Genomic DNA, 68517 nt, shown 5'->3' with positions numbered 1-68517 from the left:
TTCCAGCTGGGAGGAGCTGGTAGAAATTACTGGAGTAAAAACACATCCGACCTCACTCTGCAACTGGACTGAGGACTGAAACCTTAAAGTACAAGATAATGTACTTTCATAGTTGATCCATATTTATTGTGAGCAAAAAACTCAAATAATTTAAGCACCCACTCACATCACATGTGATGACAGTACTAAGGAGACTTGTCTGGGCCCAACTGAGATTGCAGGTGAAAACATCTCTCAGCTCTCTGAAGTTTCCACATCAGCCAGTTCTGGCTGATGGTCTGGGAGAAATCTTCTGCATGTGAATAAGACTGAAGAAATTGTGATCAGGGGATGAACAGGCTCTATTTTGAAGGACGTTGTGATCCTTTTCCATCAGCCAGTTGAGACAGGCACAGTGTCCTTTGCTCTGGTCTGCTGGTGGGGCAGTATCAGAACTGGTGACCAACAGACTGAATAAACTGATTAGGAAGGCTGTCTCTGTGATTTGGTGCAAACTGTGGTAAAGAACAGGGAACTGATCCAACTGTTATGCATCGTGAATAATCCTGACCACATTTTGCATCACTTACTGGACAGGAAGAGATTCCAACAAACTGATTCAGCTACGCTACCACAAAGAGAGATGCAGGGAATCTTTCATACCACATGCAATTACCCTCTATATTACAACACATCTGATCTTTCACATTAGCACTTTACCCTACATTCTTAACACACTGAAGTAACTACTACACTTGACATTGTTATAACAAGCCATTTAAATTTTAAATTGTACTCTATTAACCATTTAAAGTCAGTTTTTTACTTGTTGACTTTAAAAATATTTTATTTTCTGCATGCAATTATTTTATTTTATTAAGATACATAAAACACAGCTTCTTTAAGCTATAGGCAACATGCTTTTATGTTTATCTGAATTTTTAAATACTGTACTGAAGGAATTTCCCAAAGGTGCAACAAATAAATAAATCGTTCCAGTTTTTGTTTTTAATCCTGTCCAGCAGGACTGTCATCACTCTAGCAGTTTTCTGTTTGGAGGAATAAGACTTGTTAGTCCCCCACTGTTTCCCCTATTTAATTTTCAGTGTATAGTGCTACTGATGAATTTGGATTTTTTATTTACTATGAACAAAACCATGACAACAATTAAGATGACTACAACAGCACTCTTTTAATAGAAAATGAATCACTGTTTTTCCTTTCTTTACTTTTTTCCCCTGATGTATCCAGTTGTCCTCATTAAATAAATTACATCCATGTTCGCCACGACCGCACAGTAACATAAGCATGATTCATTGATTAACTGTAATTTCATGTGTTTTCAAACAAGGCAGCGAATCCCAGAAAGAGCTGATTGACCACATCACCCTACAAAACTTCCAGAGAAAGAGGGTTTAATTTTTCCTTCAGTGTGGCAGAGCTTCAGGACAGTGATGACAGATGTGACTAAAGGACAGCAGAGGTGAAACGATAGCTGGAAACCAACAGTAAAGTTCATGCTGCTTCCGTCACTCCAGCCATATGTGTATCAGTCATATTTCCTCCTCTTGTGTGGTCAACTTTCAGTCAGGCTTTGGTTTCAGCTGGAATCTTCTTTGTTGATTTTTTTTCTTGCTTGCCAAGGAGAGTGAGCCTGCAAAGTCATTTAAGTGTGATTTTATCACTTGAATCGATTTTTAAAAAATCATGCCTCCAAGGCACGAGACATGTTTTGCCCTAGAAATAATATAATGAGACGATGATCCGTGGCACGATGAAAGGATGTTATTTAGTATATGCAAGAATTGTAGGAACAAGATTGCCCGTCTAATATAGTTTGTCTGACAAAATTGGCAACCAAGCATCATAATTTAGCTCGCTGCCTGTAAATTGCATTTTCTCTGACCCCAGGGCCCAGGTTGCTTGAATCTTCATGTGATCCAGATTAGGGCTGTTTGTTGATTCATTTGATAGTACTTTGTATACTGCCTACAAATTATATGCGTTCTGGTCGGCTCTGTACCTCACTATTTACATCCCAAGCTAATCTAGGAAGTAGAGTGTCCTTTATTTAGAAAGGTGGAATGTAAGGGTCTGGAGGTTGTATTGTCCTGGCACTGACCTGCAGTGAATGTTTATTTCATCCACCATGACCGCAGTCTTTCCCTAACCACAGCTAGATTGTAGCTGCTATGCGCACACATTGCAAAAAATAAAGAATTTCAAAAGTGTTGGCACCGGAGTTTTAAACAAGACAAGAGAGTCTACAGCTAGGCTGTACTTACGCTAAGTGCCACTTTCTTTATGCTAACATGCTCACAATGAGAGCGCTAACATAATGGTTTTAACAGTTGTGTTTTTCGCCATGTTCACCTTCTTATTTTAGCACGTTAGCATGCTATCATGAGCTAATTGCAAAGTGGAGCTGAGACTGATGGACTGTCATTACTTTTTGCAGGTATCAGGTGAGACATCAAAATATTGTCATGGTTGTGGCAATAGATGAAAAGTGTCAGATGATTCAAATCAAATCATGTCATTACACAACAATCCCTCCACGAGTGGTTGAGTCTTTTCACTCAAAACTGCAAATTTCAACCTCATGGTGGTGCAAGACGAGAAGTCAAAGGATAAAGAGAGTCACAGAGATGCAGCTTCTAGAAGTTTCACAGAGATTTTGACATACTTAATAGGATATCTATATAGTGGAAGCATCTTCATAGCAAGGAAAGTTGATTCTGTGCTTCCTTTATTACCTATTTTAGTAGAGGACACATTGGACCGTCCTATATGAAAGGAATGGAGTCAATAAAGTCCTAAAACTCATACTGATGTACAAATTCAAGGTCAAAAGGGGACTAGAACCTATCCCAGCTGTCATAGGGCAAGAGGCAGGGTACACCTTGGGCAGGTCTCCAATCTGTCAGTCGGTCACTGAGCTGACGTATATAGACCGACAACCATTCACACCTACCAAGCTGATTTAGAATCACCAATAACCTAACTCCATGCTTTTTGGACTGTCGGAGGAAGCCACAGGGACAACATGCAAGGCCCCAGACTGGATTCAAACCCAGGAAATTCTTCCTATAAGTCAACAGTGCTAACCACCCCTGGCCAAGGACATGCAATACTACTATTTTCCCCACACTAACTCACTTTCACATTGACTAGGACAGGTTTGGAGTGTGTGTGTGTGTGTGTGTGTGTGTGTGTGTGTGTGTGTGTGTGTGTGTGTGTGTGTGTGTGTGTGTGTGTGTGTGTGTGTGTGTGTGTGTGGACTGAAGACTTTTATATCTGTTGTGTTTGGGTGTTAACTGGGGACGTGTGTGTTGAGTGTGACTCTTCTCTGGTCTTGTGCCAGTAAACACTGCTGTCTCTTATTCTCTTATAAACAGCTCAGACTTAAGTTAATACTTGAATTTGTGTTTATTTTTCCTGTTCCTGTTTGCAGGCCAGTGTCAGCTAAAAAAGGCTGGTTGAAGGCAGGGTTTGGCCTTCTGAGGCTGAAATGATTCCCAGCCATGCAAGATCATCAGTCAAAAAAAGAAATTTACCAATTTTTACCAGACAACCAGCCTGCAGTACAGCTATGCATAGCACTATGACAGCTTTTATTCTTGAGGAACTGGACTGTGGACTTTTTTGATTCGATCTGTTGTATTTATGCAAAATACATTTTCTTTTAAAATTATGTTTAATGTATTTTACCTGTAACTGAGCCTGCTCAGTCAGACCTAGAATCTGTGTGTGAATCTGAATAATGACGCTAGAAAGAATGGTGAGAAAAAAGTGAGGCGATTAAGCTTCATTCAAAGATGCATGTTTATACGAATTTTAAAGCTTCTGAGATATTTCTGGACCAAAGATTTCTGCAGGGCTAGCAGCCCTAAAAAACTTCTTATAGAGTCATTTAACACAATCCAGAGTCATCCAAAATCAAGAGTAAGACAATGTGCTTCCATGTTGTGTTTATGCAAAAATCCCTTTTGGGATCATAGTGTTGTATAGGTGTCATGTCGTGTTTGTGCTCTCAGATGTGCAGCAAACACAGCTCCATGTTGATAGCCTTGTTCGTGGTTACCTGCTGTGTTTTTTTTTCTTCGGGTGGAGATTAAAGAGTCAGTCACAGTTCAGTGATTCACACCATTCATTTTCCATTCATGAGCAGCCAACTCAGACAGTTACTGACATGTTTGGCTCAACTGTTTCTAGTTTAGTGAATGCTGTTTTTGAGTCAACCTGGATGTGGGTCCACAAATTCTTGGAAGGATTCCTTGCTCCTGCAAGATGTACTTTTTTTATTTTTTAAGTATGCAGTGTACTACATACAGATATACATGATATCTGACACAAGGAAAATTGGGAGAAATCATTGTGATGTTCTCCAGGTATCATGCATCCAGAATCCAGCGTCATCTGTGTTGCGGGGGAAAGTTTTGGCTAAAGTATGCAGTTCTGTTGTGTATGTTCTGTATGTTGGGTTTCTTATTATGTTTACAGGTCTAGATTAGATTAGATTAGATTAGATAGAACTTTATTAATCCCTCGGGTGGGTTCCTCTGGGAAATTCGATTTCCAAAAAAGCACAGCACCGACAGAAGTTACAGAGTTACAGAATATTATATATATATATATATATATATATATATATATATATATATATATATATATATATATATATATATATATATATATATATATATATATATATATATATATATATATATATAATACACACACACACACATATATATATATAAATACAGAGACAATATAAATAAAATATATGAAGGGGATAAATAGAATAAATAGGAATAAAAATAAAAATACAAGTGAATTGCACATTTCAAGTATTGAGTCTATTGCACTGTTGACTATTTACAAAAGTATTGCACAAAAGGTATTGCACAGTGAGGTGAAGAGGCACTACAGCTTAGTTGTTCCCTCCTTTGTCCTCCTGTTTCCCCTCCCTCTCCCCTCCAGGGAGGAGTTAAACAGTTTGATGGCGTGTGGGACAAAGGAGTTTTTAAGTCTGTTAGTTCTTGTCTTTGGGAGAAGCAACCTGTCACTGAACAGACTCTTCTGGTTGTTAATGGCCGTGTGCAGAGGATGTCTGGCATGTCTACAGCAAAGAGTTAAATTCATTTTTTCAGTTGTCAAGTAATTAAAAACACATAAGTATGATAAATCAATGAGAAAATCCAGGCCTGCAGAAAAGTAAATTTTTAACTGCCAAAAGAAACCATTATGTTCTTACTTACGGCAAAGAGACATGATAAATGCTTGTTTTCATTTATTCGTCAATTCCCGTCATTCCCTAGGAGCAACTGAAACAGATTAAATCATCCCTGAACTATTTTAAGAGAAAAACACAGAAAGCAGCAGGATTCTGAAGCATGAAGTGCTATTCTGATTACTGAATGAATCAAACTGTGAGGTAGCGTAGTGAGACGGTGTAGTGAGATAAATACTTCCTCTGGAGAGCCACTGTTTTGAATCCCTTCAGCAGCTGGAGTAGATCTGATCTTCCCTGGGCTGTAATGATGACTGCAAGAAAACAAAAAGAATGTACACCACATAAAAGCAGCTCCCAAACACAGGCCAGAGACTTCTAGGCTTTGTTGTCACCCTGCTTTCAAATTGTATCAGTGACATTTTTCCATCTTTGTCAGTGTAAGACTACTTAAGCTGTTTCTACTTATTCTTAATTCCAGTGACCTGATTTTTGTCTCATTATTTTTTAAATCAAAAGCTTGATCTCAGTTGTTTCCACTTAAAATGTCCCAAACGTGCATGCAACTGCAGAACGTGCTGTTCTTGTTCACATGTCCTAGAAAGGGACAAAATCATTGCATTTATTTAAGGCCAAGAAAACATCTCAAGCCCCAGCAAGATTGATTTTTAGACTATGGTTTTGAAAAAAGTTGCACCCACATTGCAGATCCCTGCAGATCAGCAAATACTAGTGGTCAACCTTTCATTCTTTTAACCAAAAGAAAAGAATAAAATTTCATGCCTGTTGTTATAAGGTGATGTTTTAAACCACTAATTACTGCTGAAAATAATAATAAGAGAATTTGTTTTTTGGGGGGGGATGTAACCTTTTTCTGCAAGACGGAAGTTAAAAATAGATTTTATTATTTGACCCCTGCAGTCTGCACATGTTTCAGTGAATCAAAGCACCCACACCTACCATGCATTGCCAGATTTGTTTGCAATTAGTACATGTGCTTGTAATCCTGAGCACACAGGCACATGTGCAAAACATTTGGTCTAAAATACAGAGATGAGGGATTTTTTCCCCCCTTTTTTTTAAACCATCTGTAAAATTAATAGCATTAAAAGCTCTGAATGCATGCGATGAAAACCAAGATGGCGCCGCGTATGGATGCCCTGGTGCTTCAGTGCGCTACTTTTGTTTTGTTTTTGTGCATTTCTTCTGTGTCTGGGCACTCCTCTGGATACTCTTACACCAGAGAAGAGCTCCTTAACTGCAGGACTACAACGCCTGTGGATTTATTTCCAATATTTGTCGCATCTGCGGCAGATTTACTGCAGACTCTGATCAGGAAAGTGAGATGTCGAAAGAGAGGTAAGCGGGCCGGCGTACTCGTGCGTTTGAGGAGACGCGGACTGAGAACGGCCCTTCCGGGGATCTTCCTTTCCAATGTACGCTCACTCTGGAATAAGATAGACGAACTGGCCCTGATGAGAAGCATGAACAGAGACTTTGCCTGATCCCATCTGCCGGTGGATCACTGACTTCCTGACGGACAGGAAGCAGCATGTGAGGCTGGGAAAGAATGTCTCGGACTCCCGGACCATCAGCACCGGCTCCCCTCAGGGCTGTGTTCTTTCTCCTCTGCTCTTCTCCCTGTACACCAACTGCTGCACCTCCACCCACCAGTCTGTCAAGCTAATCAAGTTTGCAGATGACACCACCGTTATTGGGCTCATCTCGGACGGGGATGAGTCTGCCTACAGGAGGGAGGTTGAACGTCTGGTGTCCTGGTGCAGCCACAACAACCTGGTGCTGAATGCCCAGAAGACAGTGGAGATTATTGTGGACTTCAGGAAGCACACAGCTCCACTCCCCCCCATCATCCTGACTGACACCCCCATCACCTCTGTGGACTCATTCCGCTTCCTGGGTACCACCATCACCCAGGACCTGAAGTGGGAGCCCACCATCACCTCCGTCATTAAGAAAGCCCAGCAGAGGATGTACTTCCTGAGGCAGCTGAAGAAATTCAACCTGCCAACACGGACGATGATGCAGTTCTACACTGCAATCATCGAGTCCATCCTCACCTCCTCCATCACCGTGTGGTACGCTGGAGCCACTATCAGGGACAAACAGAGACTGCAGCGTGTTGTGCGCTCTGCTGAGAAGGTGATTGGCTGCAGACTCCCATCTCTGCAGGACCTGTACACCTCCAGGACACTGCGGCGTGCAGCCCGGATCTCAGCTGACCCTTCTCACCCTGGACACAGTCTGTTTGACCTGCTCCCCTCAGGCAGGAGGCTCCGGTCCATTCGCACCAGAACCTCTCGCCATAAGAACAGTTTCTTCCCCTCTGCTGTTGGACACATGAACAATAACCATATGACTGTCCCCGCCACTAACACAGGACCCTACGCTGTGCCACTGCATCATTTCATGTTTGGCACTGATCACCACCTGCACTCATGTATATATCTTTCTACGTAGCACTCATAATTCTTATTCTCATGTATATATCTCATGTATATCCCATGCACATATCTTTCTACATAGCACTTTTAATTCTTATTCTTACTTTTATTTTTTCATGTCTATTTAAGTGCTATTTATGACACTATGTTTGCACTGAAGCACCGCAGCAATTTCCTAATGTTGTAAACCTCAACATCTGGCAATAAACCCCATTCTGATTCTGATTCTGATTCTGATTCTGATGAACACTGCAGCTTCATTTTTTTTACAAGCTATACTGCCCAGTGTAGGAGGATTTATACACTTAGACATAGCAGAATTTTTCCATCTCATACATCACCACCGGATGGTGCCTCATAAGAACAGAATAGTAAATTAAATAATGTGTTACAATCCCTTAAACCAAACCATTATCCTGTTTAAATGTTTCACTGTCATGTGTTTTGCAACCCAGAGGAAGGCAACTACAACTGAAAGTCCAGCTGGAACCAGTATGAACCTTGTCCGACTTTTTCCTCATTTCCATACACTTTGAAAGTAGGTTCCAGAAATCCCTACAAACCTAAGCCACACAGTTTAAATCCTATGTCATTTGTTATTCTGACTGATGATGTAGCTCTCAGACAGATTATACTTGACGTTGTCCATTGTCCTGCTGCATGACCCAAGTGAGCTTGAGTTTCAGGGCACTAACTGATGGTTGGACATTGTCCTTCAGCAGAATTCATGGTTCCATCAATTACGGCAAGTGGGCAGGAGGGACTATGCGCTTACCTGCTGCTCCTTGGCAGGTAGCTCCATGCCCTCCTGGGTTTTAATTGCACCTTAGAACACATATGCATCAACACTACAATGAGCGGGTGGAGGGAGGTTTGGAGTCTTCTCCCACCCCCATTCTCTGCGGCCTGCTGGAGCGGGAGGGCTAGTAGGAGGAGTTGGCCGTCCGACTGCGGTCTGGGGTGTGGGGCCTCCCTGCTGCTGCGGAGTCGGGGTGGTCTGCCTCTCCCCACCGCAGGGAAAAGGGTAACACCACCTGGGTCTGGGTGCAATTCCCCCCTCCAGGGGCAAGGGTACCTAGACCCGGTTTGTAGAGTACGCTTGGGGAGTGTGATTGTGTGTACAGCGTCTCTTTATGTCTGTCTCCACGTTGGTTGAGTGTGGAGTGAGTGCATATGAGAGCATGAGGGTGGGAATGGATGTTTGTGTCTGTGTGTGCCTGTATGTCTGTGCCTATATGTCAGGTTGGGTATCAGACGCCACCTCTCTGGGGACACCTCAGGCCCTCCAAGGTTTGGAGGCCTATCTCCACCCACCACCACTTCCCCTGCCGGTGGCGGACTCCCTCAGGTGTCGGTGTGTTGGTGGTTCTTTGTGTCTGGGGGTGGGCGTCCGGGTACACACCGGCTCACTCCTTGGCGGCCGCTTGTCGGGGCCTGGGGCCTGGGGCTCGCTCGGGCCCCTTTGGAGGTGGGGTGCCCCCGGCCTCTCGGCCTAGGGCTCGGTCACTCAGGCGCAGCTGGGGGCCGGCGGAGCTCACGGGCGCGTCACTGCAACTCCCCCTGACTTCTGCTCCGCGGCTGCTGGGCGAGCCCTCATCTGGGACTCTCCTCAGCTCTTACTGGGACAGTGGCGCGGCTGCCCCTCTGTTGGTCTTCCATGGTCTCTTGTGTTCTGGGGGCCTCTGGATGTCTGGAGTTTTGATCTCCTCCATACCCGCTTCACACCCTGGAGGACGGGGCTGTGGCCCCCCCACACTCCCTAGCAGATCATTACATGGAGAAACCTTTGGAATGCAAGCATGCTGATCTACACAGGTATGCACACATGGGTATTCACAGACGCGGACTAAAGCTTTCTTGGCTGCTGCCTCAAAGCACACTGTGCGCTGTCTATCTTGCGTGCTGCACAATATCGTTTATTACTTAGTAAATACTGATATCTATGACTAGCTAGTTTATTGTGATGGTGCTTTGTTTTCTCTATTATTATGTTGCTCTTTGTTGTTTGCTGTCTCCTCTGTTTGTTTTTGTTTGTTTGTTTGTTTGTTTGTTTTTTTCTCCATACAGGTGACCCAGGAGTTTTTTTTTTTTTTTTTTTTCTCTCTCTTCCCCCCCCTTCTCACCGTCTCTTCTCCCCTTTGGTTTTCTTTCTTTCTCTCCCCCTCTCTCTCTCATTCATTCCCCCTGTCCTATTTATTAAAAAAAAAAAAAAAAAAAAAAAATGACAAAGGATGAACTGAAGCTCTGCCATCACGTAATGTCGCATACTGCTGTTTCTGATGTCATTTAGAAAAAAAAAAAAAAAAAAAAAAAAAAAAAATTACGGCAAGTGGTCCAGGTTCTGAAGCAGCAACGCAGCCGGAGACCATCACGCAACCAGCACCACGCTTTGTGGCAAACATGAGCCGACCCTTTTTGTTCAGGAGTGGGTTTCACTTGGAATTCTCCCATGTTGTCCCGTCTCTTTCTTATTGTTGAATCATTAACTCTGACCTTAACTGGGGCATACACGTCTGCAGCTCATTAGATGCTGTTAGGGGTTCTTTTGTGACCTTCTTGATAAGTACCATGGCTCTCACTGTGGCTCACTGGAATCCCAAAGCCTTAGGAATTCATCTGTAATCCCTTACAGACTGAAAGAAGTCGTTATATTATGGAATGAGGTTTTGCTTTTTGAGATCTCGCTTCACTTTGTCAGACAGGTTTTATTTAAGTAACTTCTTGTTTCAACAGGTCTGGCAGTTATCTACCCGGGATCTTTTAAGATCTTTTAATTTATTTTGTTTATTTTCAGTTTCTCTTCTACTTGCCTGATTACCTGGCCTCCATGTTTAACAGACTTGCTTAGGATTCTGCATATATCTGTTAGCTCTGGTGTGACATTCAGTCATTTTATTGAAAAGTACGAAACAAAAAGTCGAAATGTGGGCAAAAAAATGTGAAAAAAGGAAAACAAGGGGAAAAGGACAAGTGAACACATTTTGATGTGAACACGATTAACTTAGTGGGCACAATTCACTCTCAGTCTTCAGCTATCAGATACTCAGTGGGCCTGGACTGTTTATTTCCCTGTAGCTGATTAACTTATGTGACCCATACTGGTGTACAATCCATGCAATGAGGAAGTGTGCTTATGTTTTATGCTTTTTATTAAGTGCTGGACTACACTCTTAATTAAATTCATCACACTTGAGTCAGCCAAAGCTAAAAATCTGAAGCCAACACAGAATTACCAAAAACTGCAGTTCCTCTACCAGCCACATGAGGCAGGCAATAGGGTGATGGGTGTGACGGGTGGATGCTGACACAGGCAAGTATCGGTGCTTCTCCTCTGCTCAACTGGCTCAGTTGTACTAGACCCTAATCCAATCTCAAAGACAAAAGATGAGAACAGCTGAAACACTAACGTCAAGTCATAAAAAGTAGACTTTGCAACCCGGGTACAACCATCCTATCTGGGTGTAGGAACATAAAACACAAAGAGCCAAAATACAGTCTTATTCATAAGGCTCTAAAACAGCTGACCACATGTGCTAAATAAGAAGCTAGACCTCAATAAGAAACAGATGTTTTTATGTGAAGGAACAAGAAACTCAGCGTGACAAAGCCTGAAAAAGCACGAAGAAACTGGAAATATCCGAGTGCATCACACCCTAGCTCTTGATTTGACAAACGTTGCCACAACATTGCCAATCAAAATAGAGGCTGGAATTGCAACTAAACAAACTCTGAGGTCATTTAACACCAGAAAAAGAAAAAAAACAAAGGTTTATATAAGAATTTTTAGAAAACAGTGATAAATTGCCCCTCAAGTAAGCAGGAAGAGAGAAGGCTATCAGCTGTTAAGTACACCTTTCCCCATGTGTATTTCTACCACTCACAACCATCACAGCAGCTTTTGTTGTATATTAGAATAATAATCAGGAAGAAGGGGAAGCTGAAAACCACATACTCTTAGGCACTAATTGATCATGTGTGGTTTCTCTGAACCGTTGGACCGCAGGACCAGCCGTTCATTCACAATTTAACTAATGTTGAGGTTGCACTCATTTCAGCAGTGGTGTGGTGTGGGAAAACAACGTATGTGTGGGGAAACCAAGGGAGAGGTCTGCTAAATGAATAAGGCACTAAATTAGACCTCAAGTTGCTAGGACACAACAAACCACTTAGCAATGAATAATAGTAAACCACAGAATGACACAGAGACCACAAACAACTCTTTGCTTTCCTAACACGCAGGATCCAACATTCAACAGCCATGTCACCGATGACAGGGTGTATTTATCACTGTACAGTAAGCTCATATGGGCTAACTCCATGGAAAACTGTTGGCTTTTTAACATATCCCACAGGCAAGCATATGTTCCATGTTAAAACAGCACCTGCAATTAACTGTGAGACAGTACATGAATAACATAAAGAAAATTAGCCTTTTCTTGTCATTTATTCAGCATATCAGTGTATGAGTGTAATTTAGCATATGATACAATATGATGCACATATCATCCATCCATCCATCCATCCATCCATCCATCCATCCATCCATTCTCTTCCATTTATCCCTATCAGGGTAAGTGGGGGCCTGGAGCTACCATAGTGTGAGAGGCAGGGCATATCCTGGAGAAAATGTTAGTCTGTTGCAGGACTAAAAAAGACAGGCAACCGTTTGGTTCACACCTACGGGCAATTTAGAATTGCCAGTTGACATGCAGTTGCCCCACTAACTGCATGTCTATGGACTGTGGGAGAAGGGCAGAGTACCCAAAGTCAATTCTGATCATTCTTGTTATAAATATGAAATATTTAAAAAATATTATTTTGCTTTGAAACGATGATATAAACTGAACATTGTCCTTTTATACTTTGGGGCTCCCAAAATGTTCTGTGACAAAATGTCTCGATTTCAGCTACATTCGAGATGCTACACACAGCCCCATCTTTCTTTCTTTCAGACAGGTTTCAGCAGTTATAGCGGTCTAACGCTGCAAGAACAATGACCCTGAGGCAATAACTCTTCACCAAACACAAACAAACTGGGGGTCAGACGTTGTAATGAATGCTTTCATCACAGTGCAGTTAAGCAATTTCGAGACTGCAACTTGCATTGCAACTGAAACAGAGACCAACCACTTCTTTGGTTAAAAAGTACACAGAATGAGCTTCTACAGATGCTTTCTGAACTTTTAAGCCTCAGTGACTGTTTAATGTCCAGAACATCTGTAACAAGATTTATGTGACGTTGGCAGTGGAATGTATCATGATAAATGAGCCACTGTCATCCCAATTGTGACCTTTGATGGCCGAGACAGCCCAAAGTGCTACTACAGCAACTTATATTGTTGATGTGAACTGGATTTACTGATAATGGTTAAACGTTTCTTTTGGATGTAACAACAAGCTCCCTTTTGACGTTTTTTCCATCTGGCAGTTTGCACAAAATACCCTTCACATATATCATCAGGGCAGTGCAGTGAGAGTCCAGTCCTATTCACACACTGGGATAAACCGCAAAAATCAAGACCCTGTGAAGACAGCAGCTACATTTTTGAAATCACATTTTTGATTGGCTTGAATCTTAGTTTCATAAGATAACATAATAATTACCAAATGGCTCTTCAGTGTGAAAAGAGTAGTAAAGCATGATAGCTTTTAATATATCAGAGATAAATAAATTGAAAAAATCTCTGCTCTGCATATTACTATTTTGTTTATTTGTTGGTAATTTAGACATACTGTGAGTGATTTTTCCTCTTCCGCATGCCTATAGTATATACAGTTTCTTGATAACACCCTAATAGCCACAGGGGACACTGTGACAAAAGCAATAAATATTTATGAATTATTTATGACAGTGGTACAGTTGTGGAGTTAGCACTGTTGCCTCATAACAAAGAGGTTCTGGGTTCAAATCCACTGGTGTAAGTGTGTCAGGATACTGCATTGATCCCAGGAGAAATGATGTGATCACAGTTGTTCCAACACAGTGAGAACAGTGTCTAGTTTAAATAATACATATTTTTTACATTCTGCAATATCACAAAATACATCTAATTATAAATATCTTATATATATTTATATTACACAATATTATATTGTCCGTTTGTCATCGTTTGCCCGGTGATGGACCTTTACAGATTGTACCCAGCTCTCACCCACTGACAGCTGGGATTGTCACAGTCTGGCTGAGAAGCTGCCTGTGTGGAGTCGGAAAGAGGACCACACGAGAACAAAACTTAATCTTAACAGAAAAAGAGTCGTTTATTGAGGCTGGCAAAATAAATACAAAGGGCAAGGACGAAAACTAAACAATAACCTAAATTGGGTGGACTAACATTAAAACACGAAAAAAAACTTGAACATGGAGATCTAGCAATGATATACAGAAAAACCTGGAAACATGACATGAAAGCAGACAACCGGACGAGGAATGAATGAAAATACACAGGCTAAATACACACAAGAGGCGATCAGGGGAAATGCACACACGGGGAAACAGCTGACAAAATGAACATAACAATGTCACAGGGGAAGAGTAAAACTAAACACACTGAGCATAGAAACACAAGACCTCTTCAAAACAAAACATTAACCATAATGAAACGCAGACATGACAACATGAAGTTGACAACATAAAGCACAGACATGAGACACATGAGGGGCGACAGAGATTAAACACAGGGGTTGAAGACACAAGGGGAATCTAATAGACAGTGAACTATAACGGCAACCTAGGCATAAAAGAAATGAACTTAGGTAACCTAAAGAATGTAAACATAACCCATAAACCTCAAAATATATTAAAACTCAAAACGCTGGGTCAAATGACCCAGGATCATGACAGGAATAGGCTCCCTCGCATTCCTGAAATGGACACGCAGTTTAAAAAATGGAAAGATTAATATATAACTGTTATTATTTAGTTATTTATGACTATTAAGGACTGACACAATGCCAACACAATTTTTATTTTGTTCTGTGTAGCAAAACATATTCAGCTTACATGTATATGCTAAATATGGACTTAAAGTCCAGACTCTCAGAGGTTGACACTTATTGTCATTTTTGTACACTGTACCCTACGTTGGGTGCTGAGTTGTTATTGGGCAACTGAATCAAAATTGTTTTAAGGACAGGAGTGGCCCTTCCTTAGTAAGCGCTTGCTTAGGCTGTGAAAACAAAACGAAACCAATCAATCAAAGAGACGACAGGAACATTACGATAGCACAAATCAACAGTTTCAGTACAATCTGGCACTGATGAGCTCTGCAACATTAAAAAGAGCATGAAATCCAGAGCAGACAACTGTGGTGGATGACTAGAGAATCATTTAAATAGCAAAGAAAAGCTTCTTTGGAACATTTAGTCAAGTTTAAGAAAAGGTAGGTGCATGATTATCCAGGTCTGCCAAAAAAAAAACATCCAAAAAAGCTAGAGCAGCTGCAGAAAAGGTCAACATGGACCAGGCTTGTAATCGTGCACATCGCAGCGTGTGCAACATCACCTGTAAAAAACATGGTGGAAAAAAAGACATAGAGATGCATGGACATGCATGGACATGCATGGACATGCATAGCTTCCAACTGCACTGTGCCACTAGTGTTTGAACATGACGGGACAAAAAGTCAAAAAATCAGCCTGATGAAGAGTGTGAAAAGCTTTACGTTCAGTTCAGATTCCACCAAATACGTCATGTCTGACCTTACAGTGAATGCTTTCATCACAGTGCAGTTAAGCAATTTGAAGGCTGCAACTTGCATTGTGACTGAAACAGACACCAAAGAGGAAGCAAAACATTTTTACCAACCACTTCTTGGTGATAAAGTACACAGAAAATGAGATGCTACAGATGCTTTCTGACCTTTCAAACCTCAGTGACACCTTAAAGCTTGAATCACCTGTAACAAGATTTATGTAGTGGTGAGGAACTCTGAAGTGTGAAGAGATTTAATTTCAGTTCTGATTCAATCAAATACCTCACTTTGTTTCTGCAGCACAAACTCAGGAGTTTTCCCACATCAACTCATTTGCCAACAAACAGACGGCTGCAGAAAACCCTGCCAGAGCTTCACAAAGTTGAACATTTATTTTATGATGTCCATGTGTTTCACACTTCAGACTGTGCTAATTTATCAAATTAAATTTGAGTCCCCCAAAATAGAGGAATCTGAGTAAAGATGGCAGTAATTCATCAGTGGTTAATGCAATATGTTACTGAACAGCTTGCCCCATCAACAAGCAGACAGTGTTTGATAAATGAACTCCACGCAGAGGCAGGAAACAGGAAGTATCGCCAATCCATCAGTTTCTCATTGCTTGAATCTTTGCTGATTCAAACTAGACATGAACCCTTGGAACTATGAAAAGCTAAAATAATCCCTGAGAATGTCTTTGATTTGGATTTTGATGGTTTTAATGACAGCATACACTCCAGCTGGAAACCACTGATTTCCATTAGTATTGGGCATTTTCATACATTCTGAACTTTCTTTCCTGTGCCTTGTGAACTCTGCTCAGATGGTTTCTCGATTTCACCACAAGGCACTTTACATATTTTGAAAAACCTGCCCATGTGGTTACACTTCTATGAAACCCTACAGAGCCATTGTTCTAAGTGGGAAAGTTTAGTCTGGTTGAGTTCTTGGCTTTTCTCCCACAGAGGCAAATCCCCATGCAGAAGCGCTGGTCCAGATGTGGCTCTGCAGCAGCTTAGCACTTGTTATTCTTTAATGTGACAAATCTTTATAGTCTTGTTGCTATGCAAGTTAAACAAGCTGCCGTAGGGAGATTCTCAGCTGACAGCAGCCTCACTGCTCTATGTGGCACTATGTACACCCGTGGAAGGAATAAATACATGCAGCCTTATTTGTATTCTTACCTTGATGGAAACCTCTACAGAGAATAAAGAACCATATTTGAGGAGTCAGGACTATTGATGAGGCGTCTGTTTTAATCACTACAGTATAGGAAGCTCTTTTAGTTGCAATATCTTGGATCTTACGTCGAGAGTTCTGGTGCAAAGCCACCAAATGTTCAAAACTTGATTTAACTCTATAGCTGTAAGATAATGAGCCAACTGTACATGTCCAATTAGTTTTGAGCCTCTATGTATAAAACTAGCTATAATTCTCAGGATGCTAAACTGGTATAATTAAATCTTAAAGTCTGCAGGTCGCATTTTATTGTTTTATTTGAATTCCACTGCAGTGTTGTAAAAAAGTCAAAACTATAAAATTGATCAGAATCCAAAAATATATGGCACTAACTGCATATATTGTAGTTATTTTCTTTCTTGCTGCAGATTTTTATGTTGGCACCATTTATGACAGGGAAGGGAATGAATAAAAGGTTCACGTCTAATTACTAAAACATCAAGTTTTCTAAAATAATCAACAGCTTGGAAAATCATGTGGTGGTTAGCAGCTATTCTGCATCGCAACAACAAAGTCTTTCAACTGATTGCCCCAGTCCTGGATTTATGCATGTGAAGAAGAGGCGAGTCCAAACCAAGCTAGGTTTTTACAATTGTACATTAAACTAAACATTTTTCTCAGTCTAAGCAGAATTAGTAAAGGAGACTTTATTGTAATATGGAAAAAATACATAAATAAATTTGACTTTGAAATGAAACCAATAGTGCCAAAAAATATACACATTTATTTTTGAAAACTAGAATCCATTATGTTTGTCAAGTCAATCTAAATGCAACATAACTGGACTTGATTGACTTAAATTGCTGCAACATCTAAATCTTTTCTCCTCACCTTGAAGTTGAGCAGCTTCACCTTGTTGAGTCTGTACTACACGTTTACAGAAGCCGTCAGCTGATCGGCACATCAACTACAGCTGTGCGTATATGCAGTCATGACTAATCTTAATATCGGGCCTCCAATGTGTTGATGATGACAAAGATTTAAAGTCACACATCCTTTATCAAACTGACGCTCTCCAAACATACTAAGGTGAAGAGAATAAAATAAAATGATACAGACGCTTGGCATTATAAAGAACAAAAACAACTTTATTTACAAAAACAGACCACTGACCTGTCCCACAATCCCCCTAAATTCAGTGACTACTGTGGATTGCTATGTCTGTGGCTGAGGTTGGGAATTTACTGGACTGACAAGAACAACACCCAGTGCAAACCTTCAGTATTTTTCCACCAACTCCACAGAACGGCGGCACTTGTTGGACTGCAGGCTGCAGCTTACACACTGTTAGGTGTCAGCTTGTGTTAGTTCTCCCAGGTGTGAGTAAGCAATGTGCTTTTTAATGAGCCTGGGGGCCAACATGACATCACAAAGACAGGAAGGGTTTGGGGCTGGGAAGTTTTATACCATCTGGGACAATGGTATGTATGTGTCACAACAAATTATTCCAATTAGCACAAATTAAAATGATATCATTATAAAAAAAAGTTTCCTGTGGTCAAAGCTGGAGGATACACAAAAATGAAATATTTCAGAGACAGCTTTGTGTACATTAGACATCAACTAGCCTTTCCTACTAGGGGGAATGCAAAAACTCTTTAAATAAAAAAAAAAGATTTTCTTCCACGATGACTGACACTTTCTAACTGTGATCTCTTTGTGAACAGAAAAAGCGATCAAGCGTGTGAACTCTCATACAGCTGTGCCAAATTCTGCTCGCACAGATGTAAGTGTGAAAGACACCAAAGCTACTGCTCAATGTTTAGAGAAACAACAGCTTTGTCATGTTTCCATGTAACGTGTCTTTGTGGTGCTGCATGCATGGTTTCTGTAGTTGGAGGTGACAAAAACCTGACAAATTCTCAGTAACTGACCCGTGAAAAAGTATGTGTGTCATTCCTGTTCACGCAGCAGCTAAATGCTCACACACTTGAAAGCAGGTTATTACATCACAGGTGGTCAACGTGAGACACTTACAAGCCGAGTGGCTTCTTGTAGGTTTCCATGTAAGCTGGTGTCTGCTCACAGTAAACCGCATAATACCTCATTCTGAATCACTAAAGATGACTCGCAGCTGGGAAAAGCAATGATCTGTGGGTCCTGAAACGTATGCATTGGTAAAATTCATGTGTGTTGTGCGAAATGTCCATGTGTGAGGTTAGAAAGCGTAGCGAGTGCGAATGTCCTCCAGCTTCTTAGAGACTTCGGGTGGTGTTCTGTCCAACTCCTCTGCCACACTTTTTTGCTTGTGAGGGTCCATGCTGTTAAACTGCTCGCACAGATCTCCATCAATCACATTCTGGAGAAAATGACAGAATTTGTTTTTGTTATCCTCAAATATTTTTTAATAAACAGGTTCCGCAGTTGAAACTATATTATAAAAATAAGACGGATGTGTAAAAACAATCCCAACCTTGACTGGGAAGTAGTAGGATCTAAAGCTGAGATGGTCTCTGCCACAAAGAGGAGGAAACTCTGAGCGCATATGCATCTCTAAGTGCTGGAAGAAGTCATGATCCTGTCAGACGAAATAAAGAAATCCGGGGGGTTAAAAAGAGAAGGAAGAGAAATCGGGAGGACATTTGAGCCACACAATACTACTTTAGGATCATGCAAAGTGTGCATGTGTGTTCACTTAAATGAGATCTTAGTGTTTTACCTCATGTGAAGTGAATGGGACTAGTATGCCGATGCCTCCAGACAGTGTGGTGTAGACCAGGGACTCTGAACCACCAGGAATCAGAGTAGTCTTCTGCAGAGATAACACTGTCTCTCCTACATGGTAGTTCATTATTATCTCAGCCTGGGGGGGGGGAGAGAGAGAGAGAGAGAGAGAGAGAGAGATATGTCACCTGAGGCCATTTTATCTCCGAAGATTGGCTGCATGTGCACATAAAGCACATTAACTGCCAGTCTGAGTCAAAAATTGGTCCTGATGGTTTAATCTGATAACCGTCCAGAAACCACCAAACCAATGATGATGATAGTAATCAGAAGGTACTGTGAATACCAAGGGAGCATTGTGTAGTAATAAAACCTCAATATTAGATAATTAGACCACATCTGGGACTAAGGAGGGACAAGCAGAGTCGAAATGACCTCTGTACTCCACAAATAAGTCAGAAAGCTGTGCAAAGAAGACAACAGCTTCCCTTTACTTGAACCTGTAACGGTTTATTTCACCTGAAAATGTTTCATACAAAGTGTTTGACCACTGCAGCCCCAGCTGTACACTGGATTACAAAAATCTACACATGCACAATGGATGTCAGGTCAATTTGACATCAACTTTCTTGTATAGTGATTCACCAGGCAATGGACAGAGCGAGTCATCTATCAAAGGGAAGCTCAATGGATCGATTCCCTGGCTATTGGATTGCATGTCAAAGAATCCTTAAGCAAGATGTTAGAGTGTGCAACTGATATAAAATCTTAGGTATAGAAAATACTGCTTATATGAATCTGCGTGATTGGGTGAATGAGCCTTGTAAGGAAAAACGCTTTGAGTGCTCAGAGTAGAAAAGCCTCTACTTTGTATGGCATATATCATGTATGGCAGCATTTTGGCCGAGCCACGTGACTTGCCGGCTGGACAGACGCATAGACAGACATCATTTTGCATAAAGACAAGTCAAGACATCCACACCCATGTCTATATATAGATACGGTACATTTCCAAACTCAAATGAATCTATGCGTGCAGTGTGCACAAGCAGAAATAGCACACACTGTGTCACAATGGCAACTGGGACCAGCTCATAATGACTACACTGGAGGGACTTTCCCAGTCTATGTGCTACCTAAACAGTTTCTGACCAGGATTTAAAATGTGGGATGAGTGATCCGGTGTGTTTCTCCTGTGTGTGCGCGGCTTGTGTTGGTTGCATTTGAGAGTAGGTTAAACTTGTGGTTGATGGTGGTGTGTCTGCGGAGGTTGGAGTGGCCAGGGAGGCAGATTAGTACACCGGGCCAGATTTCAGCACTGGATGAATGCGATGTAGCAGAGGTCTGTCTCAGTTATCCCACCTAAAGCCACAGTTTTCTGCTTTGCCTCATAAAAGTGTACACTTGCTACTTGCAGGATAAACATCTTTGTACTTTGCAACCAATATTAAAATACCACATTTAACATCTACACTAATTTCTAAACAAATGGTAAGGTAATTTTTTTTTTTTAATAATTCAACATATTCTCAAAAGATGTAGAATTAGACAGTATCCATTGCATCAATATACTTTGCCGTAATGTAAAGCTCTTAGTATAGTAAGGGTTGTGTTTGCAGCCGCTTTCAGTTTCTCTTTTTGCAGTTCAGATTTGGTTTAAAAGAGAGCAAAACAGCACAGGCCCAACAATGAATGAAGTTTCAATGTATACATTTACTTAATGTTAAAATATACGTTTTACATACACAGCCTTTAACATCTCATCTGAACCAGTCCTATTATTTTAAACATCAGGAAAGTGAAAGTGCTTTGATATTTTCTTCAAAAATGCAGAAGCCCCTGCTACATTCTTTTCTACATGACTTACTGTATATTTTATTATTAATATTTTAATAATCTCACTTCTGGTTACCTTATAAAATACTGGCTTATATCCCCTTTTAAAAAATATATTGAGATATCATTTGTGGCCTATACTGCTCAGTCACAGAAAATGATGAACGATTGTTTAAATGTTTAAGTAACTCTAAGCTTTTTTTTAAAATTTGAAGCATTAACCCGATGCACAAGCCTGAAGCAGGTCTGAACAGACAATGCATGTTAAATCTAAATTGTTCTTTCACTTTGAGGTCAAGCTGAAGACCTCTGCTCCGGGGCAGCAACAGCTGTCAAGACTCATTTATTTGTTTCTAAAGGACTGCGAGGCACTGGCACGACATCACATTTCTGAACTGCTTACCCTCCATCCCACCTCCAGATTCCTCAAATTTGCTTACCAACCATTGCTCTCCATCCCACGCACAGACTTGAAACCAAGTTTTACAGTCATTGGTCCAAAAGTATGGAATGGTTTACCATTAAGAACTTCCCCATCCCTTGATGTTTACACAAACTCATCGAAGACCCACGTCTTTCCCTTAAACCTCTTTAACCTCACTTTTATTTATTATCTGTTGGCATCCAGAGAGACAATGTCCTTTTTAATTCACTCACTTCTCTTTTTTGAGTCTATGCTTCATCTGCTCAGACACACTGTTTAATTCCAGAAACGTGAAAAGGTGAAGCATATGTGTACCTTCTGTGATGCTCCATTGAGGAGGCCCCTGTCCCATAGAGCCTTGTTCCCAGTGGGGTCTTCATCCACATCATCACTTGTGTTAGGGGGGAGACGCACCTAAGCAAACCAAGGACAAAACATGGAGACATTACGTCATTGCAGAAAATTTTGTTTAGGGCTGATGGTCTTGATGTTTTCTGGCTTTATTCGCCCACAAAAATACAATACACACCCCCAAACACTTCTCGCCCTTTACTTACGATGCTGATGTTCCCAAACTTGTCAGCAGCAGCCATGGTGTCATAATCGAGCAGACAGGCCGTCGTCACCCAGCGGGGATATGTGTCATCAGCGAAGATGATGAGCTGGTTCTCATTACGTCTGTAACGAACCCAGAACAGACTCTCCTGGACATCAGACACGATGACACGCTGGCCAATGGTGTGGATGCCAGTCACCAGGTTGGGAACGTGCTACAAAGAGTTAGGGAGAGCAGTGAGGTACACTCAGTCAAGTGTTTTAAAAGAAAATAATGCAATCTGGACATGTTCCCCAAGTGGTGTCCTGTGCAGCGCTGTGAAAAATGACTTGCTCACACTCATTAAAACTTCTCACGTTACACACTACAGGATGTAACCATTAAGGGAGGGACTAAATAGACTGGAAACAATTGTTAAAAGTATAATCCAGAGGGGCTATACAATGCACATGTGTTTATGTATGCACTGTACTGTATGGTATTAACTCAACTGTCAGCTACATGCATCTTATCTGCAACACAACACTCAGGCAGCAACACTGCTGCACATCAGCTGTTCATTAATTAGATACAACATTGGTCTTTACTGTTTACGCGTTAAAGTAAAGTTGTTCTGTGTGACTGTTAAAGCCCCACAAACTTAAGGAGTGCAATGTTTTTCCCCTTTAAACACGTCCAAATCTTACGTTTCAAAACAGACCGCACTATTTTTATATCCTGTTACACAGAGAAGTTTCAAGGCAGGCTGTTAATTTCAACCAAAACATTCTGGGAAAAATGTTTATGCAAAAGCGTGATGCATCACATACACTCATGAAAAGATTTGCTCTACAGCACAACAGGTGCTTCAAACCTCTAAAACCTAAACACAAAGTGTCTGCAAACAAAAACTAGACACCCTCACACTCAGTCTTGACCCTGTTTACAACAATTACTTTGCTGCATTGAAAACACCCTTCAGGTGGTTTGTTCTTTATATAAAGGCACCTCTGCTTCTTACAAAACGGTGCAGTTTGCTTTGGTTAATAAAGATAAAGGTGTCGTGCCATTAGGAACTTTGAAAAAGTCCCTGATGGCTAATCTGGAACAAATCGGCCATGCACCATTAGATAAAACCTTTTCTTTTCTTTTCACAGGAAGGAAAACCCAGAGTGCAAACAGAGATAAAGCTATCCACATACAGATGAAACTTTTTTTGAAATTGGTTTCAAAGAGTTGAAATAAAAACTATTTACCAGCCAGTTAAAGTATATTTGAAAGTTTTAATAAATAATCATCTGTACTACAGTGTTGTTTTTAACAAGATTAATTAATAAAGATGCAGGTCTGCAATTGAGATTATTGACTATCATTTAGCAGTGTAACTATTGTAGTACGAATGTCTTGTATTGTGATTCGTTTTTTCTGTGTCACTGTACTGAGCACCTGTTGTGCTGGTTACACAGCACATGTTCAAATAGAATATCAATATCTTCTGATGTTTCTTATGCTAGCTAGCTTTGTGAAAGCTGTAATATCTGTTTAAACCATGCCCGTCTGGTGAAAGCTATAGTCAGATGTGTCCAGTAAAAAGTGAACTGGATTTTATTTATTTATTTTTCATGATGACACTTTTTGTTTCTTATTCTGAAATTAATAATTTTATGATGTAAGCCTGATTACATCCCGGATCGGGATGCTTCTGCTCATCAACTCATTGATCATGGGTCAGGTCAAAGTTGGCTCCTTTTAGTAAATCTTTAAAGACTAATTCTTCATCGTCTATATTTTCAGATCAACTATATTCATCATCTCTATAAAGAACCTTTGATAGAAAGTGGGATTCGCAGGTGGAAGAGAGAATATTTATATAGGGTGTATAGATGTTTGTGTCCAGACGTCCTTGTCTTACCTTGTTCTCACACTTGCGTAGCAGCTTCTTTTTCCCCAGGTCGTAGATTCTAAGCAGTTTTCCCACTCCAACTAGGGCTCGTCCCTGGAATGGTGCGATTGCCAAAGGCACGTCCTCTACTGGGGTCTAGAAATAAACAAAACAATCTGGGTTCAGATAAAGATTGAAACAGATACAGAGCTTTTTAAAGAAGACGAAAGGAAGTCTCACTAAACACAGTTTTAGTCATCATAAGAGATTGTAAGACAGCTACAGTGAAATCTGCCTGTGGTTTTGGATTTACTACAGATCCCAGCTGTTTATTTTTAACATGTTAATTTTTTAACGATTTTCTTAGAAAAGCACTTCTGAACAACCGCATAAACAAATTCTTTACCTGTTGAAACATTAAGAAAGTATTTTGGTAAATTATATTTCTCAAATAAGATTACACCAGTCATGAGTCAGACATCGTCAATACTTTCCCTGTGTAAGATATGCCCAAATTACAACTAAAACGCAACTTGAGAATCCAAATTTCCCCTCTGGAGAGTGACTAAGAGTGTGTTCTGAGCTCAGACATCCTGGACAGGAAAAACCTTTCAACCCGGTGCTCTGCTTTCTCCGTGGCCTTCAGCGGGCCTGTCACAGTTTGATGGATATTTCTAGTTTATTTCCCTGTTGGAACATACACCCAACGACACAGCCATCTCAGAAAAGTGCGTCTGCCTACATCCAAGATGCTGTCATGACTTTGCACTCAGAAATGTGTCATCTTATTGTGCATACTCTGATATCTCTGGTTATATAACAAACAGGGAAAAAAGTGAGTTGTGACCTGATAGAATCATCTAAAATATCAAATCTGGTTAAGTGGTCGGGAAATTCCTGATACCACTGCGAAACACAACACTCATGAGTCATTTCCCCTGTTAATCCACATCAGGTAACAAACGTATGTGGGCTGATTCACCCTGATCGTCTCCACCCTGGTGGGGTTTCTTGGGGAATTGCCCAGCGAGTCTGTGACAACTGGGACAGCAACAGCTGTGTTTCATCCCATCATCAAAATTTTGTATCAGTCTGTCTTGCTTCATGCATTCTGAATAGACTTTCCTCGAGTCCAGTCCTCGTCTTAACATCTGTCTCAAATCATGGCCTGCACACAGTCCCTGGGTAAGCGCAAAGGTGATAAAAGCCAACATCTCCCAAAGAAACCGTATATACATCTTTCTGACATCTGTAAGTCGCCTGTCACACTAACTATTTTCTTCAAACTCCCTTGGGCTGTGAATTATTTTTATTTACTCAGCCTTTCATGATAGAGCTGCACTTGCTACAAGGTCTGAAAGTCCTCTCCAGCTGACTTGCTCTGAGTACTGTTACAGCAGAGTGACGGCGGAAATCTTTTGAAACCTGCACACGTGCAGCTGCACCAGAAGGCCAAAAAACAAAGCACAGCACCTAAGCATTAAATTGTTGCAGAACCTACAGAATGAAATGTTGATTTGCTTTATGAATCAAACTAAAGCCAAATATGACACAGACAAGCACTTTTATGCCGTTTACATCAGTATTCCCCAGTATAAACAGCAAAAGATGAGAGTGAATCAGCTTCAGCCTAATAAATATTCAAGGAGAAACAAGCTTAATAAAATTAACCCCTAATGTCACTTAAACCCACCTTGTGCACAAACTCCAGCTTCTCCCCTCCACTGACGAGTCGATATGTGTAGATGAAGCCGCCACCCACTGACCTTGGGTTGAGAATCATGTCTCTGGCAACACCGACCAGGACGTACCAATCGTCACCCGTGTTGGTGAATCGACAAGCGGCCACACTGAAAAACACCAAGTACAACATCAGACCCACCTATATACTATATTGCTAGTTTAGATTAGTCACGCTAATCATTTAGAAATATATTAACACAAAATATTAGCTATAACCTTCAAAACATGGCCAACAATACTGTTTTATATCAGAAAGTGATGCTTTTGATGGATCCAGTAGCCTGCCTTCCAAAATCACAAATTTTATTACCTTTTAATTCCATACTATGGGCATCATTTAATCTTAATAAGCATTTTGCTGCATTAAAAAAATACTGTGCCTGTTTTCAGCAGCTGTTGATACAAATCGACACAAAGTGTCGTTTTGAAAAAGGTTAATTTGTCACCAGGTGAAACCGAAGAACCTCTACAATGGCAGCCCAAACTATTTTCACTATGTCAACGGCTGATTAAGAAACAACACTGAGTATTAATGAAGGGCTTGGAATTTCGGAGGCTCACTGTCCATCAAAGAGAAAGGCATAATAAATGAGAAACAGCCCAGGGTCAGACTGTTTAACCTCACTTAAACCCCACCCACCCATCATGAGTACTACTCACCTGAACGCAGCTTCGTTCTGTTCCAGCTGCACTTGATCCAGTGTTGAACCTTGTATGGGATTAACCAGCCGCACTAGTGAGGCCCACTGTCCTGCGCCGGCTTTGGGTGAACCAAAAATGGCTTCTGGAAGATTTTCATTTAGGAATGCAGCAGCCATCTCAGCAGCCAGTTCTCTTTCATCCTCACCTGCAGCTTCTACCATCTCCTACAGTGGCAAAAGAAGGGATGTGATTTTCTGTTTATGACATGTTGGCAACTGTTATTTGAATAAAACCAGCCATATGAAAGTGATATTCTAGACTACAAACTGTGATGGGAATGTCTGCCATCACAAAGATTATTAATTCATAATATAATTATCATCAGGGACAAAATGCCATTAAACTACCAAATTCTACTTCTCATTATTTCTACTGTTGGGTTTATCAGTGAGAAAAACGAAAAAACAGTAAAAGGATGTCAGGAAAAATAACTCACACAGGAACAAATTTCTGTTCTCTCTTGTTTATACCCGACATGCCGACTTCTTGCCCTTAATAAATTTATTACTGAGAGTAACCGCAGACAGATGTTAACACCACTAGTTGGGTCACAACGATATAGTCATACCTCAGCCATCTGTTGCTTTCTCTGAGCTTTGGTGGCCTCGGTGTAGGCGTTGTGGTCAGTTTCAATCAAAATGAGGTTGTTGGTCTCTGGGTGGATTACAAATTTCCTGGGAGTGTACTGAAGTGGGAAGGCCACTTGGTTGAAGACGGCTCCAAGTTTCTCTAAAGCCAAGATTCTACCAGGCAGACGAGCACAGGTGAGATTTATATAAAAATATATTTTTCGCCCTTCAATAAACTTTTCTTTCTGCAGATTTATAAACACTTTGAACATAAGACGTTTAGAGTTATTTAAATTGCGATAATACATAACAGATGCTGGATTTCTTCAGTTTGAACTCCATTACACAAACAGTGATGCCTATGTTTTACAAAAAAAATGCTCTAAGTGCATCCATACCTTAGAGTATTGGTAGAGATGGCCACTATGCCTTCTGGACATTGCTCAGAGGCAAAACCAGAGGCGTACTCCAGAGTCTCATATGAGAGAGGAGTCAGATGGAAACGAGACTGGTAAGAGTAGCTGAGCCAGGAGCGACTGGACATTGCAAGCACCTGTCAGCAAGAGAAAAGACATCAATTAATCAATTAATTTATAATCAGTGATGAAAAACACAAATTTATTTTTAAATCTTAAGGTTTGATATAAATATTTCTGACTTAATATGATCACAAGCATAAAAACTGACAAAACAAACAATATTTTTGTAAATGCACATATTTGTATTTATGAGCTGATTCTGAGTAAGCGTTCGAGTTACATACAGCTTCCTGTCCTTGCATTCTGACTCTGAACAGTTTAACAGGTCGTGATCCCAGGTAGCGTGTTCTGGTATCTGACAAGTCTCCAGTCACTGGGTCCAAGACAGTCCTCAGAAGCACACCGTTCTGAGAAAGAGGAGCAAAAACACATTAGCAGAAAACCTCTACATAAGCTGAAATGTATAGCAACATAAACTAACATAACAATTGTGACAATCTTTGCTCTGGACTGTGCTCCCTGACTGCTAATTGATCAAGCATGAAAAACATTATCAGTTTGGATTTTAGGTACAAGATCGATCTGAACTCATGCCTGTACACAATCCCTGTATTACATTTGGTTTTACAGAGCTGTGATTTAAAAGTAAAATGTCTTCAACTTCAACATGAAACCTGAGATATTTAAATGTGAAAGAATACCTGAAGCCCAATATTAAGGTAGAGAAAGCCTATGGTTCCTTTGTCTCCAAGTTCATCCTGTTTCTCCACCCCTCCCATCTCCACGATACACAGACTCTCTGGCTGGGCTGGTAGGGCCTGCATACTCAGTGGCTGCAGGCAGTCCTAAACATGGTAAAGTTTCAGGGGGTCAGAAAAATAGCAACATGCAAAGGAATCCGAACATTACGTTTTTGTGTAACAGCACCATTCAATTGTTTAAACGTGCACGTAAACAAAAAAGATTCTTATCCTGTAATCGTTTTTAAAGTTTTTAAAATTTACACTTCTATTGAAATAGTTAAGGCAGACTTGCAACCAGACTTGCTTACACGTTTTAAACAGGGAAGCAGAAATCTCCAGTTAATGTCCAATGAATATTTTAAGGTTACTGGTCATCTTAAGAGGCAGTAAAAGTGGTCAGACAACTTTCATGTTGTACAAAGTTTTCCCTAAAAGAAGGATGTAATTGTTTCCTAAACATGACAACATTACTTTGTACTGACCTAATAAGAAACTAAGATTAATTTAGCCTTAAAGGGATTTATGCCAATCATTAATTAAGTTCCCACCACAGGAACCTTTCCTGGATAGTAGGGACTTTTGGAGGGACTGTATTTTCACACTGAGCATCACTGTCTAAACTAAGTTCTGTAGAAGTTAATCAGCTAAAACATCTCTGTTTTTTGGGATTATTTACTTTCAGCAGGTTCTGCAGAAGGCTGCTGAAATTGTTGACATTAAATTAATATTTATCTCAGACGCTCCCGAGCCTTCAGGGAAATCCTATAATTAAAAATCTAGCTGAAGTATATTTCCAGTCATTTTTACATTTATAAGTTTACCAGGAATTTTTAAGTGGTTAACAATGGATTCCTTCAAACTTGGGTGCTAAACACAGGCTAAATTCTGTTACTCATTCTGCACAATGGGAAAGACCTGAGAGTACAGTGACAATGTGCAAATTTGGCTGAGCAGCACAGTTTGGTTTATGAATATGAGAAAAACTTTTCAACAGTTGAAAATACCCATTACCACTGCAAGGGCAATAAATTAAGAAACTAGAAGCAACATGACGTCCTCATTTTTAGCCTGAAAGGGCATGTGCATGTGTGTGCGCGCGTGTGAGTACACACTCTGACTCCACATACTGTGAAGATGACTGGCAAACGAATTTCTGTAGTGCAGCAGATAATGGATACTAGCTTTCAAAAGTGAACACAAGTGCCAAAATTTGCATGTCTGTCCCCTCAGAGCATGAAAATAGTCTTTGCTGTCAATCAACAATAAACTGAACGGTCAAATGTTACTAGGACCAAAACAAACCTCTATAGGAACAAACATCAAAGATGGCAAAGACATACCCAAAACTAAAGTACATGACATCTTGTTCGGATACAAGCTGTCATGGGCTCAATCACATGCCAGCAGATAAACCAGCAAAAGCAATTTCTGAGCAACACCTCCAATTCGAAACAAAAAAGGGTCTCATTGATAATCTCTGTGTCAAGCTCATACCGAAGGATCCAGGGAGATGATGCGAACAGTGTTGTCAGCCAGCCCAACAGCCAGGAATCGGGAGCGTTGCTCACCAGGAGGAACGTTGGCCAGGCTCATACAAACCACATCTGCAGACATCTCTTTCCTCTCTGTGTACTCATTCAGCTGGCCAGACTGAAAAAAATCAAAAGTGAAATACAGACAGCAGCAGGATTAATAAACAGATTTTCCGTCACCTCAGTTCAGTCATCTTCCTCTATTCAATATGGAACCTGAGATATTCAATATTAGTGTTAGAATTAAGTCATCAGATACTCTGCAGGAAAATAAATTAAGTGAAGCTAATGATAAGGCAATTTAACTGTGCAGTCAATTGTGAAATTGCCTTTTATAAAATGAAGTGCTGAATAAGCCCGTCAAATCATTTGACTGATTAACCCCAAAAAAAGATTTCTTTTTTTTTTTTTTTTGGGGGGGGGGGGGGGGGGGGGGGGGGGCACTGGGCCTTCACATAGTCTACATAAAGCTCAACGCAGTATTTTTGTGAAAACCTTTTATTACAAAGCATAACTAATACTTGTTAAACACAGCATGAAAGTGGAAACTAGGATTCTGCCAATGGACAATATTCCTGAGGATTGATGGCAGTATTTCTGTCTATTGTATTGCTTTTTAATTAGTACGCAGTATAACTGTAACCTTGTCAATGAAACACTTCACCGTGTGTAGGGAAGACAGTGCAGTGCGGAGCAGAAACAGGTGATCTATTTCACACAGTAAAGATAATCTAACTATAGGCCGAAGGAAAAAAAAAAATTTTTAAAAAAGAGGAAATTTTCTCTTATGACCACTATTTACAGCAGCCCAAATCACTCATTGCTCTGAACAAGGAGAAAGCTGTTATAGCCTATGTTGTCTCACTTAAAGCTGGAGGTGATGAAATAGACTCTTCAGTTTTGGATTTCTTCACTCCACCAACAGTTTTATTTTTCGTGCACATGCCACATTGTAAGCATTATGGAGGCTGAACAGAATGTCAGAGGGGCACAAGAGGATGATCGGATAACACAAAAATAATCTACTTCCTTACCGGGTCCATCTCAAAGTAGACCAGCTCCCCACCAGTGAGGGCGATGACTACTTGCCGCTGGTTCACAGCACAGCGGACAATAGTTTTTTTACCAGGAGTTTTCCACTCGTTCACACGCTTGTCTGCTCGGATGTGACGGATACCATCTGGGTAAACCTGTATGGGGGAGGGAGTGAAAGAACCACAGAGGTAAGATGGAGAGAAAAGACAAAGTACTAGATTGGGTTGATGATGAATAAATGGCCATCTTTGTGTAATTAGATGAATTAATGCATGAACTGTATTAATTATTTGTGCTTAACACACAAAAAGAAACTGATAACATAACCTTTAAAATGTACATCATCTGCTGAACAAAAACTAAAATAAATTTCGAATTTCGAAATGCTTCCTTTGATGCAAAGGAAGGTTTTCGTTTAGTTTTTTAGAAATTATTGGAATTATGATAAAATGCAATTATCAAAGCTGCTCATTTCAAAGAAATTTCATTACTTTGAAATTTCTTTGCAATGTCTAAGGGTGTTTTTACACCTATACTTCGTTTACTCTTTACTCTTACACGTGTAGCTTTTACCCATGGTCTGGTTTCTCCTCACACAGAGCGAGTCATTACAAACCACTTGAGAACGTTCAGTGAAGTTATTGGCCAGCTCATGTGTTTGGACCAGGAGCAACAAGAATACAAAATACAGGAAGTGCTGTGTTCTGAACTATTTGAGAACATGGACAATTTATATTCATTTCACGGCTGGTTGCAAACCCATACTGACCTTTGCACGTCTACGGTACCCTGCCACATCCCAGAATGCAAAGCATATTTGGCTATGGGAAGCTCAAACTTGTAACGTGCACCTGAGCAGCTCAAAGTTGAATCATGTTCACACAATAAACAAACTGCTCACTCGGAACTGGGCAGAGAACACCTGTTCTAACATTGTAACAAACGAACCCCACCATGTAAGAAAATAAGCCACAGTTTGACTTAAATGGACTAAATGGCACAGTGGTGAAAATACCCAAAGGTGATGTGCAGATGAGGTACATTTACGCACCTGTACAAGCGCATCTTCACCCAGGAGTGAGCAGGAGAGAGTGGGTGTTGTTCCCAGAAAACCAGAATCTGTCACTTCTTCTACAGTCTCACCGATGGACAGAACCAGAGTGGCATTGACGAAAGAGACAATAATGTAGGCATCGAACTCATCTAAGAACCAGAGTAAACACAGTATTGATCAGAAGAAAAAACAAAACAAAATTACTAATGGCATTGAACACACAAGTTTGGTTGCACACTGTTTCAGTAGGTGGTTATATGTTAGTTTACTTTAATAGAGTCAGCAAAGAAATGTTCATCTCCAGCATGTACTGCATGCGTGTACTGCAGCGCCACACTGCTTCATGTGGCTGTCGCATCACAAACATAGGGATATCTGTCAGGGCAGCTGCTCCAGCTAGTGGTGAGTGGCTCCCTAACATCTTATACTAAACAGCTAACCAGTGATGTACATTAACATAACAGGAATATGTTTCACAGACTTTTCTTACTTTCAGCATGTTTTATAACCTTGATTAGCCACACACATCCTGGAACAAGAATATTCTTACCTTCTACATGTCTGCGTACAGTCCACACAGCATTGGGGTTACCGGGCAGTTCAGACACAGCCATCTCTGAAACCTGACAGAGGCGGAGAGAGGGGAACAGACAGGGTGGGGGAAAGAAAAAGAAAATTGAAAGTTTATCATCATTACAAAGACAAACACAACAAACCATTTTTAAAAGCTCATCTTCACAGTAATGGAAGTAAGACATTAACAGGGTACAGCCAACATTGTGAGCGTAACTCAAAGGCTGGGAAAAACGTGACACCAAGCTAACAGTCGTTCAAAGTGTGATATGAAAAGAAGGCTTTGTGTGTTTGCTGGAATCAGAGATAGTAAAAGACTCTTCAGTATTTGTTCAGAGAAGAGACATGAAAAAACTCATCAATTTCACAGCCAGCAAAGTACATGTGTGGGCTTTCTCTAATTACGTTAGAAAAAAAACAGTGTGTGTACCTCCAGTCCGTGCCGAAGGACCCTTAGAGTGGACCGGGGTCCTCGTCCACATGATACATAAAGCTGAGGTGTGTCCTCATTGGCCAAATCAGCAATCTGGAAGAAAGTAGGAAGAGAGTAGTCAATGAGCCAGAAATGTTCTGGTTTAAGATTTAAGAAAAAAATCTGTCTCACAAGTTCAGGCAATTAGATTAGTCCCCATGTTCATCTGACAGGACACTCACCTGACAGGACATGATTGGTGACAGGTTCTCCTGTTCATCCACCAGCACAAGATTTTTAAGTGGGCGTGGCTGAAAGAAGAAGGTGTCTCCCTCTTCCAGCGGCATTGCCGATGAGAACTCGGGCTCATCATCATCATCACCCAAGTGGGCAATCTGGTAAAGGTAGCTAAAGGAAAGAGAAATAGAGGTTAATCAAAGACTGAGAGATACGAAAAGAAACACTTGAGTTTCTGTTTGCAACCTACTGGTTTCCAAACTCTGAAGACACAAAGAGGAAGCCAGTCTTCAGGACGCACATCGCTGTTGCAACGGGAATTGTGTCAAAGTACTTCAGCCTAATTTCTGTGACCTAAGAGACAAAACAAGCATCGTTTTTTATTACGGGAATATGTATTATAATGAGCATAAATAGAAAACCATCCATCCAGTTCCGCTTATCCTTTTCAGGGTCGCGGGGGGCGCTGGAGACTATCCCAGCTGTCATAGGGCGAGAGGCGGGGTACATCCTGGACAGGTCGCCAGTCTGTCGCAGGGCCAACACACAGGGACAAACAACCATTCAACACTCACATTCACTCGCACATTCACACCTAGTGGTAATTTGGATTATCCAAATAACCTATCCTCACAAGCTGCATGTCTTTGGACGGTGGGAGGAATAGAAAACCGATAATGGTAAATGGCCTGTATTTGTATAGCGTTTTACTTAGTCCCTAAGGACCCCAAAGCGCTTTACACGTTCAGTCATCCACCCATTCACACACACATTCACACACATAATGACAAAAGTTCAAGAAATGTTAATGAAGAATTTAAAAGTAATCCCTGCTGAGAACAAGAGTATTTGCGTTTGCTACTTTCTTGCTAAGCTAATGTCAACACGCTACAGATTTCCCTATAAAAGTAAAAGAGTGAGTTTATAAGCATTTGGCTCTTTTTGAAGAAGCTGAGGGAGCTAATCAAATTGAAAGTGAGCTTTTAATAAGATGAGCCATGAAAAAGAAATCGAGTAAAAAGCCTATTTTCAGACATTGGATAAACTGAGCAATTACATAAACTGGGCAGGATAAGATAAATACGACATGTTTATCTAGTGTTTGTTAATCAAGCAACTGTGATTCTAAGAAAGAAAAAAATAAAGAAAAAAAACAGAAGCTGGAAGTGAACATAATTAGTCCCATTAAATAAATTTATTAAAAATGTCTAGTTTCCATCCATCCTTACCATTTCTTCATCAGTTTCTAGAGTAACCTTAAAGATGTCTCCCTGCTCAGTCTGGGCCAGAAAAAAGAACATGGACTTGGTCTTGTGGGTAGCTGAGCACACAAATATCATGCCACGCTCTGGGTCATCCAGGTCGTTCTGTGGGGTGGAGCAGAAGAGAATGTGAGGGAGGATAAAAATAGACGTTCATGCAAAGAACAATGTGGGACTTGCAAAACAACCAAAATTCCACATGAACAGAGAAAAAAATGTTTAAAATCTACTTAATGACTCACAGCTTAAAATCAGGTAAAGTCTCACGATGTGTACTGATGTTATGATGCATCAAAACACACTTAAAATCTGCACAGGAAATCCTGTACTATAAATATTTGCTTTTTAATGTGCATTCCTGTAAGAAGGACTCACTCTACGCCGTGGAATGGGACAGCGAATGTCAGGCTGGTCTCCAAAATTCTTGTAGGTGATGTAGTTTTCAGAGCAGATTAAAACCCCACTGGGCCCATCAGAACCACCAGGAACTGGAAGCATTTAGAACGGTTGTCATTTTTAAAAAACATAATGATGAAGGAGTAAGAATTTCAAAAAAGCACAGTAATCTCTATTTTACAACATAATGCTTTCTTTTAATACGACATCTAACGCTGTGTTATTGCGTTGGTAAACTTTTGTAGAGATCAGAGAGGGTGAATCTTTCTCCAGTGTTTCTCAGAGAAGAGACATGACAAACTCATCACATCTACAACACATTGATGTAACAATTCTTTGTAACCTCGCTGCAATAATTATCTTCTGAAAGCAAATCAATTTGTAAAAATGTTGATATTTCAACTACTCCCTACCTGATGAATAACACTACTGTTGTTTCCTTTAAATATGACCAACACTACTCAAATACTCACCAGTTATGAGGAAATTTCCATGTTCTTCCAATGCCTCGCTGTACTTGCGGACCACATGGTTCAGGCCGAGATCCAGCTCGTAAAAGGTGAGCGTCTGTTGTGTGTTGGCAGCAGCTTCTCCTGTTGGGTCGTTGTCAGCTTCCTGTAGACATTAAACACACTTGATTATTCTGGTAAACAAACAAAACATGACTGGTTTTTTTTCAATTAAAGTCATGCTGAGGTCAGAGAAGTTAAATCTTTCTCCAGTGACAGTCAGAGAAGAGACATGAAAACTCATCACACAACAACAGTTCAGTGTATGTGAAATTCAGCAGCCCTGCACGTTTGTGCTTTGTGTCCTTACCTCATAGTCCATCTCTAAGCAGGCAAACATGGGATTTTCAAACCCAACATCGACTCCAACCACATGGTAGACCAGTGTGTTTGCTTTATGGGCTTCCAGTGGAGAGGAGATGGTCAGTCTCGCAGCAGCATCTCTGTTCAGAATATACACCAGCTTCTGTTTCTCTATCGCTCCTAGTCAGATAAATGACAAAACATATTGTGTGCTTCATTTAACTGGTTTAATACAACTATTTATATGTGTGTGTATATAAATTTTCTTCAGGATTTAAACAATAGTAACTCAGCACACATTAATTAACATCATAATTGTTCCACAAAACACTTCTATCAAGGTAAAATTTTCTGATGTAGAACTACAAAATTTATAGCATTTGATGCTGATTTATTATCTTAAGCACCTGTAAGGCTCTTGGGGTTAGGTCAATTATAGCAATATTTACACCACTGACATTATACTAACACACCAAGGCCCAAATAAAAGAAAAATAATCATCAGTCTATAAACCAAATTACCATCTAAGCTGACAACCTCTGTCTTTGCCAATAAATAAATGAATAAATAAATAACTGTATGGAGCCACAAAACATATTATAAAACCTATCAACTTTGCAGGTTTGTTAAATGGATTGGATTTATATAGCGCTTTTCAAGGCACCCAAAGAGCTTTACAATGCCACTATTCATTCACTCTCACATTCACACACTGGTGGAGGCAAGCTACGGTTGTAGCCACAGCTGCCCTGTGGCAGACTGACAGAAGGCCGATGGCTGCCATATCGCGCCATCACCTGGCCAACACCAGTAGGCGGTAGGGTAAAGTGTCTTGCCCAAGGACACAACGACCAGGACAGAGAGCCCAGGGATCGAACCGGCGACCTTCCGGTTACAGATACGCTTCCCAACCCCCTGAGCCACGGTCGCCTTAAAATGTCATGTTTTATTGTATTTGTAAGATCATAAAAGTAACTTATCACCAAATGGAACAATTTTGAATTGGGGGAGAAAAAAACAAAAGAGGCATCTGTTAGTATGTTTAGGCCTACTTGGGTACATAGATGTTACAAAGCTATCCAGGCCCACTTTGCTCAAATGCAAGTAGGACTCAAAGGATTCAAATTAAACACAGCCTATTTTAACAACAAATAAATTAAATACCACAGTAAGTTATTTAAAAATCACTACAGGCCAGTTTGTATAAAGTCTTGCTGCAAAGCCTTCATGCAGTTTCAAAGCTGCAGATTCACACACACTGTATAAACCTAAAAAAAAAAAAAAGTACATTAGAATAAATACCTTTAAAATACATCAGTCTTAACTGATGGACTCTTTTGGAGTATATAGTTTTTGGTGTTGGTTTGTAATGTAAGGGTTTTTCCTGGCACTGAACTGGCTTTTTCGTGGTGACTACATCCAACGCTAAACACACCACAGCAGATTACACACAAAATCCTAGCAGTGTGTATGATTAAAAAAAAAACCATTGAGCTCTTGCTCTTGTTCACCTTCGTCAAAGAAAGGGTGCTCATCTTACGAGAGAAGGAAAATAGCAATATAAAAAATAAACAGTGCACAAACATCTGGATTCTGTCTGATATGATGGACTCTACATAATGGTCTAATGCTGATTTCATGCATACTTCATAAAATTCTCACCTATCATTACAGCTCTGCCTTTTGGGTCAACAGCAAGGAACTGTCCAGGAACAATACGGCGGCAGCCGCTCTTCCCAAATGTTTCCTGGTGGATCTTCTCAAACATATTTTTTGATGGATGATACTCCAGGATGACGATACGACCACTGTCACTCCCCACAACAATGTAATCTAAAAATACATAAATATCACTTAGAAACGACGCCAGCCTGTCAACATTATATTAATTATGATACAGTCATGTAATTAAAGCTTAGGTAATGAAAGCCAATGGAGGCCAACTTCCCCTTCTAATTGTAAATGAATAAAAAAAGAATGCACTACAAACAAAACATTAGTGTCAGACAAAAGATTTAATAAAAACCACTTAAAAGAAAATTATTAATACATACCATTTAATCTGTGCAATCCATGTTTAGAGTTACAAACACATGTATGTGAGTGCATATGATGTCATTTCTGTACCTTTGGTTCCTCCAGTGAGTCTGAAGGCCATCAGGGATCTGATGATGCCAAACACTTCCATTGTGAGAAGAGTGTGCACCTTTCCTGTGTTGGCATCTGGCCGTAATAATTCCAGGATCTTTCCTCTGGAAACAACAATCTCCTGCATCTTGGTTCCTACCAAAACATAATATCAGACATATGATGTGGATATTTTTATGGTTTTCCCTGAATCCTGCTTCTAAAAAAGCATTTTGTGATATTTCTTTTATGTATTTTTTAACCATGAGAAAACTATGCTTTACATTATCTCCATCAACATACTGAGTGAAACACCATGATAGGATAAACTCTAAGGACTATACAAACACAAGAAAATATACTTAAATAAAACAATTAATGCTAATTAGTGCTAATTCTCATAGAAATTGCAGTTAAAAGGCTTCTTTGACAATAAAGGAGGGGTACCAAGCTTTGATAAATTAACCATGACCTAACCAGACATAAAGCAGTGACATCTGGCGCAAATTCACCTGAGAAGTTTCCATGGATGGCATGGGTGATGCCGGTGGCACGCTGCAGGGTGATGTTGTAGAGAAACATGGCTTCCACTCGAATCTTATTCAGAGGAAGCTGAAAGAGCGCTTAACCCGGCTCAAAACTGTAAACAAAGAAAACCAAAAGTGTATTTACAGTAAGGAATCAAGAAGTTGGAGACCACTGGACAAAGTCACAATAAGCTACGCGGTCGCACTGGTGACAAATGAGGGCTCTTCAAACTGAGGTCAGCTGTAGTGGGACTGTGGAGCAATATATAGCGACTGCACTCATCACAATATTGCTATGAAAAGTTGGTGGAGAGGTGTAGCGTTTGCTGTACACAAAATCCTACGGCGCCGCTAACGTTAGCTAAACATTAGCTGTGAGAAAATTAACGTTCACCGGACATTTATTTACTACCTCTGTGCTTGTAAACCGTGCAATAGGGGTCAAGAATTCCTTTAACACGAATTTAAACTACTCAAAACGATCGTTTACATCAATCCAACAGTATGAGAACATGGCCCATTCATACAAAGCGCCACTTCTGCTTAACGTCCCCCCCCCCCCTTTTTTTTTTTTGCTATATTACTTTAACTAGTGCAAACTTCACACACATAAAACATCTGTTTAATTGCGGAAGAGATGCAGTTCTGCAAGATATAATATTTACCGGTGTGTTTCGTAAGATGACTCTGATTTCAGATGGATAAAGTTTCATTTACGAAAACTATTTCCTTGAAACCCTGAGAAGCCGACGCTGAACCGCCGTTGGTGGGTCCTTTGCCAGCCAAACACGCCGTCGCAAGAGTTGACCTACACAGTGCCTGACGGAAATGAGAGACTGTAGTACTGCATTGTGCACAGCAGATGACGACAAAGACCTCAAGATTAACGGAATTATCGCGATTGGGCGCCATAAGAAAAACAATATCTGTAAAATAGTTTCCCACTGCATTTATTGCCCCTGTCTTCTGCACGCTTTATCATGATAGCACTCTACACTCTACTACACTATTTAGTCGAAAACAATAAATAACCCGTATGCTTGTTGCACACCAGAAAAGAAAGACAAAATGTAGAAAATAAATAATTATGTTTGTGTCCTTGATATTAAGTTACATTTAACTTAATTAAGGAGCCGTTAAGAAAAAATTAGCAGGATTTTTAAAATGGGGTGGCCCATAGGAGGGACGTGAGACAAATGCAGGGAGGTCCAGCAACACCAAGGTAGGCAGAGATGATGGAAAATCAGAAAATAAAAGCAAAGTAAAAGCAGTTTGTTAGGTTAGTTATATAATGATCATTGATATACACAGACGTACCTTCATAAAAACGCATTAGGAGATGTCACAAATCGTCCTAACACACTGTATGCTCTCTGTCCCTTTAACACTGTGCTGTAATAAACTAACAAGTGTTATTATTGAGATGTTACTGCGGGAAAAGCATTATTGTAGCTCAATGTTGAAGCTGCAGTTTATAACGAAGGATTGCATGTTTTCGCTGTAAAACACGACAGCGTATATCAAACTGTGTGACATTTGCCACCCACAAAACGCGTTCTACATGCAATTGCTCTCGCTTACGGCCATATCACCCTGAACACGCCCGATCTCGTCTGATCTCGGAATCTAAGCAGGGTCGGTCCTGGTCAGTACTTGGATTGGAGATCGCCTGGGAATATCAGGTGCTGTAAGCTTTTTCGCTTCTACACACAAACTGCAGAGTGCGCTGATGCTCACTCAGTGGCGACAGCATTGGCTTTTGCTTTGAAAAAATACAAATGACAGTTTAAACACTGAAACTAATTTGAGCTGCTTTAGCTCATTCTCTAGTAGCCTACATGTTTGCTTTGTGAGTCCTACACAAACAGCACTTCCACGGACGCTGTAAGGTCCAATTCTTCCTGCGTTATATCAGCATCGCTGTACATGCACAGAGCGCCAGTACATGTTTTTATGCACATGAACTCGATAATAAACAATTAAAAAATGCATTTATATTTGTACAGTTAGTGGGGGACTAGGTTATTGTTCTTCTCACAGTTTCAGTCTGGTAAAGAAGTGTTTATTTCTCAATCCCACTGTGAGCCTGTCTGCTGCAGGACCGGTGTCTGTCAGACCAGCTTTCAACTCTGCACTCAACAGTTACCTCGTTTCATATAACTCATGCAATGTGAAAGCCCTTTTTTCTGACAGTTGGAGCTACAACTGCTACATCCTCAGATTGGCACCATTAAACAGGATACATCTCTAAATTAGAAAAGGATCATGATTGAGCGAGTGTACAGTGACAACAATATACCTAGCACAGCCGTTTTCATAAAGCTAAAAACTAAACTTCTCTTTTGAACAGAAAGTTGTTACTTTGGTGCCATTACATTGTTTTTTAAAAGTATGGACAAAAAAGTTTTATTTTATACTATCAAGCAATAAAGAGGTCATTGTTTAACAAAAACAGTTTTATATCTCCATGTAAGAGCTCAGGATCTCAGTACATTAATATTTCTATGACTGAATTATTCATATATACATGTGTGTGTTTTAAGGACTTGGATAATCGATAAATGGAAAAAGAATAAACCAGACAATGAAACAATCTTTTATGAGTGTTTATTTTTAAACCAGCCAAAATGATTTAATTAGAAACTAAATATAACAGCTGCTGGCTATGCTTCTAATTTCTGGTTGATATTGTAGTATTCTTTTAGGCTGGACGTCCAAATTGGGTGAGACGACTTTAGGTTTGAATGGGAGTTTAATTTGAATACATTTGATTTATGTAGCAGCATTTTAAAATAATAATTGTTAAATATAATAAATAAAAGACCTTAAAAATAATAGAGACAAAACCCCAACAATTAAATAATCCCCTATGAGCAAGCACTTGGTGATGGTGGGATAGAAAAAACCCTTTTAAGAAATGTTCGGCAGAATGAGGCTCAAGGATGAGCAACTGGTTGGGGATGACAGAAAAGACAAAATAAGAAAAAAATCAAGAGCATACGACGAGGACAAGACAAAACACATGATGGGAGGAAGAGGACCAACGTTACTGACACGCAGTAGTGATATATTAACACACTGAGTAAAAGACAGAAGTGCTCAGTGCATGATGGGAAGTTAATGAGCAGTTGTGGCCTATAACAGCATAACTAAAGGATGGGACAGGGTCAGCTGATCCAGCTGTAGCTGTAAGACTGATCAAAAAGGAAAGTTATGAGTTTAATGTTAAAAGACGAGAGCATTTCTGGTTAAACAGGACAGGGACAGGAAAGCTGAAGGGTCAGCCTCCCATTAGACTCATTAGACCTCACCAGAGTGAACAACTTTCTCTGCAGCAACACTACTCATAACTTTTATTCACACCCTGTCCTGATACTTCTATTTCATCTGCTATCAACAATAACCATACACTATTATTGCAATCTATACTACAGCTCAAAAGTCTGTAGAGAATTAGAAATGTCTTATTTTCTGACAACAGTAAAAATCGTTTAGATGTTTTACTAAATTAATCAGAAGCGTAAAGAAATATAAATAATTAATGGTAACATTTATCATAAATCACAAATGAGATTTAGTGGAATATCTACTTAGTGTTGTTGAGACTCTCCGATTCTTTTTGTCTTGGTAGAGATCACGCAGAGATGTTTCCAAATTTCACACAATCCTTTTATTACCCATTTTCCTTACAGATGCATCTGGAGATCAGCACACTGCATCCTGTGCAGTCCTACTCTAAAGGCTGATCTGAAGGGTTTTACACAACAGCTACAGTTATAGTCTCTGGTCTCCAATTTCTACAGTAAATCCCCCACAATGGAAAAACACTGGTAAAGTGGCCTGGGGTGCTGACACCCTGACCCCCATCTCCTTTTAAGGTAATGTACATTGGCAATTGTCTGCCCCTCACCCTCAGTAAATCTTGCTACTGTCCTGTGTTTGGGGGTTAATTGCCCCACTTCCCTGCACCCCAGTTCTTTGTTCCCATCCCAGGACTATTTTCTATTTTCTAATCTTAAATCCTATAAACAACAAAATCATACTACGACACACACTAATAAACTACATTCACTATGACCTCAATACCTATTACACAGTCCATTATTTCTACAGTGTACTGTTATGAAAACAACAGAATGATGATGAGACACTGTGGTAAAGTCTTACAGGTATATTTGCAGATAGTTATCAATACAGGATAAACACTGTGGGCTCCAGGAGACGGGGCAGAGGTAGGGAAGGTTGTCTGGAGGCACACTCAGACACTGTCACAGAAGGTCATGGAGATCCGTAACACTGAAACGTCTGCACAGAAACAAAGAGTGAGCAAAGGCAAGAACTGATGGAAAATGTGACATGACTGTGGCATAATACGTTACCTTGGTACTGCAATGATCTTGTTGTTTAGAAGCCAGCATGAAGACCTCGTGAGGAACAGGCAAGTAATCAGCTGATTGTTCACAAGTGACTGAGGGACGGGAAGGTGGAGGAGCATCCCCTAAAAAAGACAAGCACACGGACAACAACACAGGCATACACCGAAAGAGGAGAGAGAAAGAAGCAGGCCAGCAAAAGAGAGCAAGGGAACCATGACATCTACTGAGGCCCATTTTTATTTGATACATCGTATCACCAGATGTCAGTTTGTGATGTTAGATCCCAACTTGTCAGTCAAGAAATCTTTTTCCAAAGATATCAGCACAAACCAAAATCATTGTGTGGATTAAAAACAGTAAATTATGGAGGTTTGTGATGGATCATCCAATTTTCTGTTTGTAATCTGGTTAAATCAAATGTGTTCTATGTGTCCATACAGGAGTGAGTGTTACTAAAATTTGGTCCATGTATAACTGTGTAGACATTTCCTAATGCATCATGGGTGATTTAACCAATAAAAGATTCATTAAACACACATCTGTGAAAACATTACTGGTAAACGTTGTGAAAAATTATGTTAAAGCAAATATAATATTAAAATTAAGACAAGAATGTTTGAATCTGACCACAAACTTTTGAGCAGTAGTGTGTGTTGTATGCATGTGTCTGTCTGTATCTGATCAGGATTTTGTCATCAGTGTAAACAAAATGCTCATTTTTTTTAGCTGTTTCTGTCATCAAAATTGAGTTGGAGTGTTTTAACTCTGATGGCAATCTCTCCCTAACAAGTCCACTTTATTGCGTGCTCATTTTCTCCTATTAGTTGCTCATACGTATATAATTAGGAAACATGCATTAAGTCAGTAGTCCTCAACCTTTTTTGCGCCACGGACCGGTTTATGCCCGACAATATTTTCACGGACCGGCCTTTAAGGTGTCGCGGATAAATACAACAAAATAAAACTAGTACCGGTACCGAAAAAAAAGAAGATTTATTTATAACACACTTGAAAAGACCCAGGGACACCGAGTTAACGATAAAAACGATAACAAAATAACGCTGAATACCAATAAAAACCCTGAAAACCATACATTTCACAACTGAGCCTCAACTCTCGCGGCCCGGTACCAAACGACTCACGGACCGGTACCGGTCCGAGGCCCGGGGGTTGGGGACCGCTGCATTAAGTGCACTAATTTCTCACACTTATCAGTGGCTCATGGTTGCTTAAGGCCTATGTCTGTACTTGACCACAGAGGCAGAGCATCATTCAACCTGCCAGCTGCCTATCTTGGGAGCTTTTCAAGGATGACAGACTCCACTTTCTCTGCAGCAAGACAGCTCATAACTTTTTTACAGTGTCTCCCTGTCCTCAGACTTCTATATATTCTTCTGTAATAGATAACTATACACTATCATTGCAATCTACACTACAGCTCAAAAGTTTGAAGTCAATTTTCACCTGTTTATAACCATGTGATCTGTCCACACAGCAGTGATGGTTACTAAAAATGGGCCCATGTATAAGTGTGTAGACATTTCCTAATGCATCATGGGTGATTTAACATAAATGATTCATTAAACACACATCTGTGAAAACATTTCTGATAATTTTCATGTAATATTATGTTAAAAGTAAATGTAAATTATTAATTAAAAGACAACTGTTTGAAACTGACCACAAACTTTTGAGCAGTAGTGTGTGTTGTATGCATGTGTCTGTCTGTATCTGATCAGGATTTTGTCATCAGTGTCAACAAAACGCTCATTTTTTTAGCTGTTTCTGTCATCAAAATTGAGTTGGAGTGTTTTAACTCTGGTGGCAATCTCTCCCTAACAAGTCCACTTTATTGCGTGCTCATTTTCTCCTATTAGTGGCTCATACGTATATAATTAGGAAACATGCATTAAGTCAGCGGTCCTCAACCTTTTTTGCGCCACGGACCGGTTTATGCCCAACAATATTTTCACGGACCGGCCTTTAAGGTGTCGCGGATAAATACAACAAAATAAAACTAGTACCGGTACCGAAAAAAAGAAGATTTATTCATAACACACTTGAAAAGACCCAGGGACACCGAGTTAACGATAAAAACGATAACAAAATAACGCTGAAAACCGATAAAAACCCTGAAAACCATACATTTCACACCTGAGCCTCAACTCTCGCGGCCCGGTACCAAACGACTCACGGACCGGTATCGGTCCGAGGCCCGGGGGTTGGGGACCGCTGCATTAAGTGCACTAATTTCTCACACTTATCAGTGGCTCATGGTTGCTTAAGGCCTATGTCTGTACTTGACCACAGAGGCAGAGCATCATTCAACCTGCCAGCTGCCTATCTTGGGAGCTTTTCAAGGATGACAGACTCCACTTTCTCTGCAGCAAGACAGCTCATAACTTTTTTACAGTGTCTCCCTGTCCTCAGACTTCTATATATTCTTCTGTAATAGATAACTATACACTATCATTGCAATCTACACTACAGCTCAAAAGTTTGAAGTCAATTTTCACCTGTTTATAACCATGTGATCTGTCCACACAGCAGTGATGGTTACTAAAAATGGGCCCATGTATAAGTGTGTAGACATTTCCTAATGCATCATGGGTGATTTAACATAAATGATTCATTAAACACACATCTGTGAAAACATTTCTGATAATTTTCATGTAATATTATGTTAAAAGTAAATGTAAATTATTAATTAAAAGACAACTGTTTGAAACTGACCACAAACTTTTGAGCAGTAGTGTGTGTTGTATGCATGTGTCTGTCTGTATCTGATCAGGATTTTGTCATCAGTGTCAACAAAACGCTCATTTTTTTAGCTGTTTCTGTCATCAAAATTGAGTTGGAGTGTTTTAACTCTGATGGCAATCTCTCCCTAACAAGTCCACTTTATTGCGTGCTCATTTTCTCCTATTAGTGGCTCATACGTATATAATTAGGAAACATGCATTAAGTCAGCGGTCCTCAACCTTTTTTGCGCCACGGACCGGTTTATGCCCGACAATATTTTCACAGACCGGCCTTTAAGGTGTCGCGGATAAATACAACAAAATAAAACTAGTACCGGTACCGAAAAAAAGAAGATTTATTCATAACACACTTGAAAAGACCCAGGGACACCGAGTTAACGATAAAAACGATAACAAAATAACGCTGAAAACCGATAAAAACCCTGAAAAACATACATTTCACACCTGAGCCTCAACTCTCACGGACCGGTATCGGTCCGAGGCCCGGGGGTTGGGGACCGCTGCATTAAGTGCACTAATTTCTCACACTTATCAGTGGCTCATGGTTGCTTAAGGCCTATGTCTGTACTTGACCACAGAGGCAGAGCATCATTCAACCTGCCAGCTGCCTATCTTGGGAGCTTTTCAAGGATGACAGACTCCACTTTCTCTGCAGCAAGACAGCTCATAACTTTTTTACAGTGTCTCCCTGTCCTCAGACTTCTATATATTCTTCTGTAATAGATAACTATACACTATCATTGCAATCTACACTACAGCTCAAACGTTTGAAGTCAATTTTCACCTGTTTATAACCATGTGATCTGTCCACACAGCAGTGATGGTTACTAAAAATGGGCCCATGTATAAGTGTGTAGACATTTCCTAATGCATCATGGGTGATTTAACATAAATGATTCATTAAACACACATCTGTGAAAACATTTATGATAATTTTCATGTAATATTATGTTAAAAGTAAATGTAAATTATTAATTAAAAGACAACTGTTTGAAACTGACCACAAACTTTTGAGCAGTAGTGTGTGTTGTATGCATGTGTCTGTCTGTATCTGATCAGGATTTTGTCATCAGTTTCAACAAGACGCTCATTTTTTTTAGCTGTTTCTGTCATCAAAATTGAGTTGGAGTGTTTTAACTCTGATGGCAATCTCTCCCTAACAAGTCCACTTTATTGCGTGCTCATTTTCTCCTATTAGTGGCTCATACGTATATAATTAGGAAACATGCATTAACTCAGTAGTCCTCAACCTTTTTCGCGCCACGGACCGGTTTATGCCCGACAATATTTTCACAGACCGGCCTTTAAGGTGTCGCGGATAAATACAACAAAATAAAACTAGTACCGGTACGGAAAAAAAGAAGATTTATTCATAACACACTTGAAAAGACCCAGGGACACCGAGTTAACGATAAAAACGATAACAAAATAACGCTGAAAACCGATAAAAACCCTGAAAACCATACATTTCACACCTGAGCCTCAACTCTCGCGGCCCGGTACCAAACGACTCACGGACCGGCACCGGTCCGAGGCCCGGGGGTTGGGGACCGCTGCATTAAGTGCACTAATTTCTCACACTTATCAGTGGCTCATGGTTGCTTAAGGCCTATGTCTGTACTTGACCACAGAGGCAGAGCATCATTCAACCTGCCAGCTGCCTATCTTGGGAGCTTTTCAAGGATGACAGACTCCACTTTCTCTGCAGCAAGACAGCTCATAACTTTTTTACAGTGTCTCCCTGTCCTCATACGTCTATATATTCTTCTGTAATAGATAACTATACACTATCATTGCAATCTACACTACAGCTCAAAAGTTTGAAGTCAATTTTCACCTGTTTATAACCATGTGATCTGTCCACACAGCAGTGATGGTTACTAAAAATGGGCCCATGTATAAGTGTGTAGACATTTCCTAATGCATCATGGGTGATTTAACATAAATGATTCATTAAACAAACATCTGTGAAAACATTTCTGATCATTTTCATGTAATATTATGTTAAAAGTAAATGTAAATTATTAATTAAAAGACAACTGTTTGAAACTGACCACAAACTTTTGAGCAGTAGTGTGTGTTGTATGCATGTGTCTGTCTGTATCTGATCAGGATTTTGTCATCAGTGTCAACAAAACGCTCATTTCTTTTAGCTGTTTCTGTCATCAAAATTGAGTTGGAGTGTTTTAACTCTGATGGCAATCTCTCCCTAACAAGTCCACTTTATTGCGTGCTCATTTTCTCCTATTAGTTGCTCATATGTACATAATTAGGAAACATGCATTAAGTCAGCGGTCCTCAACCTTTTTTGCGTCACGGACCGGTTTATGCCCGACAATATTTTCACAGACCGGCCTTTAAGGTGTCGCGGATAAATACAACAAAATAAAACTAGTACCGGTACGGAAAAAAAGAAGATTTATTCATAACACACTTGAAAAGACCCAGGGACACCGAGTTAACGATAAAAACGATAACAAAATAACGCTGAAAACCGATAAAAACCCTGAAAACCATACATTTCACACCTGAGCCTCAACTCTCGCGGCCCGGTACCAAACGACTCACGGACCGGTACCGGTCCGAGGCCCGGGGGTTGGGGACCGCTGCATTAAGTGCACTAATTTCTCACACTTATCAGTGGCTCATGGTTGCTTAAGGCCTATGTCTGTACTTGACCACAGAGGCAGAGCATCATCCAACCTGCCAGCTGCCTATCTTGGGAGCTTTTCAAGGATGACAGACTCCACTTTCTCTGCAGCAAGACAGCTCATAACTTTTTTACAGTGTCTCCCTGTCCTCAGACTTCTATATATTCTTCTTTAATAGATAACTATACACTATCATTGCAATCTACACTACAGCTCAAAAGTTTGAAGTCAATTTTCACCTGGTTTATAACCATGTGATCTGTCCACACAGCAGTGATGGTTACTAAAAATGGGCCCATGTATAAGTGTGTAGACATTTCCTAATGCATCATGGGTGATTTAACATAAATGATTCATTAAACACACATCTGTGAAAACATTTCTGATAAACTTTGCCTAATTTTATGTTATAGCAAATATAATTTTAAAATTAAAACAAGAATGTTTGAATCTGACCACAAACTTTTGAGCAGTAGTGTGTGTTGTATGCATGTGTCTGTCTGTATCTGATCAGGATTTTGTCATCAGTTTCAACAAGACGCTCATTTTTTAGCTGTTCCTATCATCAAAAATTGAGTTGGAGTGTTTTAACTCTGATGGCAATCTCTCCCTAACAAGTCCACTTTATTGCGTGCTCATTTTCTCCTATTAGTGGCTCATACGTATATAATTAGGAAACATGCATTAAGTCAGCGGTCCTCAACCTTTTTTGCGCCACGGACCGGTTTATGCCCGACAATATTTTCACGGACCGGCCTTTAAGGTGTCGCGGATCAATACAACAAAATAAAACTAGTACCGGTACCGGAAAAAAAGAAGATTTATTCATAACACACTTGAAAAGACCCAGGGACACCGAGTTAACGATAAAAACGATAACAAAATAACGCTGAAAACCGATAAAAACCCTGAAAACCATACATTTCACACCTGAGCCTCAACTCTCGCGGACCGGCACCTTTCCGAGGCCCGGGGGTTGGGGACCGCTGCATTAAGTGCACTAATTTCTCACACTTATCAGTGGCTCATGGTTGCTTAAGGCCTATGTCTGTACTTGACCACAGAGGCAGAGCATCATTCAACCTGCCAGCTGCCTATCTTGGGAGCTTTTCAAGGATGACAGACTCCAATTTCTCTGCAGCAAGACAGCTCATAACTTTTTTACAGTTTCTCCCTGTCCTCATACTTCTATATGTTCTTCTGTAATAGATAACTATACACTATCATTGCAATCAAGCTATACTACAGCTCAAAGGTTTGAAGTCAATTTTCACCTGTTTATAACCATGTGATCTGTCCACACAGCAGTGATGGTTACTAAAAATGGGCCCATGTATAAGTGTGTAGACATTTCCTAATGCATCATGGGTGATTTAACATAAATGATTCATTAAACACACATCTGTGAAAACATTTCTGATAAACTTTGCCTAATTTTATGTTATAGCAAATATAATTTTAAAATTAAAACAAGAATGTTTGAATCTGACCACAAACTTTTGAGCAGTAGTGTGTGTTGTATGCATGTGTCTGTCTGTATCTGATCAGGATTTTGTCATCAGTTTCAACAAGACGCTCATTTTTTAGCTGTTCCTATCATCAAAAATTGAGTTGGAGTGTTTTAACTCTGATGGCAATCTCTCCCTAACAAGTCCACTTTATTGCGTGCTCATTTTCTCCTATTAGTGGCTCATACGTATATAATTAGGAAACATGCATTAACTCAGTAGTCCTCAACCTTTTTTGCGCCACGGACCGGTTTATGCCCGACAATATTTTCACGGACCGGCCTTTAAGGTGTCGCGGATAAATACAACAAAATAAAACTAGTACCGGTACCGAAAAAAAGAAGATTTATTCATAACACAGTTGAAAAGACCCAGGGACACCGAGTTAACGATAAAAACGATAACAAAATAACGCTGAATGCCGATAAAAACCCTGAAAACCATACATTTCACACCTGAGCCTCAACTCTCGCGGCCCGGTACCAAACGACTCACGGACCGGCACCGGTCCGAGGCCCGGGGGTTGGGGACCGCTGCATTAAGTGCACTAATTTCTCACACTTATCAGTGGCTCATGGTTGCTTAAGGCCTATGTCTGTACTTGACCACAGAGGCAGAGCATCATTCAACCTGCCAGCTGCCTATCTTGGGAGCTTTTCAAGGATGACAGACTCCACTTTCTCTGCAGCAAGACAGCTCATAACTTTTTTACAGTTTCTCCCTGTCCTCATACGTCTATATATTCTTCTGTAATAGATAACTATACACTATCATTGCAATCAAGCTATACTACAGCTCAGAGGTTTGAAGTCAATTTTCACCTGTTTATAACCATGTGATCTGTCCACACAGCAGTGATGGTTACTAAAAATGGGCCCATGTATAAGTGTGTAGACATTTCCTAATGCATCATGGGTGATTTAACATAAATGATTCATTAAACACACATCTGTGAAAACATTTATGATCATTTTCATGTAATATTATGTTAAAAGTAAATGTAAATTATTAATTAAAAGACAACTGTTTGAAACTGACCACAAACTTTTGAGCAGTAGTGTGTGTTGTATGCATGTGTCTGTCTGTATCTGACCAGGATTTTGTCATCAGTTTCAACAAGACGCTCATTTTTTAGCTGTTTCTATCATCAAAATTGAGTTGGAGTGTTTTAACTCTGATGGCAATCTCTCCCTAACAAGTCCACTTTATTGCGTGCTCATTTTCTCCTATTAGTAGTTCATAGGAGTCTAACTAATGAACTGTATGCATGTTTCCTAATCTGTCACACTTATCAGTGGCTCATGGTTGCTTAAGGCCTATGTCTGTACTTGACCACAGAGGCAGAGCATCATCCAACCTGCCAGCTGCCTATCTTGGGAGCTTTTCAAGGATGACAGACTCCACTTTCTCTGCAGCAAGACAGCTCATAACTTTTTTACAGTGTCTCCCTGTCCTCAGACTTCTATATATTCTTCTGTAATAGATAACTATACACTATCATTGCAATCTACACTACAGCTCAAAAGTTTGAAGTCAATTTTCACCTGTTTATAACCATGTGATCTGTCCACACAGCAGTGATGGTTACTAAAAATGGGCCCATGTATAAGTGTGTAGACATTTCCTAATGCATCATGGGTGATTTAACATAAATGATTCATTAAACACACATCTGTGAAAACATTTCTGATAAACTTTGCCTAATTTTATGTTATAGCAAATATAATTTTAAAATTAAAACAAGAATGTTTGAATCTGACCACAAACTTTTGAGCAGTAGTGTGTGTTGTATGCATGTGTCTGTCTCTATCTGATCAGGATTTTGTCATCAGTTTCAACAAGACGCTCATTTTTTAGCTGTTCCTATCATCAAAAATTGAGTTGGAGTGTTTTAACTCTGATGGCAATCTCTCCCTAACAAGTCCACTTTATTGCGTGCTCATTTTCTCCTATTAGTGGCTCATACGTATATAATTAGGAAACATGCATTAACTCAGTAGTCCTCAACCTTTTTTGCGCCACGGACCGGTTTATGCCCGACAATATTTTCACGGACCGGCCTTTAAGGTGTCGCGGATCAATACAACAAAATAAAACTAGTACCGGTACCGGAAAAAAAGAAGATTTATTCATAACACACTTGAAAAGACCCAGGGACACCGAGTTAACGATAAAAACGATAACAAAATAACGCTGAATACCGATAAAAACCCTGAAAACCATACATTTCACACCTGAGCCTCAACTCTCGCGGCCCGGTACCAAACGACTCACGGACCGGCACCGGTCCGAGGCCCGGGGGTTGGGGACCGCTGCATTAAGTGCACTAATTTCTCACACTTATCAGTGGCTCATGGTTGCTTAAGGCCTATGTCTGTACTTGACCACAGAGGCAGAGCATCATTCAACCTGCCAGCTGCCTATCTTGGGAGCTTTTCAAGGATGACAGACTCCACTTTCTCTGCAGCAAGACAGCTCATAACTTTTTTACAGTTTCTCCCTGTCCTCATACTTCTATATGTTCTTCTGTAATAGATAACTATACACTATCATTGCAATCTACACTACAGCTCAGAGGTTTGAAGTCAATTTTCACCTGTTTATAACCATGTGATCTGTCCACACAGCAGTGATGGTTACTAAAAATGGGCCCATGTATAAGTGTGTAGACATTTCCTAATGCATCATGGGTGATTTAACATAAATGATTCATTAAACACACATCTGTGAAAACATTTATGATCATTTTCATGTAATATTATGTTAAAAGTAAATGTAAATTATTAATTAAAAGACAACTGTTTGAAACTGACCACAAACTTTTGAGCAGTAGTGTGTGTTGTATGCATGTGTCTGTCTGTATCTGACCAGGATTTTGTCATCAGTTTCAACAAGACGCTCATTTTTTAGCTGTTTCTGTCATCAAAATTGAGTTGGAGTGTTTTAACTCTGATGGCAATCTCTCCCTAACAAGTCCACTTTATTGCGTGCTCATTTTCTCCTATTAGTAGTTCATAGGAGTCTAACTAATGAACTGTATGCATGTTTCCTAATCTGTCACACTTATCAGTGGCTCATGGTTGCTTAAGGCCTATGTCTGTACTTGACCACAGAGGCAGAGCATCATTCAACCTGCCAGCTGCCTATCTTGGGAGCTTTTCAAGGATGACAGACTCCACTTTCTCTGCAGCAAGACAGCTCATAACTTTTTTACAGTGTCTCCCTGTCCTCAGACTTCTATATATTCTTCTGTAATAGATAACTATACGCTATCATTGCAATCTACACTACAGCTCAAACGTTTGAAGTCAATTTTCACCTGTTTATAACCATGTGATCTGTCCACACAGCAGTGATGGTTACTAAAAATGGGCCCATGTATAAGTGTGTAGACATTTCCTAATGCATCATGGGTGATTTAACATAAATGATTCATTAAACACACATCTGTGAAAACATTTATGATCATTTTCATGTAATATTATGTTAAAAGTAAATGTAAATTATTAATTAAAAAACAACTGTTTGAAACTGACCACAAACTTTTGAGCAGTAGTGTGTGTTGTATGCATGTGTCTGTCTGTATCTGATCAGGATTTTGTCATCAGTGTCAACAAAACGCTCATTTTTTTAGCTGTTTCTGTCATCAAAATTGAGTTGGAGTGTTTTAACTCTGATGGCAATCTCTCCCTAACAAGTCCACTTTATTGCGTGCTCATTTTCTCCTATTAGTGGCTCATACGTATATAATTAGGAAACATGCATTAAGTCAGCGGTCCTCAACCTTTTTTGCGCCACGGACCGGTTTATGCCCAACAATATTTTCACATACCGGCCTTTAAGGTGTCGCGGATAAATACAACAAAATAAAACTAGTACCGGTACCGAAAAAAAGAAGATTTATTCATAACACACTTGAAAAGACCCAGGGACACCGAGTTAACGATAAAAACGATAACAAAATAACGCTGAAAACCGATAAAAACCCTGAAAACCATACATTTCACACCTGAGCCTCAACTCTCGCGGCCCGGTACCAAACGACTCACGGACCGGTACCGGTCCGAGGCCCGGGGGCTGGGGACCGCTGCATTAAGTGCACTAATTTCTCACACTTATCAGTGGCTCATGGTTGCTTAAGGCCTATGTCTGTACTTGACCACAGAGGCAGAGCATCATTCAACCTGCCAGCTGCCTATCTTGGGAGCTTTTCAAGGATGACAGACTCCACTTTCTCTGCAGCAAGACAGCTCATAACTTTTTTACAGTGTCTCCCTGTCCTCAGACTTCTATATATTCTTCTTTAATAGATAACTATACACTATCATTGCAATCTACACTACAGCTCAAAAGTTTGAAGTCAATTTTCACCTGGTTTATAACCATGTGATCTGTCCACACAGCAGTGATGGTTACTAAAAATGGGCCCATGTATAAGTGTGTAGACATTTCCTAATGCATCATGGGTGATTTAACATAAATGATTCATTAAACACACATCTGTGAAAACATTTCTGATAAACTTTGCCTAATTTTATGTTATAGCAAATATAATTTTAAAATTAAAACAAGAATGTTTGAATCTGACCACAAACTTTTGAGCAGTAGTGTGTGTTGTATGCATGTGTCTGTCTGTATCTGATCAGGATTTTGTCATCAGTTTCAACAAGACGCTCATTTTTTAGCTGTTCCTATCATCAAAAATTGAGTTGGAGTGTTTTAACTCTGATGGCAATCTCTCCCTAACAAGTCCACTTTATTGCGTGCTCATTTTCTCCTATTAGTGGCTCATACGTATATAATTAGGAAACATGCATTAAGTCAGCGGTCCTCAACCTTTTTTGCGTCACGGACCGGTTTATGCCCGACAATATTTTCACGGACCGGCCTTTAAGGTGTCGCGGATCAATACAACAAAATAAAACTAGTACCGGTACCGGAAAAAAAGAAGATTTATTCATAACACACTTGAAAAGACCCAGGGACACCGAGTTAACGATAAAAACGATAACAAAATAACGCTGAATACCGATAAAAACCCTGAAAACCATACATTTCACACCTGAGCCTCAACTCTCGCGGACCGGCACCTTTCCGAGGCCCGGGGGTTGGGGACCGCTGCATTAAGTGCACTAATTTCTCACACTTATCAGTGGCTCATGGTTGCTTAAGGCCTATGTCTGTACTTGACCACAGAGGCAGAGCATCATTCAACCTGCCAGCTGCCTATCTTGGGAGCTTTTCAAGGATGACAGACTCCAATTTCTCTGCAGCAAGACAGCTCATAACTTTTTTACAGTTTCTCCCTGTCCTCATACTTCTATATGTTCTTCTGTAATAGATAACTATACACTATCATTGCAATCAAGCTATACTACAGCTCAAAGGTTTGAAGTCAATTTTCACCTGTTTATAACCATGTGATCTGTCCACACAGCAGTGATGGTTACTAAAAATGGGCCCATGTATAAGTGTGTAGACATTTCCTAATGCATCATGGGTGATTTAACATAAATGATTCATTAAACACACATCTGTGAAAACATTTCTGATAAACTTTGCCTAATTTTATGTTATAGCAAATATAATTTTAAAATTAAAACAAGAATGTTTGAATCTGACCACAAACTTTTGAGCAGTAGTGTGTGTTGTATGCATGTGTCTGTCTGTATCTGATCAGGATTTTGTCATCAGTTTCAACAAGACGCTCATTTTTTAGCTGTTCCTATCATCAAAAATTGAGTTGGAGTGTTTTAACTCTGATGGCAATCTCTCCCTAACAAGTCCACTTTATTGCGTGCTCATTTTCTCCTATTAGTGGCTCATACGTATATAATTAGGAAACATGCATTAACTCAGTAGTCCTCAACCTTTTTTGCGCCACGGACCGGTTTATGCCCGACAATATTTTCACGGACCGGCCTTTAAGGTGTCGCGGATAAATACAACAAAATAAAACTAGTACCGGTACCGAAAAAAAGAAGATTTATTCATAACACAGTTGAAAAGACCCAGGGACACCGAGTTAACGATAAAAACGATAACAAAATAACGCTGAATGCCGATAAAAACCCTGAAAACCATACATTTCACACCTGAGCCTCAACTCTCGCGGCCCGGTACCAAACGACTCACGGACCGGCACCGGTCCGAGGCCCGGGGGTTGGGGACCGCTGCATTAAGTGCACTAATTTCTCACACTTATCAGTGGCTCATGGTTGCTTAAGGCCTATGTCTGTACTTGACCACAGAGGCAGAGCATCATTCAACCTGCCAGCTGCCTATCTTGGGAGCTTTTCAAGGATGACAGACTCCACTTTCTCTGCAGCAAGACAGCTCATAACTTTTTTACAGTTTCTCCCTGTCCTCATACTTCTATATATTCTTCTGTAATAGATAACTATACACTATCATTGCAATCAAGCTATACTACAGCTCAGAGGTTTGAAGTCAATTTTCACCTGTTTATAACCATGTGATCTGTCCACACAGCAGTGATGGTTACTAAAAATGGGCCCATGTATAAGTGTGTAGACATTTCCTAATGCATCATGGGTGATTTAACATAAATGATTCATTAAACACACATCTGTGAAAACATTTATGATCATTTTCATGTAATATTATGTTAAAAGTAAATGTAAATTATTAATTAAAAGACAACTGTTTGAAACTGACCACAAACTTTTGAGCAGTAGTGTGTGTTGTATGCATGTGTCTGTCTGTATCTGACCAGGATTTTGTCATCAGTTTCAACAAGACGCTCATTTTTTAGCTGTTTCTGTCATCAAAATTGAGTTGGAGTGTTTTAACTCTGATGGCAATCTCTCCCTAACAAGTCCACTTTATTGCGTGCTCATTTTCTCCTATTAGTAGTTCATAGGAGTCTAACTAATGAACTGTATGCATGTTTCCTAATCTGTCACACTTATCAGTGGCTCATGGTTGCTTAAGGCCTATGTCTGTACTTGACCACAGAGGCAGAGCATCATCCAACCTGCCAGCTGCCTATCTTGGGAGCTTTTCAAGGATGACAGACTCCACTTTCTCTGCAGCAAGACAGCTCATAACTTTTTTACAGTGTCTCCCTGTCCTCAGACTTCTATATATTCTTCTGTAATAGATAACTATACACTATCATTGCAATCTACACTACAGCTCAAAAGTTTGAAGTCAATTTTCACCTGTTTATAACCATGTGATCTGTCCACACAGCAGTGATGGTTACTAAAAATGGGCCCATGTATAAGTGTGTAGACATTTCCTAATGCATCATGGGTGATTTAACATAAATGATTCATTAAACACACATCTGTGAAAACATTTCTGATAAACTTTGCCTAATTTTATGTTATAGCAAATATAATTTTAAAATTAAAACAAGAATGTTTGAATCTGACCACAAACTTTTGAGCAGTAGTGTGTGTTGTATGCATGTGTCTGTCTCTATCTGATCAGGATTTTGTCATCAGTTTCAACAAGACGCTCATTTTTTAGCTGTTCCTATCATCAAAAATTGAGTTGGAGTGTTTTAACTCTGATGGCAATCTCTCCCTAACAAGTCCACTTTATTGCGTGCTCATTTTCTCCTATTAGTGGCTCATACGTATATAATTAGGAAACATGCATTAACTCAGTAGTCCTCAACCTTTTTTGCGCCACGGACCGGTTTATGCCCGACAATATTTTCACGGACCGGCCTTTAAGGTGTCGCGGATCAATACAACAAAATAAAACTAGTACCGGTACCGGAAAAAAAGAAGATTTATTCATAACACACTTGAAAAGACCCAGGGACACCGAGTTAACGATAAAAACGATAACAAAATAACGCTGAATACCGATAAAAACCCTGAAAACCATACATTTCACACCTGAGCCTCAACTCTCGCGGCCCGGTACCAAACGACTCACGGACCGGCACCGGTCCGAGGCCCGGGGGTTGGGGACCGCTGCATTAAGTGCACTAATTTCTCACACTTATCAGTGGCTCATGGTTGCTTAAGGCCTATGTCTGTACTTGACCACAGAGGCAGAGCATCATTCAACCTGCCAGCTGCCTATCTTGGGAGCTTTTCAAGGATGACAGACTCCACTTTCTCTGCAGCAAGACAGCTCATAACTTTTTTACAGTTTCTCCCTGTCCTCATACTTCTATATGTTCTTCTGTAATAGATAACTATACACTATCATTGCAATCTACACTACAGCTCAGAGGTTTGAAGTCAATTTTCACCTGTTTATAACCATGTGATCTGTCCACACAGCAGTGATGGTTACTAAAAATGGGCCCATGTATAAGTGTGTAGACATTTCCTAATGCATCATGGGTGATTTAACATAAATGATTCATTAAACACACATCTGTGAAAACATTTATGATCATTTTCATGTAATATTATGTTAAAAGTAAATGTAAATTATTAATTAAAAGACAACTGTTTGAAACTGACCACAAACTTTTGAGCAGTAGTGTGTGTTGTATGCATGTGTCTGTCTGTATCTGACCAGGATTTTGTCATCAGTTTCAACAAGACGCTCATTTTTTAGCTGTTTCTGTCATCAAAATTGAGTTGGAGTGTTTTAACTCTGATGGCAATCTCTCCCTAACAAGTCCACTTTATTGCGTGCTCATTTTCTCCTATTAGTAGTTCATAGGAGTCTAACTAATGAACTGTATGCATGTTTCCTAATCTGTCACACTTATCAGTGGCTCATGGTTGCTTAAGGCCTATGTCTGTACTTGACCACAGAGGCAGAGCATCATTCAACCTGCCAGCTGCCTATCTTGGGAGCTTTTCAAGGATGACAGACTCCACTTTCTCTGCAGCAAGACAGCTCATAACTTTTTTACAGTGTCTCCCTGTCCTCAGACTTCTATATATTCTTCTGTAATAGATAACTATACACTATCATTGCAATCTACACTACAGCTCAAAAGTTTGAAGTCAATTTTCACCTGTTTATAACCATGTGATCTGTCCACACAGCAGTGATGGTTACTAAAAATGGGCCCATGTATAAGTGTGTAGACATTTCCTAATGCATCATGGGTGATTTAACATAAATGATTCATTAAACACACATCTGTGAAAACATTTATGATCATTTTCATGTAATATTATGTTAAAAGTAAATGTAAATTATTAATTAAAAGACAACTGTTTGAAACTGACCACAAACTTTTGAGCAGTAGTGTGTGTTGTATGCATGTGTCTGTCTGTATCTGACCAGGATTTTGTCATCAGTTTCAACAAGACGCTCATTTTTTAGCTGTTTCTGTCATCAAAATTGAGTTGGAGTGTTTTAACTCTGATGGCAATCTCTCCCTAACAAGTCCACTTTATTGCGTGCTCATTTTCTCCTATTAGTAGTTCATAGGAGTCTAACTAATGAACTGTATGCATGTTTCCTAATCTGTCACACTTATCAGTGGCTCATGGTTGCTTAAGGCCTATGTCTGTACTTGACCACAGAGGCAGAGCATCATTCAACCTGCCAGCTGCCTATCTTGGGAGCTTTTCAAGGATGACAGACTCCACTTTCTCTGCAGCAAGACAGCTCATAACTTTTTTAAAGTGTCTCCCTGTCCTCAGACTTCTATATATTCTTCTGTAATAGATAACTATACACTATCATTGCAATCTACACTACAGCTCAAACGTTTGAAGTCAATTTTCAGCTGGTTTATAACCATGTGATCTGTCCACACAGGAGTGATTGTTTCTAAAATTTGGCGCACGTATAAGTGTGTTGACATTTCCTAATGCATCATGGGTGATTTAACATAAATGATTCATTAAACACACATCTGTGAAAACATTTATGATCATTTTCATGTAATATTATGTTAAAAGTAAATGTAAATTATTAATTAAAAGACAACTGTTTGAAACTGACCACAAACTTTTGAGCAGTAGTGTGTGTTGTATGCATGTGTCTGTCTGTATCTGATCAGGATTTTGTCATCAGTTTCAACAAGACGCTCATTTTTTAGCTGTTTCTATCATCAAAATTGAGTTGGAGTGTTTTAACTCTGATGGCAATCTCTCCCTAACAAGTCCACTTTATTGCGTGCTCATTTTCTCCTATTAGTGGCTCATACGTATATAATTAGGAAACATGCATTAAGTCAGTGGTCCTCAACCTTTTATGCGCCACGGACCGGTTTATGCCCAACAATATTTTCACGGACCGGCCTTTAAGGTGTCGCGGATAAATACAACAAAATAAAACTAGTACCGGTACCGAAAAAAAGAAGATTTATTCATAACACACTTGAAAAGACCCAGGGACACCGAGTTAACGATAAAAACGATAACAAAATAACGCTGAAAACCGATAAAAACCCTGAAAACCATACATTTCACACCTGAGCCTCAACTCTCGCGGACCGGCACCTTTCCGAGGCCCGGGGGTTGGGGACCGCTGCATTAAGTGCACTAATTTCTCACACTTATCAGTGGCTCATGGTTGCTTAAGGCCTATGTCTGTACTTGACCACAGAGGCAGAGCATCATTCAACCTGCCAGCTGCCTATCTTGGGAGCTTTTCAAGGATGACAGACTCCAATTTCTCTGCAGCAAGACAGCTCATAACTTTTTTACAGTTTCTCCCTGTCCTCATACTTCTATATGTTCTTCTGTAATAGATAACTATACACTATCATTGCAATCAAGCTATACTACAGCTCAAAGGTTTGAAGTCAATTTTCACCTGTTTATAACCATGTGATCTGTCCACACAGCAGTGATGGTTACTAAAAATGGGCCCATGTATAAGTGTGTAGACATTTCCTAATGCATCATGGGTGATTTAACATAAATGATTCATTAAACACACATCTGTGAAAACATTTCTGATAAACTTTGCCTAATTTTATGTTATAGCAAATATAATTTTAAAATTAAAACAAGAATGTTTGAATCTGACCACAAACTTTTGAGCAGTAGTGTGTGTTGTATGCATGTGTCTGTCTGTATCTGATCAGGATTTTGTCATCAGTTTCAACAAGACGCTCATTTTTTAGCTGTTCCTATCATCAAAAATTGAGTTGGAGTGTTTTAACTCTGATGGCAATCTCTCCCTAACAAGTCCACTTTATTGCGTGCTCATTTTCTCCTATTAGTGGCTCATACGTATATAATTAGGAAACATGCATTAAGTCAGCGGTCCTCAACCTTTTTTGCGCCACGGACCGGTTTATGCCCGACAATATTTTCACGGACCGGCCTTTAAGGTGTCGCGGATCAATACAACAAAATAAAACTAGTACCGGTACCGGAAAAAAAGAAGATTTATTCATAACACACTTGAAAAGACCCAGGGACACCGAGTTAACGATAAAAACGATAACAAAATAACTCTGAATACCGATAAAAACCCTGAAAACCATACATTTCACACCTGAGCCTCAACTCTCGCGGCCCGGCACCAAACGACTCACGGACCGGCACCGATCCGAGGCCCGGGGGTTGGGGACCGCTGCATTAAGTGCACTAATTTCTCACACTTATCAGTGGCTCATGGTTGCTTAAGGCCTATGTCTGTACTTGACCACAGAGGCAGAGCATCATTCAACCTGCCAGCTGCCTATCTTGGGAGCTTTTCAAGGATGACAGACTCCACTTTCTCTGCAGCAAGACAGCTCATAACTTTTTTACAGTGTCTCCCTGTCCTCAGACTTCTATATATTCTTCTGTAATAGATAACTATACACTATCATTGCAATCTACACTACAGCTCAAAAGTTTGAAGTCAATTTTCACCTGTTTATAACCATGTGATCTGTCCACACAGCAGTGATGGTTACTAAAAATGGGCCCATGTATAAGTGTGTAGACATTTCCTAATGCATCATGGGTGATTTAACATAAATGATTCATTAAACACACATCTGTGAAAACATTTATGATCATTTTCATGTAATATTATGTTAAAAGTAAATGTAAATTATTAATTAAAAGACAACTGTTTGAAACTGACCACAAACTTTTGAGCAGTAGTGTGTGTTGTATGCATGTGTCTGTCTGTATCTGACCAGGATTTTGTCATCAGTTTCAACAAGACGCTCATTTTTTAGCTGTTTCTGTCATCAAAATTGAGTTGGAGTGTTTTAACTCTGATGGCAATCTCTCCCTAACAAGTCCACTTTATTGCGTGCTCATTTTCTCCTATTAGTAGTTCATAGGAGTCTAACTAATGAACTGTATGCATGTTTCCTAATCTGTCACACTTATCAGTGGCTCATGGTTGCTTAAGGCCTATGTCTGTACTTGACCACAGAGGCAGAGCATCATTCAACCTGCCAGCTGCCTATCTTGGGAGCTTTTCAAGGATGACAGACTCCACTTTCTCTGCAGCAAGACAGCTCATAACTTTTTTACAGTGTCTCCCTGTCCTCATACTTCTATATGTTCTTCTGTAATAGATAACTATACACTATCATTGCAATCTACACTACAGCTCAAACGTTTGAAGTCAATTTTCAGCTGGTTTATAACCATGTGATCTGTCCACACAGCAGTGATGGTTACTAAAAATGGGCCCATGTATAAGTGTGTAGACATTTCCTAATGCATCATGGGTGATTTAACATAAATGATTCATTAAACACACATCTGTGAAAACATTTCTGATAAACTTTGCCTAATTTTATGTTATAGCAAATATAATTTTAAAATTAAAACAAGAATGTTTGAATCTGACCACAAACTTTTGAGCAGTAGTGTGTGTTGTATGCATGTGTCTGTCTGTATCTGATCAGGATTTTGTCATCAGTTTCAACAAAACGCTCATTTTTTTTAGCTGTTTCTGTCATCAAAATTGAGTTGGAGTGTTTTAACTCTGGTGGCAATCTCTCCCTAACAAGTCCACTTTATTGCGTGCTCATTTTCTCCTATTAGTGGCTCATACGTATATAATTAGGAAACATGCATTAAGTCAGCGGTCCTCAACCTTTTTTGCGCCACGGACCGGTTTATGCCCGACAATATTTTCACAGACCGGCCTTTAAGGTGTCGCGGATAAATACAACAAAATAAAACTAGTACCGGTACCGAAAAAAAGAAGATTTATTCATAACACACTTGAAAAGACCCAGGGACACCGAGTTAACGATAAAAACGATAACAAAATAACGCTGAAAACCGATAAAAACCCTGAAAACCATACATTTCACACCTGAGCCTCAACTCTCGTGGCCCGGTACCAAACGACTCACGGACCGGCACCGATCCGAGGCCCGGGGGTTGGGGACCGCTGCATTAAGTGCACTAATTTCTCACACTTATCAGTGGCTCATGGTTGCTTAAGGCCTATGTCTGTACTTGACCACAGAGGCAGAGCATCATTCAACCTGCCAGCTGCCTATCTTGGGAGCTTTTCAAGGATGACAGACTCCACTTTCTCTGCAGCAAGACAGCTCATAACTTTTTTACAGTGTCTCCCTGTCCTCAGACTTCTATATATTCTTCTGTAATAGATAACTATACACTATCATTGCAATCTACACTACAGCTCAAAGGTTTGAAGTCAATTTTCAGCTGGTTTATAACCATGTGATCTGTCCACACAGGAGTGATTGTTTCTAAAATTTGGCGCACGTATAAGTGTGTTGACATTTCCTAATGCATCATGGGTGATTTAACATAAATGATTCATTAAACACACATCTGTGAAAACATTTATGATCATTTTCATGTAATATTATGTTAAAAGTAAATGTAAATTATTAATTAAAAGACAACTGTTTGAAACTGACCACAAACTTTTGAGCAGTAGTGTGTGTTGTATGCATGTGTCTGTCTGTATCTGACCAGGATTTTGTCATCAGTTTCAACAAGACGCTCATTTTTTAGCTGTTTCTGTCATCAAAATTGAGTTGGAGTGTTTTAACTCTGATGGCAATCTCTCCCTAACAAGTCCACTTTATTGTGTGCTCATTTTCTCCTATTAGTAGTTCATAGGAGTCTAACTAATGAACTGTATGCATGTTTCCTAATCTGTCACACTTATCAGTGGCTCATGGTTGCTTAAGGCCTATGTCTGTACTTGACCACAGAGGCAGAGCATCATTCAACCTGCCAGCTGCCTATCTTGGGAGCTTTTCAAGGATGACAGACTCCACTTTCTCTGCAGCAAGACAGCTCATAACTTTTTTACAGTGTCTCCCTGTCCTCAGACTTCTATATATTCTTCTGTAATAGATAACTATACACTATCATTGCAATCTACACTACAGCTCAAAGGTTTGAAGTCAGTTTTCACCTGGTTTATAACCATGTGATCTGTCCACACAGCAGTGATGGTTACTAAAAATGGGCCCATGTATAAGTGTGTAGACATTTCCTAATGCATCATGGGTGATTTAACATAAATGATTCATTTAACACACATCTGTGAAAACATTTCTGATCATTTTCATGTAATATTATGTTAAAAGTAAATGTAAATTATTAATTAAAAAGACGACAGTTTGAATCTGACCACAAACCTTTGAGCAGTAGTGTGTGTTGTATGCATGTGTCTGTCTGTATCTGATCAGGATTTTGTCATCAGTTTCAACAAGACGCTCATTTTTTAGCTGTTTCTATCATCAAAATTGAGTTGGAGTGTTTTAACTCTGATGGCAATCTCTCCCTAACAAGTCCACTTTATTGCGTGCTCATTTTCTCCTATTAGTGGCTCATACGTATATAATTAGGAAACATGCATTAAGTCAGTGGTCCTCAACCTTTTATGCGCCACGGACCGGTTTATGCCCGACAATATTTTCACGGACCGGCCTTTAAGGTGTCGCGGATAAATACAACAAAATAAAACTAGTACCGGTACCGAAAAAAAGAAGATTTATTCATAACACACTTGAAAAGACCCAGGGACACCGAGTTAACGATAAAAACGATAACAAAATAACGCTGAATACCGATAAAAACCCTGAAAACCATACATTTCACACCTGAGCCTCAACTCTCGCGGCCCGGTACCAAACGACTCACGGACCGGCACCGGTCCGAGGCCCGGGGGTTGGGGACCGCTGCATTAAGTGCACTAATTTCTCACACTTATCAGTGGCTCATGGTTGCTTAAGGCCTATGTCTGTACTTGACCACAGAGGCAGAGCATCATTCAACCTGCCAGCTGCCTATCTTGGGAGCTTTTCAAGGATGACAGACTCCACTTTCTCTGCAGCAAGACAGCTCATAACTTTTTTACAGTTTCTCCCTGTCCTCATACTTCTATATGTTCTTCTGTAATAGATAACTATACACTATCATTGCAATCAAGCTATACTACAGCTCAGAGGTTTGAAGTCAATTTTCACCTGTTTATAACCATGTGATCTGTCCACACAGCAGTGATGGTTACTAAAAATGGGCCCATGTATAAGTGTGTAGACATTTCCTAATGCATCATGGGTGATTTAACATAAATGATTCATTAAACACACATCTGTGAAAACATTTATGATCATTTTCATGTAATATTATGTTAAAAGTAAATGTAAATTATTAATTAAAAGACAACTGTTTGAAACTGACCACAAACTTTTGAGCAGTAGTGTGTGTTGTATGCATGTGTCTGTCTGTATCTGACCAGGATTTTGTCATCAGTTTCAACAAGACGCTCATTTTTTAGCTGTTTCTGTCATCAAAATTGAGTTGGAGTGTTTTAACTCTGATGGCAATCTCTCCCTAACAAGTCCACTTTATTGCGTGCTCATTTTCTCCTATTAGTAGTTCATAGGAGTCTAACTAATGAACTGTATGCATGTTTCCTAATCTGTCACACTTATCAGTGGCTCATGGTTGCTTAAGGCCTATGTCTGTACTTGACCACAGAGGCAGAGCATCATTCAACCTGCCAGCTGCCTATCTTGGGAGCTTTTCAAGGATGACAGACTCCACTTTCTCTGCAGCAAGACAGCTCATAACTTTTTTACAGTGTCTCCCTGTCCTCAGACTTCTATATGTTCTTCTGTAATAGATAACTATACACTATCATTGCAATCTACACTACAGCTCAAAGGTTTGAAGTCAGTTTTCACCTGGTTTATAACCATGTGATCTGTCCACACAGCAGTGATGGTTACTAAAAATGGGCCCATGTATAAGTGTGTAGACATTTCCTAATGCATCATGGGTGATTTAACATAAATGATTCATTTAACACACATCTGTGAAAACATTTCTGATCATTTTCATGTAATATTATGTTAAAAGTAAATGTAAATTATTAATTAAAAAGACGACAGTTTGAATCTGACCACAAACCTTTGAGCAGTAGTGTGTGTTGTATGCATGTGTCTGTCTGTATCTGATCAGGATTTTGTCATCAGTTTCAACAAGACGCTCATTTTTTAGCTGTTTCTATCATCAAAATTGAGTTGGAGTGTTTTAACTCTGATGGCAATCTCTCCCTAACAAGTCCACTTTATTGCGTGCTCATTTTCTCCTATTAGTGGCTCATACGTATATAATTAGGAAACATGCATTAAGTCAGTGGTCCTCAACCTTTTATGCGCCACGGACCGGTTTATGCCCGACAATATTTTCACGGACCGGCCTTTAAGGTGTCGCGGATCAATACAACAAAATAAAACTAGTACCGGTACCGGAAAAAAAGAAGATTTATTCATAACACACTTGAAAAGACCCAGGGACACCGAGTTAACGATAAAAACGATAACAAAATAACTCTGAATACCGATAAAAACCCTGAAAACCATACATTTCACACCTGAGCCTCAACTCTCGCGGCCCGGCACCAAACGACTCACGGACCGGCACCGATCCGAGGCCCGGGGGTTGGGGACCGCTGCATTAAGTGCACTAATTTCTCACACTTATCAGTGGCTCATGGTTGCTTAAGGCCTATGTCTGTACTTGACCACAGAGGCAGAGCATCATTCAACCTGCCAGCTGCCTATCTTGGGAGCTTTTCAAGGATGACAGACTCCACTTTCTCTGCAGCAAGACAGCTCATAACTTTTTTACAGTGTCTCCCTGTCCTCAGACTTCTATATATTCTTCTGTAATAGATAACTATACACTATCATTGCAATCTACACTACAGCTCAAAAGTTTGAAGTCAATTTTCACCTGTTTATAACCATGTGATCTGTCCACACAGCAGTGATGGTTACTAAAAATGGGCCCATGTATAAGTGTGTAGACATTTCCTAATGCATCATGGGTGATTTAACATAAATGATTCATTAAACACACATCTGTGAAAACATTTATGATCATTTTCATGTAATATTATGTTAAAAGTAAATGTAAATTATTAATTAAAAGACAACTGTTTGAAACTGACCACAAACTTTTGAGCAGTAGTGTGTGTTGTATGCATGTGTCTGTCTGTATCTGACCAGGATTTTGTCATCAGTTTCAACAAGACGCTCATTTTTTAGCTGTTTCTGTCATCAAAATTGAGTTGGAGTGTTTTAACTCTGATGGCAATCTCTCCCTAACAAGTCCACTTTATTGCGTGCTCATTTTCTCCTATTAGTAGTTCATAGGAGTCTAACTAATGAACTGTATGCATGTTTCCTAATCTGTCACACTTATCAGTGGCTCATGGTTGCTTAAGGCCTATGTCTGTACTTGACCACAGAGGCAGAGCATCATTCAACCTGCCAGCTGCCTATCTTGGGAGCTTTTCAAGGATGACAGACTCCACTTTCTCTGCAGCAAGACAGCTCATAACTTTTTTACAGTGTCTCCCTGTCCTCATACTTCTATATGTTCTTCTGTAATAGATAACTATACACTATCATTGCAATCTACACTACAGCTCAAACGTTTGAAGTCAATTTTCAGCTGGTTTATAACCATGTGATCTGTCCACACAGCAGTGATGGTTACTAAAAATGGGCCCATGTATAAGTGTGTAGCCATTTCCTAATGCATCATGGGTGATTTAACATAAATGATTCATTAAACACACATCTGTGAAAACATTTCTGATAAACTTTGCCTAATTTTATGTTATAGCAAATATAATTTTAAAATTAAAACAAGAATGTTTGAATCTGACCACAAACTTTTGAGCAGTAGTGTGTGTTGTATGCATGTGTCTGTCTGTATCTGATCAGGATTTTGTCATCAGTTTCAACAAAACGCTCATTTTTTTTAGCTGTTTCTGTCATCAAAATTGAGTTGGAGTGTTTTAACTCTGGTGGCAATCTCTCCCTAACAAGTCCACTTTATTGCGTGCTCATTTTCTCCTATTAGTGGCTCATACGTATATAATTAGGAAACATGCATTAAGTCAGCGGTCCTCAACCTTTTTTGCGCCACGGACCGGTTTATGCCCGACAATATTTTCACAGACCGGCCTTTAAGGTGTCGCGGATAAATACAACAAAATAAAACTAGTACCGGTACCGAAAAAAAGAAGATTTATTCATAACACACTTGAAAAGACCCAGGGACACCGAGTTAACGATAAAAACGATAACAAAATAACGCTGAAAACCGATAAAAACCCTGAAAACCATACATTTCACACCTGAGCCTCAACTCTCGTGGCCCGGTACCAAACGACTCACGGACCGGCACCGATCCGAGGCCCGGGGGTTGGGGACCGCTGCATTAAGTGCACTAATTTCTCACACTTATCAGTGGCTCATGGTTGCTTAAGGCCTATGTCTGTACTTGACCACAGAGGCAGAGAATCATTCAACCTGCCAGCTGCCTATCTTGGGAGCTTTTCAAGGATGACAGACTCCACTTTCTCTGCAGCAAGACAGCTCATAACTTTTTTACAGTGTCTCCCTGTCCTCAGACTTCTATATGTTCTTCTGTAATAGATAACTATACACTATCATTGCAATCTACACTACAGCTCAAACGTTTGAAGTCAGTTTTCACCTGGTTTATAACCATGTGATCTGTCCACACAGCAGTGATGGTTACTAAAAATGGGCCCATGTATAAGTGTGTAGACATTTCCTAATGCATCATGGGTGATTTAACATAAATGATTCATTTAACACACATCTGTGAAAACATTTCTGATCATTTTCATGTAATATTATGTTAAAAGTAAATGTAAATTATT

At 39.9% G+C, this 68517-nt stretch overlaps 1 protein-coding gene and 1 pseudogene across 2 annotated transcripts; one reads left to right on the top strand and one right to left on the bottom strand.

The window, feature by feature from the left end:
• Positions 1-17674: 17674 nt before the first annotated feature.
• Positions 17675-44565, bottom strand: sf3b3 (splicing factor 3b, subunit 3). Of its 2 annotated transcripts, XM_085464444.1 has the most exons (28): positions 42532-44565; positions 42320-42457; positions 38138-38265; positions 37626-37781; positions 37161-37331; positions 35505-35677; positions 35159-35300; positions 34665-34777; positions 34257-34394; positions 33278-33381; positions 33033-33198; positions 32809-32904; positions 32356-32428; positions 31803-31954; positions 30751-30906; positions 29679-29834; positions 28143-28286; positions 27726-27848; positions 27361-27515; positions 26962-27136; positions 26352-26557; positions 25642-25798; positions 23979-24104; positions 22089-22301; positions 21847-21945; positions 19267-19410; positions 19021-19125; positions 17675-18906 (listed from the first exon to the last, which is right to left on the bottom strand). In XM_085464444.1, the coding sequence occupies exons 3-28, from the start codon at positions 38205-38207 to the stop codon at positions 18766-18768; spliced, it is 3654 nt and encodes a 1217-aa protein (XP_085320570.1). In that variant the 5' UTR covers positions 38208-38265; positions 42320-42457; positions 42532-44565; the 3' UTR covers positions 17675-18765. The 2 variants fall into 2 exon arrangements, with proteins under 2 accessions (XP_085320570.1, XP_085320569.1); XM_085464443.1 differs by lacking the exons at positions 42320-42457; positions 42532-44565 and adding an exon at positions 38818-38957.
• On the top strand, positions 39728-39846 carry LOC146706295 (5S ribosomal RNA; annotated as a pseudogene).
• Positions 44566-68517: the final 23952 nt, after the last annotated feature.

The sequence above is a fragment of the Copadichromis virginalis genome, linkage group LG7, assembly GCF_057382275.1.
Source record: "Copadichromis virginalis isolate Kocher_CV1m ecotype Utaka linkage group LG7, C_Virginalis_male_GT1.1, whole genome shotgun sequence".
Taxonomy (NCBI): Eukaryota; Metazoa; Chordata; class Actinopteri; order Cichliformes; family Cichlidae; genus Copadichromis; species Copadichromis virginalis.
This window is presented reverse-complemented; position numbering and strand designations above follow the sequence as displayed.

What these genes read in the sequence shown, in the direction of transcription:
- sf3b3 (XM_085464444.1), bottom strand. Translation starts at nt 38,207, where the DNA reads ATGTTTCTCTACAACATCACCCTGCAGCGTGCCACCGGCATCACCCAT. An exon ending in TGTACGCAGACATGTAGAAG is followed by an intron (nt 31,955 to 32,355) that starts GTAAGAATATTC and finishes TCTGGTTCTTAG; the next exon opens with ATGAGTTCGATGCCTACATT. An exon ending in TCATCTCCCTGGATCCTTCG is followed by an intron (nt 28,287 to 29,678) that starts GTATGAGCTTGA and finishes TACCATGTTTAG; the next exon opens with GACTGCCTGCAGCCACTGAG.